The sequence below is a fragment of the Dermacentor andersoni genome, chromosome 9 (assembly GCF_023375885.2).
Source record: "Dermacentor andersoni chromosome 9, qqDerAnde1_hic_scaffold, whole genome shotgun sequence".
Lineage (NCBI taxonomy): Eukaryota > Metazoa > Arthropoda > Arachnida > Ixodida > Ixodidae > Dermacentor > Dermacentor andersoni.
Window position 1 is genome coordinate 46,841,161 of NC_092822.1, and position 71,313 is coordinate 46,912,473.

Here is a 71,313-nt window from a genome sequence, read left to right on the forward strand (position 1 = left end):
CGGCAGGGATGTCGAGCGGCTGTAGGTAACCAGCGGGGAGCTGGGAAGGCTTCTTGCGTCGTTGGCAAAGTTCACAGGCGGCGACGTAACGTCGCACGGAACGGGCAAGGCCCGGCCAGAAAAAACGGCGACGTACACGGTCATAGGTTCGAGATACGCCGAGGTGTCCTGCCGTTGGTGCGTCGTGAAGCTCTTCTAAAACGGTTGAGCGGAGGTGTTTAGGCACGACAAGTAGGAACTCAGAGCCGTCCGGATGAAGGTTACGACGGTACAGAGTACCATCGCGGAGGACGAAGAGGCGTAGTGTGGCGTCGGCCGGAGTGTGTTCAAAACGGTCGATGAGTGCTCTGATGTAGGCGTCACGACGTTGCTCGTCGGCGAAATGAAGCAGCTGCGACACAGAGAATATGCAAGCTGCACTGGTAATATTGGAGGAGTCAGGGTCGTCAACAGGGTAACGCGACAAGCTGTCAGCGTCTTGGTGCAGGCGGCCAGACTTGTACACGACGGAATATGAAAATTCTTGTAGCCTCAAAGCCCATCGACCAAGCCGGCCTGTAGGATCTCTTAGCGATGAGAGCCAGCAGAGAGCATGATGGTCAGTGACTACGGAAAAAGGGCGACCGTAAAGGTAAGGACGGAACTTCGCTACCGCCCAGACTACAGCAAGGCATTCTCGTTCCGTAATGGAGTAGTTGCGCTCCGGTGGTGTGAGGAGGCGGCTCGCATAAGCAATAACGCGATCCTGGCCACGCTGACGCTGGGCTAAGACGGCACCTACGCCATGACCGCTGGCATCTGTACGCAATTCTGTAGGGGCATCAGGGTCGAAGTGGGCGAGGATGGGTGGTGAGGAGAGAAGAGTAACGAGACGAGAGAAGGCGGCGGCTTCTGCAGTACCCCACGAGAACTGTACGCCTTTCTTCAAAAGATTAGTGAGGGGTCTAGCGATTGCCGCAAAATCTTGAATAAAACGACGAAAGTACGAGCATAGCCCTACAAAACTTCGAACGTCGGCGGCTGTCTTCGGAACCGGATAGTTTCGGACAGCGCGAGTTTTGTCAGGATCAGGCTGTACTCCGGAAGCGTCAACGAGGTGGCCCAGAACAGTAATTTGGCGGCGGCCGAAACGACATTTGGACGAGTTAAGTTGCAGCTTCGCCTTTCGAAATACATCAAGTATAGCTGTGAGACGCTCAAGGTGAGTGTCGAACGTGGGTGAGAAGACGATGACGTCGTCGAGGTAGCAGAGACATGTGGACCATTTGAAACCTCGGAGCAAGGAGTCCATCATACGCTCAAAGGTGGCAGGGGCGTTGCATAATCCAAACGGCATTACTTTAAATTGGTATAGGCCATCAGGTGTGATGAACGCGGTTTTTTCTCTGTCCATATCGTCAACAGCAATCTGCCAGTATCCAGAACGAAGATCAATAGAAGAGAAATAGCTGGAACCATGGAGGCAGTCAAGGGCGTCGTCTATACGTGGAAGCGGGTAGACGTCTTTCTTAGTAATTTTGTTCAGATGACGGTAGTCTACACAGAAGCGCCACGTGCCATCCTTCTTCTTAACCAACACTACAGGTGACGCCCAGGGACTCGAAGAAGGCTCAATGATGTTTTTGTCTAGCATTTTGTTGACTTCGCTTTGAATAACTTGGCGTTCCGACGCAGAAACTCGGTACGGTCGTCGGTGAATAGGAGTAGCATCGCCAGTAAGAATCCGATGCTTGACCGCGAGCGTCTGGCCTAAAGGGCGATCGTCGAAGTCGAAAATATCTCTGTAGGCCGATAATACTCGATAAAGGTCTTCAGCCTGCGCAGAAGACAGGTCCGTCGCAACCATTTTCTCTATCTTGGGATCGGCGGCTGAGGCTGGCACGAGAGGCCTGCTAAGCTCGCAAGAAGGATCGGTTGATAAATTTGCCACGTGATGGTCGCCGAGACAATCAACGTTGGCAAGGCAAATACCTTGTGGTAGAATTTGCTTCGCCAATCCAAAGTTAAAGATAGGCATGCAAGTGCGGTTCGCAGTAACAGTAAGTATACTGTGAGGCACGGTAACGTCATACTGTAGTGGAATGTCGCGCAGAGGAGTGACGAGGTACTCGCCATCAGGGACTGGTGGGGAAGACAAGAGTTCAATATAGGCTATTGATTTTGGCGGCAGGCAAATAAAGCCAGTGGGGCGTAGGCGGCACTGGGGTGCGTCAGAAGGTTCTGCGAGAATCGGTAACTCAAGGCGAAGGGTACTGGCAGAGCAGTCAATAAGAGCAGAATGCGCGGAGAGAAAATCGAGGCCGAGAATGAGGTCGTGGGGGCAATGAGCAATCACGGTGAAGAGGACAGGAGTGTGGCGGCCGGCGATGCTAACACGTGCCGTACACATGCCGATGATAGGCACAGTACCACCATCCGCAACGCGGACGACGCGTGCCGACGCTGGAGTGAGGAGCTTGTTCAGTCGTCGTCGGAAGGCAGCACTCATAATAGAAAGATGTGCCCCTGTGTCGATGAGTGCCGTGACAGGATAGCCATCAACGTCAACGTCAAGAAGGTTTTGGTTCGTGTTTAACGTGAGCAGAGGATTTGAGGGCAGTGTGGACAACGCAGCTTCACCTCCAGAAGCTGCAGTGCCTAGTTTTCCGGCTGGGCCCGGGAGGTGATAGGCGGCGAAGAGAAGCGGCGGGGTTGGGGCGAACGGGACTGACGGCGTCGAGGTGAGGGCGAGCGGCTGTAGCGAAGGTTCGGAGCAGGAGCATCAGCGGCAGTGGATTCATGGCGGGTGGTATAGGAAACGGAAGGTCCAAAGGTGCGGGAGTAAGTGGCGGCGTATGTCCGAGGAGGCGGAGGCCAACGGTTGCGGCAGTGACGAGCGACGTGGCCGATGCGACAGCAGTGAAAGCAGATTGGTCTGTCATCAGGGGTACGCCAATCGGACGGGTTGCGGCGAGATGTGGCGGAAAAGGACTGTCGGGGACGAGGAGGGCCGGTGGAGAACTGGGGAACGCTGGGTTGAGATGTTGAACACACGGAGTTCAGACCCATGTTCTCAAATTCCTGTCGGACTACGGCCTGAATCATGGCAATCGTGGTTGCTGGCGGATCGGGAGGCGTCGTGGAGAAAGCTGGCGAACAGGCGGCCTCAAGCTCGCGGCGAACAATACGGGTGACGTCGTCACAGGTGGTGGCCTGACGCGATCGACCCTCACATGTCGACGTAGCAGCGGTGTTGGGTAGCCGCGTGATGTGGTGTGTGATACGACGGCTCTTGGCTTGTTCAAGGCGACGGCATTCTTTAATGATGTCGTCGATTGTCGAGACATTGCCGAAAACAAGCAAATTGAAAGCGTCGTCGGCGATGCCTTTTAGGACATGTGACACTTTATCTGATTCAGACATAGCATCGTCAGCTTTGCGGCATAGAGCCAAGACGTCGAAGATGTAGGAAACGTACGGCTCTGTAGATGTCTGAACGCGAGACGCAAGAGCCTTTCTCGCGGCAACCTTGCGGCCAATGGGGTCGCCGAACAGTTCCCGTAGCTGTTCTTTGAAAGAGTCCCAACTGCTGATGTCTTCGTCATGCGTCTGGTACCACACGCGTGGCGTGCCGCCAAGATAAAAGATGACATTGGCGAGCATAATGGTTGGGTCCCACCTGTTGTTAGCGCTGGCATGTTGATATAGCTTGAGCCATTCGTCAACGTCCTGTCCCTCCAGGCCAGAGAACACACCAGGGTCGCGATGTTGGGCAACCGTGACGACGGGAGCAGTCGGGCCAGCCGAAGCCGTTGCAGAGGCGGGCTCGTCACCGGGAGGCATGGTGACAAGCTCGACGTACCGACCACTCCGGAGTTCCGTGGCGAGGACGGGGATCGCTGACCTCCACCAGAATGTTACGTGTAGAAAGACACAGACAAAAGAGGCTATTTACAGACTATTTACACTAGAATGGAGCCAGAGCGCCAGGCCGACATTCACTCGCGCCAAGGGCACCGACCCACTTCGTCGTCGTTCTCATGGCGGCTCGTCTCTCGGGTATTTACCGATCATATCGTAATAATATATATATAGCTTTAGAAACGAAGGTGCACTCTTACGGAAATTGTATCTTTAATGTTTTTAACGTTTCGGCCGTGGCACGGCCTTCGTCAGAATTCGCTTCGTGTGACGAAGGCCGTGCCACGGCCGAAACGTTAAACACATTAGAGATGCAATTTTCGTAAGTGTGCACCTTCGTTTCTAAAACTACCTATGCACCGGACCCACAGAACTTCTCATTGAACTATATATATATATATATACTTATGAGAGAAAAGCCCCGAGGTCGAGCTTCCAAGAGAGCATACCAGCCGGGACACCGCAAGGTTTCTCCTCCCTCTGAATCTGCCAGTGTTATTGTGTTAACCTTTATTGCGAGAGCAATTATACGGGCGCTCAAAGCGCATTAGCGCCGTCGGCGTCGTTGTGCTGTCCTGCTATCGACAGAGTATGCGCGGCCCCCGCGCGCGGAGCGTCAGAAGGCCTCCAGAGACGCGCCGCGTGCGCTTGGCTCCTAAAGCGACGATGCCGCGTCACGCCGCGTCACGCCGCGTCACGTCACGCCTCGCCCAATCGACGTGACCGGGCAGCGCTCGAGTTTCCAGCGCTGCGACAAGCATTGTGCGCGAGCATGGGGGGGGGGGGGGGGGGGGTATTCTGTAAAGGTCCACCTAGTGGACTGTCCATTTCGACCGCTGCTCATTGGATGCAGCTGTACGAGAGAGGAGGAGACGAGCGGCCCTAGCCAATCAGCAGCGGCCGAAATGGACAGTCCCCAAGGTGGACTCTTAAAGAATACCCCCCCAGGTTAGCGTTTCTGCTGAACAGCTGTGTACTTATCCCCCACCGGGGAACATACACTGCTTTGAGCGGAACGGACATCAAACGTCAAGCGAAATTTACGTAGTTCTATCTTTGTATGCTGGCAAACGCCGACTATAGCTAGTCGGAAGTAGTAGTAGTAGTAGTAGTAGTAGTAGTAGTAGTAGTAGTAGTAGCAGCAGCAGTAGCAGCAGCACCAGTAGTAACAGTGGCAGTAGCAGCAGCAGCTGGCTCTTCCTCAAATGACTCGGAAAAGCGCGAAAATAGAAAGAAAATAGAAAGCTTGCCTTTGCTTTTAGCGTGCCACTTAATTGATTATTCGCTCGAAGGAATGATCTCACACTGTCGAGTGCGACGATTTGAGCACCTTTGATGAGAACAAGTTTCAGCTCGTCTTTGGTCTCCGTGCAGCTGCATTTGTCAGTGTGAGTCTGTGAGATTATTTTGACGCATTTAAGCCTCGGAGTCAGATTTAGGTACTACGGCTTGTTTGACAACCTTGCGTGCAGCGACGCAGCGACGGTGCTAAAGGCGTGCTAAAACAAGATATCGAGCTTAGCTAAACTGACTCGTCACACTTCCGGAATTACAAATACAGGACTGTCTAACGACGAGCGAAAACGTGGTAGGCCTCAAAGCACGCAAAGAAAGTGGTAGGGTACGTCATCTATAGGACTTCCCGCATGCAACAAGCCCATACGTAATGTTATAGATTTCGGTATTGTCTCCTAGGGGGTTAAGTGTTTGCTGCTATTAAACAGGAAAAATGTACTCGAATGTTGACTATAACATGGCAATTTTTGTGAACATTCGCTGCACAAAAATCACCCAACACGTGCAAATATGGTGACATATAGTTGACACATCACATGATCACAGCAACATAATCGGCGGCACAGTTCTGGCGCCAAAGTTTTTATGCCATTTTCTCCGCGTTATTAAATTTCTGTTCCTTCAAAAGAAAAATTAGAGTTATAATTCATTTTCAGTGTTCGTCGCTCATACGCTCACAAGGTATCACGCTATAGCTGTTCTAATCCATCGTTCCTCCTGCAGTTCCATTCATGGGCTGCAATACTACGACTGCTGCCCTGCGCCGTTTGACGAATTCATCGACACGCTACGCCCACATATGGTGATGAATTCGCCCGACAGACCTCAGCGACCACCGTCAAACCAACCCTCTGCGTTATAGCGTATGCAGGCGCGCTCACGTGCGTACTGATGCGGAAGTGCCCAGAGACGCGGAAGTATCGCTATCACATGCGGAAGAGATGACAGATGCACCCAGGGTGCGACGAGGCGGCAAGGCGCTCAGCGGAAAGGTCACGGGTTCCGCACATCGGTCATAGCGCTGGCCTGCTTCAATTCTATGCGAACTCCTACGATCCGTACGTGATGAGAAGCAGTTCGAAAAGCATCAACGAACACGCCAGAAGAAGAGAGACCATTCATACCCGCTGCATTAGGGCTAAAAAACTGCTTTTTTTTTTCACTCGATCAGGGCATGTCTTCATATCATGTAGAAAGGTCGTGGAGGTAGAAAGGAACGAAGAGACGTCGCGGACGTCGTGGATTATGGCTAAACGGTGGGCAAAGAGGACGTGGAAGACTTGAAGAGAAGATCGAAGAAGATGTCAAATACCTAAATATATGAAACAAATGGTCCCCTGTTCTGCTGTCTTTCGGGGATCGGGACACTACAGCAGGGATGTGCTGTGCATTGCCACAGAAAAAAAAAACATCATTGCGAATCGTATTGATTTAATTGTTTATCTCATTAGTCATTCGTTTCTTCCTTCAACTTTTCTTTGTCGATATTTTCATTATAGTTCATCGAGAAGGGCTATTCAAGCAAAAAGACATCTCCATTTTTATTTATTTATCATCATTATTATAAATTTCAAGTTGATTCCTCTAATACTTTTGACTACCGGACTCTTGGACAATCCCCCTGATGGGTGGGGGCCATTTCCTTTAAGGTCATCATCATCATCATCATCATCGTATACAAGCAAACCAACCAACCAAGACCGCAATGGCCGCTTATTCGTAGCATTATAGCTTTTAACGATTTTTATATGTGTTTTAACTTTGAAATTGACATTAAGCTAGCCTTCTTTCTAGCTTCAATTCCCCCAGTCATCTTGATCTTGTCACCTTGACTGCCATTACACCTATACACACGGGATTATCACTGGAATATGTTATCGTATTTGCCTTTAAGGGTGTTACGTTGTCTCATCGTCAGCCTATTCGCTATATAGTAAATTCAACATCTACCAGACGGTTCGCCAATGGTGCAACTTAAGGACTTCCATCTGTACCGAACATTTCATACATTCTGTGCCATGAATCACGTGGTTCTACATGACAGCCACGAGCATAAAATGTGAAGCCAGAGATCTAAGACCAATCATTGGAAATGGTTCTTAAAAAGACATCCCAGCACAGAAAAACTGCGTCGTTGTAATTTTTTTAAATCTGTTTTGTTAGGCTAAAAATATGGAAATACTATACTCGCGCAGAACTTTTCTTTGCTACGAAGCGAAGGCTACGGAAACTAAGCGCGTCTCTTTCACCGCTGCTAGAAATAGTTCAGCAGATTTGCTCACGTTTTCTTACGCGGGAAATAGAAAACAGTACTCTTTTTTTTACAGCACCTAATTTGAAACGATACGTAACATTCACCACTCAGCTATTGGTATTTTATTGTATCTTTAGTTTGTTCTTCCGAGTTTTCGCACACCCGAGACCATCGCACGTTTTGCACATTCATCAAACGCAAAATTATGCCCGTGTCTTTTGGTGAGTGTTCGTCGCTTCCTGTCCCGCCAACCAACTCCCCTGAGAGGTTGTTGACCACTTCAACCACAAAGGAGTGTCGAAGCACACACACAAAAAAAAAAAAAATTTCCTGCGTCTGCGCGAAGACCGAGCAAACCCATCTGGAAATCGCAACCATCGGCATGTACACAACGAATGAGCGAGCTGATTGCTGCGCCGGTTCTACCGACCGGCTGCAGCGTCGGTTGCGCGTCCAAGTCCTAACCGACGCCATACGGCTGCTTCGGAACTCCGGCACCGGATGCGATGCTCGCTTTTCAGAACTTGGTACATATCGGATGTGAACAAATATTGATTCACGCCGAGTTAATTGTATCTTCCTTGACTAAAGAGGTCGTGCGAGGTTGGCGGGACCGAAACCGGTGGCGAGCGCGCCCGGACTACATTGCGTACGAATACAGGCAGTCACGTGCACAAGCTCCGCCTTTCGCTTCATAGCCAAGAAAAGTTGTCCACGAGTACAGCGAGAACGTCACAGCTGAAGTCCGTATTTCTGGATTAATTTTTCTCTTGTCCAAACCCATGATGGTGCCATTTCGGGACGTCGAAGATTTCGCGGTCTCTCCAGACTTTGTGTTATTTATTCTAGTCAGAAAATGACAGGAAATATCAGGAAGTGAAATCCTTCTTTCTTATTTCCGAATCCAGTGTGCGTATCCTTGAATAATCCGCTGTTGAATAGCCTCAACCAGTCGCTACCGTAATATGATGAGTCACTAGTGAAAAAATTTAGAGATGTGGTTCATCTTCAAAGAACTCGGGAGAGCAGCGAAGGGGGACACCTCATCTCGTGGTTCCCAGCCCATCTAGATGACTCAAATAACCCGCTCGGATGTAATCCTAACGAGCAGGCCCACCGGAGAGCGTGCGATTTCACGTACCGCGCTGTCGCGGGTAGCCAGGCTTGGAACGAGGTCAACATCCACAAAGATCCATTATGTACTTCCCACGAAATTGTTTCCCATTGTCGACTGGGTAGGAGGATATTTTCGCTCCCCCACCCCACCCCAAATTCAACAAACCTCAGGCTAGCACACCCAGACTTCTGCAAACCAGTTCTAATCCCACTCCTCGGTCCCTTAAGACCCTGACCACTCACAGTCATGCCCCAAATGTGGTCAGGACTCATGGTGTGTTCATCCCATGCTCTGGCTGCGCCCAGCCCTTAACGCCTCTCCACCCATCACGAAAGAGCAATAATGGCAGGAATCTCTCAAGAGCACCAATCTCCACATTCAATTCCAGGCTGTGCAGAGTGCCCACGACATTGCGGCGGGACTTCATCTCCCGGTCCCGTCATGGGCGGAGCCACCGACATGATCTTGGGGGTCTTCGGCTCCCCTAGATCTCAGTTCTTCAGGACTCAAATAAAGTTCTTGTCATGTCATGTCATGCCATGTCATGTCATGTCTGTGGTTCACATCGCACATTAATATTTATTTGCTGTGAAAGATGGTATAATCACCACAAAATGACGATACGCAGAAACGTCTGTTGATCGAGGGTCAGCCACTGAAAGCGCGAGCGGTCCTCGAGTGAGGCGTCGATGATGCGTACGAAGCGCACGCCAATCTTCTTCGCGGTAATGATTGTTCTTTATTTCTTGGGAAAGGGATTTCATTGGTGGGTTTTAAGAACACGAAAGGCGATGTGCTCTTTCCCTCCCGTTCTCCTCCCCACCGGCTATACTGTTAAGCGATGTTCAGCTATCAGCTTCAAGCTGGGCAGAGATGATGCGTTAGGCAGGCCTTACTTTCTCTCGCGGGGTCCGCGCGTTGAACCCCCGGGCGAGGACGAACTTTTCTTCCAACTGCGGAGCTTTCTTTTCGAGTAAACTGTATAGCTTTTCTTTGAAGCTTCGTGCTACCTTTATGTGCGCACGCTCGAGGCGCGTGCGCAGCAGCGTGTTAGTGGTCACGTGATCATGTGCGCCTAGCGTTAGTGGTCATCTGATCTGCTGTGAGGGCGAGCATGCGAGTATACGAAGTCTAGGGTGAGCTGACTATAGGCTGTCGCTCCCCCCCCCCCCCCCCACCCAAATGTAGCTGTTTTCCTGCGCACCCAGTGTCGGAGGTCACGTGATGCACCGACTCTGTTAAGAGACGCGGCAACGTTGAAAGGGCGAAAGGAGCGGCAGCCCGGAACGTTCGCTTCGAAACAAGCACGCGCTCTCTCCGGTGACGGCGTTCATCACTCCGGCGATGTGAGCGCGAGTCCTCTCGATCATCGAGTGAACTCTGTTCAAGTGTGTCTTTGAGCATTTCGCCACCACGCGCGTTTTGTTGGCGAGCGAATACTTACTCCAATTTTACTGCCCATAGATCTACGAGTCGTACTTAGTGCGATATTTTAATAACTTGCCATCGCTCTATCAGCTTCGCTCTTTATGCGAAACTGCCCTTTTCTTTAGAGAGCACCTCTTAGGCGCCCGTTCCTGCGGTGAGCGTCGGCGTTGTCCCTCGTAACCATGCGAACGAACACAGAGAAGGATGAACGCGAACGCCGAGCGCTGCGGGAGATGATAGCGATAGCGAAGACAGCGATAGTGAAGAGAGCGCGAGAAGGACAGCTGAGGAGGAGGGTGCAACGGAACCATGAGGCGGGAAGCGGAGGAGGAGGGTATGGCGAAAGCGCGAGCAGAAAAGTGTAGTGCCGCGCAAGACGTGCCTTGCAGCCCATTAGTACTATTCTGCCTGAGCTATGCGGGAATCCTATCAATTAAATAATTTCTCATTGCAAACAGTTTTATTTGTACCAAGGAGGCAATAAAGAATATATATATCCAGCGAACCTGTTGGAATCCCATGTGAAGCGAAGCTTTAATAAAGCGGTTAATTACATATTTTACAGCTAACGGCGATGTGTACACTTTGGTTCGCTTTCATCCTTGGAACGAACAATCTCATGGAATGTTTATGTTTATCCGCCACAGCGAGCACAACTGTACTGTCATGCAGCTTTTTAGGTTTATGCACAGCATCGCCACGCGAAGTATGGCCGAAACGCAAGCTCCAATTCAGGGGATGCACAGTGGGGCATACCCATCCTAGAGGACTGGGCAAGATCGGGCAACAACCCCAGTGGCAGATACCACATGTGTAAAACTAAAAAAAAGTTAAATAACAAATAACGCAAATTAAAGAATCCGTGAAATATAAATGACCATTCTATTAACAAATCGGTATTCCTTGGCGATATCTGTGAGCCGACATTAAATGTTCAGGGTTTATGGAAGAACCGTAGTGTGGCGTGCCCATTCTTGGCTGATACTGCAGAATAGGCACGTCCGACTACATGTATCACTGAGTATACTAAGTGGCTAAACCAAAGAAAAATGAAGTAAATCCAATAACGCGTAAATATAATTCGCCATTGCGTCAACATATCGCTGTTCTTTAGAGATACGTACACGTTAGCCGACGCTACAAGTTCAGGTTTTATGTAGCGAATTAGAAAAATTTGGAGGACGCTTAAGCTTCGCCTTTAAGAGTGGAACGCGATAACATTCAAAGATCCCCGACTGCGTCTCACGCTTCCCGGCAACTGCAGAGTATGTAACCGTAATGTTTACTGGGAACCGCTCGCGGCGAACGCTATGCAAAACGCGGCCTGTTGCATGGGCCGCGATGCGGCTGAGGCGAGCGACATCTGGAAGTCTTGCAAGGAAGCAGGCGCGTTGCTCCGTGGACTCTGAGATATTTACGCGCCGGCGTGCGCAAATGGCGGACGCCGTCTCCGGTGTGTGCATTGTAGAAATGCTGGAAAAGGGGTTTGTTTGAGTTTTCGCTTGACAAAATTATATTTTCTCGTATATTCAAATTACAGTCCGAGAGCTATCATGTTTATAGGTTGTGTGTAAGTCGTAGTTTACGATTTTTGCAAGTATTTTAGCTTGAGCTATTCAATTAGTTCAGTGAATTTGTTGCGTCACATGGTGGGCCTGGGTATCTGTGGTTCAAAATTCTTTTTACGGTGCGTTGTCTGCAACACTCACACTAGCTGCAAATTGGGCACATTAACGCTGGCGCGTTAATAATTGCGACTGTTATCTGCGCACTTGGTCAGCATACCGGCGTTGATTGACGAACTTCTCTAACACTTCAACGTTACTCTCGATTACATATAAAACCCTCCGTGGTTGCTTAGTAACTGCAGTGCTGCGCTGCTGATCGGACCCCGGTCCGCGGTGGCCGCATCTCGATGGGGGCGAAATTCGAAAACAATCGATTTAGGTGCGCGTTAAAGAACCCTAGGTGCTCTAAATTTCCGCATTCCACCACTACGACGGGCCCATAATCGGAATGAGCTTTTGGTGCACGCAAAACCCCATAATTTTGTTTTAATATACACGAAATGCATCCACCGAGATAGCGACTAACAGCAACACAGCAGCCAAGTGATAACCATGGAAAAGTAGGAAAAGGAATCTTCGCATTGAAAAGCGATCGCGGCCCAGTGGTTTGAACAGTGGGCTGCTGTACTCAAAGGTAGAGGCTCGATCCCACTGTCGGCCATGCTCCCGTTTTTATTGCAGGTGTCCCAAGGTGAGCGAGTCGGGAAATAGCGACGAACCGCAAAGTGCTTTAAAGTGCTTTACACTTAACGAGTAAAATGATTTCTTCTGTACCAATCAATTATCCTACAATATCAAAAAACACCCTTCTTACCACGATAATACGCCTGGTAATCCAGAAAAAATAAGCGCATTAACAACGCACGGGTGGCGACGCCTCCTTGAGGTTCTCGCACCAGTTTGCTGTGCCGTCACTGGTTTTGACAGCGCCCTCTCGGGCGTAGTTGATTTAGCGGCAGAGATACACTACATTGCGTTCTAAAGGAGCCAAACATTGAAGAAGACGAAGTTTCGGGAACTTTTGCCGAGCCAACGCGGCCTAGCTCCTAAACATGAAGAAAGACTTCGAAATCCATGACGTCACAGTTACATATACCGGCGTTGGGGATTCGGCGCTAAATTAAAGAAAAACACACTGAAACCTTAACTTTCATTTTTCTCTTCTAATAATCAACCCATTATTTTGAAATTAACGACAAGCGAGATTTGAAAGAATGCTTTCATTGGTTAAACTGCTTTAGTGCTTTGCTTTATCGTGCCTCATTAAAGCAGTCAAAAAGTTTTTCGCATTATAACCGCTTAGTTTCATGTTTTCCTTCCTTTCGCGCCCTTCTCCAGTGCAAGAGCTTCGCTACTTATTGTCCCACTTCCTTAACTGATGTAATTAGATGACGACATTTTAATCACTCATTTTCCCCTTCCCGAGGTTACTCCCACAAATACTATCACAATGCTCTCTACATATACTCTACTCCTGGCAAATCCTTAAACGAACATCAAGCAACTACATGGACACTTCTACAAATGCACCTTGCCTACACCACTACTCATGCACCGAATACACCCAGAAGCATATTCACCACACTGTAAGCCACGCAATACACGCCGTGCAGACCTTCATCACATTATATAGGCATGTCCGTTAGCTCCAAACGATATCAGACACAGCGCAAACCAGTGCTTAAATAGAGACCTCTGACCAGTGGCAGGTTGCACTGCTCAGCGAATGCCCAGAAGACCATTTCTGGGCTGTTCTGGGCGGAGGACGCCGCTACGGTTCAAGGCCTGAAGCCGGCGTCTGATGGAAAGGGATTCGAGGTTTACGGGACTATCCTCCCGGACCTTCCGTTCCCCTTTCGAATTCAGCAGGGACTTTTCAATAAAGATGCTCTCTCTCTCTGTCTCTCTCTCTCTCTCTCTCTGCCACAAAGGCGGAAAATGTGTAAAAGCGTACGCATTTGCAGCAACGACGTGCGCAGCAGGTGTTGTGTAATCAGTCGTTTCGTTACAGAGGCACGCTCCCTGTTGGACTACACGAGCGTGCCGTGTGTCGGCTTCTCTGCACTTCACCTTCAACGCGAGATGGGTCTGTGCACTGTAGTTCTGCCGCTTGGCTGCACCGTGATGGCCGTCTAGGTCGTGAAGCCACAGCTCCATCAAAGCGCAATTAGCGAGCGCTTTCGTTCGTGCAGCGGTTGAATAAAATGGCGGGAGGGGCAGTTCCGGACGTGATTAGGTAGCTTTAGCGAATGCTTTCCCACAGAGCAGTCGTCTCACCGCTCGTCCAGCGGTCATTGCCAGGGTGTCCCGCAGCGTCCTTCGTTTCTTTTAGTGCGTAAACAAACCCGCACTGGGGAAAAAAAAAACAACGCTTCAGTCGGAACCCCCTAACGCCTACGCTTTGAATGCCGCAAGGAAAGTGAAATCATCGCGATTGAGGAAAACATTCGATGGGCTTCATCATCAGCGTGCTGTGTTTGTGATGGCCATCGTTTGGTCGCTCGCAATGTGATCCTGTTTGCACGGTCGGTGTTACTAAACTGTTGGCCTATGCACAGTACTAAAACTATGCCGACTGAACTTGCACCTTGACGTCCTAAAATGAATGATACAGTTCCTTACTAATCGCTCCCAGTCAGTACACATCAATAACCACTCCTCCGGTTCCCTCCCAGTAACATCGGGCGTTCCTCAAGGATGTGTTTTCGGTTCGCTACTTTTCTTAATTTATAATAATGACCTTCCACTACTGGTGCTTTCACAAATACGCCTCTGTCTCTGTTGTAGTAGCCTCTGTCATGGCTCGTATCCACTAAGGGGGATAGGTCAAGAATCGGGCGGCAGGAGATAGCTCAAGGAAATTCTTATTTGAAAACGAGATACGCAAATTAAGGAAGAAAATAGCAAAGACGGCACATTGTAATAACTATACTAGTATGCGACCGAGCAGTCAGAATAACTGAAGACCAACATTAAAAGAGGTTACACTCGAGGAGAGAATAAATGTCATATTAATAAAGCATTTTCAGAAACCAGTTTCAGTGAAACGAATGCTGATGTGATAGCCAGAATAAAGCCACAATAATTAGCAGGGCACCCGCTGTGGTTGCTCAGTGGCTGCATGGACTGCTGAGCACGAGGTCGCGGGATCGAATCCCGGCCACGGCGGCCGCATTTTGATGGGGGCGAAATGCGGAAACATCCGTGGTACTTAGGTTTAGGTGCACGTTAAAGAACCCCAGGTGGTCGAAATTTCCGGAGTCCTCCGCTACGGCGCGCCTCATAATCTTAAAGTGGTTTTGGCACGTATAAACACCGTAATTTATATATTTTAACGTTCGTAGGCGACGGCGTCAGCTACCGACCAATCCACAATACTAGGGACAAACAGCAGCTACAGCTCGGCCTTAAGAGCGTACAAGGTTGGTGTGACGACTGGCTTATGACCCTGTAACTCTACTGAATGTAAAGCAATAACTTTCTCTAGCCTCCAGAATCCCCTTTCTATCCTTTACTGTATTGCTAACACATCCCTTGAATCAGTTGCGTCATTTAAATATTTAGGCATCACCCTCTCCTAACTGGCGGGCACATATCACAGACATCGTATCCACCGCCAGCAAAACGCGGAGCTTTGTTTTTGTTTTGTTTTTTGAAACGACATATCCGACATACACCAGAATACGTTAAACTGTTTTCCTATACAAAACACTCATATACGTCCCAGACCTGAATATGGATCAGCTATCTGGTGCCCACACCAAACATACCTAACGGCAACACTTGAATCTGTTCCAAGACTGTACAGTCAGAGTCATTCATTCCTCGTACTCGTGCGGCATCAGCGTTTTATCTTAAAAAGCATGATCTGGTCTACACACGCTAACGCCTCGTCTCCGAATTGCCAGTTTGTTCCACAAGTTTTATCGCAGTCCAAATCCCTGCGCACCCTACGTCTTGCACTCACCTGCACGCCTCTCTCGCACCACAGCACACCCTTTGCAGGTCCACGTAGATGTAGATCCTTTTGACACACTGCTACGTACCCACTCAGGTGGACTGGGTAAGAATCGGGTAGGTCAAAGACCACTCTGCAAGCCACCCAACCGCGCTATGGTATGGTATGGTATGGTATTCCTCATGCGATGGCGCACACCCATTGTGGGGGATTGGCCAAGATTTGGGTAAAATTAGGCTATCTTTATTAAAAACTAAAATTGGTAAAGCTAACTGAAGGAAATGAACAAAAATCATTCCGTCACCTTTCCTGCCTCCTTGGTTTTTTTTTCGAAAAGCCAGACTGGAACGGCCTGCCCCATCACATCGAGAAAATCACCCGCCCACGCGAGTATGAAGATGCAATAGATGTTCATTGCCTGTCACACATGGGGAAACAAATGGCTACATATATTTTTGTGTATACATGCATTTATATTTCCATGCATCTTTTTACTGTGTATTTGCATTTTGTTGTTTTTTGTAGATGCATACATATGTAAGTGTCAGCCTTTATGCAATACCTATGCAGTCGGGGATCTTTAAGGAAAAATAAGAAGATGAAGAAGAAGAAGCACGAACAACAGCAGCAGATCTTAAGTGTGTTCCAAGATTTAGTCGCTAAAGATTTACAAAAATTTAGTTTGCCGTGGGTTTGCCACTGCGTTTTATACTTAAGCCAAATGGCAGATTTATTAGCCAGAACGTCTTTAAGTGGACCTTTGATTCCTAGTTTACCGGATACACTGTACCAAGATGCAGAAAATTTTCGCCTTCAAAATGGTTTAAGTGAATCACCGCTGATAACACCTCCAGACTTTCAGCATGTCGATTTTTACTGGAATAAACAGAGGTATCCTTCTGGGCAGTTGGAAGTTACGCACACGAGATTACGCCTGTCGAGTCCCGCAGTTAAATTTCAATTTACATAGAGCTGCTCCGACAATGTCCCCTCTATGCCACCTAGTGTAATGAAATTGAATCAATATACCATTCCTCTTACGTGCACGCGCAGATGTCCCGTCTGCGAAATCGGCCAGAGAGTGTGTGTCGCCGCGAGGAAAGCGAGCGCCGGAGGAGAAAGGCGCCTGGATGTGGAGGACAGAACGCCGCGTTCGCGCCCTTTCCCTTCGTGCTTCGACGATGCGGTGCTCACTGTGCATGTTCGCGGCTCACATGCGCTTGAGCGTAACCCACGTTCCCGAACTGAAAGGTGTCTGTCCTCCTTTTATCATGCCGGCGATATTCAGCCCAGATAAAGATATTACTCGAAACTCGACTCTGCAAAATTGAATTAGGATTAAGTGTACCGGTAATGTTATCATTTGGGGTCCCGACACTTATAGGCTGTAGTCGCAGACACGTCTGTTGCGTGCGCCTTATCTTGGAAGCGATCTGCTTTGGGGGCACAGTCTACCTAGGTGGGCCGGCGGTTCGTTCGCAGGTTTGCGTGCGCTGTGTTCTCACAGCTAGAGTTCGCGTTGAAGCGATAGACAGCACGAAGGTCGCTTCGCTCGCTGCTGCTGCTGCGATTCCTCGTGCGAACGTTTTCAAGGCGAGTGTCCGCGGTCATCGAGTGCGGGCACTCGCTGTTTGCCTGTACTCGCTGACACCATGCTGGGTAAATTAAACAGTAAGCAATTGTTTACAACGGTGCGTTCTACTCTGGTGGCTGCTGCGTGTGGCGCGGCAGCGCAAGCCTTGTCTTGAATGCGATCTGCAATGTAGATCGTGTAGGCGTCAAGGCGCACCGAGGGCCGATATAGCGTGGTGTGCGCTATAGCGCCCATACGCTTGCGCGTCACCTGCGCTCACGAAATTAAACGTTACTAACTTTTTAAACTTAGACAACTCGATTGCGCCTGCTAATTATTTTTTTTAATTATGGGGTTTTACGTGCCAAAACCACTTTCTGATTGTGAGGCACGTCGTAGTGGAGGACTCCGGAAATTTCTACCACCTGGGGTTCCTTAACGTGCACCTAAATCTAAGCACACGGGTGTTTTCGCATTTCGCCCCCATCGAAATGCGGCCACCGTGGCCGGGATTCGATCCCGCGACCTCGTGCTCAGCAGCCCAACACCATAGCCACTGAGCAACCACGGCGGTTGCCCTGCTAACTATTGTGGCTTTATTGTGCTTATCACATCAGCATTCGTTTCACTGAAACTGGTTTCTGAAAATGCTTTATTAATATTATATTTATTCTCTCCTCGAGTGTAACCTCTTTTAATGTTGGTCTTCAGTTATTCTGACTGCTCGGTCGCATACTGGTATAGTTATTCAATGTGCCGTCTTTGCTATTTTCTTTCTTAATTTGCGTATGTCGTTTTCAAATAAGAATTTCCTTGAGCTATCTCCTGCCGCCCGATTCTTGACCTATCCCCCTTAGTGGATACGAGCCATGACCGAGGTTCATCATCAGCAGCAGCGGCATCATCAGATCGGCTCTACACCTACATCTAGATCGTCGCACTGCCGTGGGCAGCGTCGATAAATATTATTCCTTCGTGTTTCACGAAGAAACAGACTAGCTACGACGAGTGCCCGTTTGAAGCTTCACAAGCGAAGCTGTCAATGCGACTAGATGTGGTAAGAAATGTGTGCACTAAACGTCCACTCGGGAAAAAAAGACGCAAAATGATCAAATGACTCTAATATGGCCACTCCCAAGCGGCTGACGTCAGCAGCGCTGGTTTAACCGGCAAGCCGCTAGTTTGTTCTATACCTCCTATGATCTTCTTCTTCTTCTTCTTCTACTACTACTACTACTACTACTACTACTACTACTACTACTACTACTACTACTACTACTACTACGTGAACGACCAAGCCGATCATTCCATGCACTAACTACACTCCAGATTTAAAAACGCTAATGTGGTTCCCTGTACATTATAACGCCCTGCAGTGCCACTATCCCGTTCAGCAGAGTACTATGTCGGGCTAGTTGGTGCATAGTTAATCCGACGTCCTTCCTGCCTGCTTTTTTTCTACGAGTTTTATACTTTGCGTCACGGTGTACGTCGGGTTCAGCATCCACAACCTGCGTCTCAATATACGGGGTCATTTCGAAACGATTTCTTTCTACGGGGTTATAACATTACAAACACTGATCCTGACATCACCTCCTCTGATGTGGAGGGGAAATAGACGTATCGCCCCCCCCCCCCCCCCAAGCGGAGATATATTTATGGAATCTTCTTTATTTACCACCATCCCATCTCCCAACAACAGCTGCTCGCTCCTCCCATTCCCTCACCCTCCCTTCTGCGAGTCATGCGCTGCTGTGTAACATCGCGTGGGGGCTTACAACAGGAGCTTTCAGTTTAACGTCTATGGTTCCTTCGTAGCGTTATGGGGAACTGTAATGAAAGACATGCGCGGACGGGTCATTTAGCTGAATCCATTTATTTACCAACAGAATTTCGCAGAAATCGACAGATGCATTCTTGAAATATAAAGCTGTACGTCCGTTTTAAAGCATAGGGTACCCATATGGATTCTCTAACTTTTCTGAGGAACCAGCATGTCTTTTCACTGTAGCTCCATGCTGCTGAGGAATCACTATGTGTTTATTTGTAGCTACTTGTGTTGCCTTTGGTAAGTCAGTGCACAGCAGCAGGCAAGAGCAAGTTACAGTTCAGGCCAGACTCTCTGCTTTTCTGTAAATAAATTCCCCCTCTCTCTCTCCTTAGGAGTATCACAACTTTACCTATCGCACACCCATCTACTGCTGGACAGCCGGCAAAGCCTAAACCTGGTGTCATAGTGCTTTTCCTGAAGACCTAATGCATTTTGTACCACAGTATCGCTTCTACTGAAGGCCTACCACGTTCCCCTGAAGACCTAATTCATCTTGCACAACAACATCCGCAGATCGGCGTTACCTGTCAACCGCAGAGGTATCTCTGGACCACGCGCGCACAGGGAAAGACGGCGACAAAGAAGGCGCGGCGTGCCACCAGCGCGAGGCAAACGCGCCCCAACGGCTTTTCTCCGTCAAAAGCTCAGCAGCGAAGCTGGCCGCTCCCGGACTACGGTAGCCTCCCGCCGAAGAGGCCCCTTCGCGTCTAAAGGACCCCACCCCCCTCCCTCAGGGCCCTCGTCGCGGTCCTCGCTTCGCGAGGTCCGCCCGCCGCCACCCTGGCCGACATGGCCAACTCTTTCAAGCGCTTCCTGACCATCTTCGGCTACAAGCTGGACCGCAAGTGGGGCAACTTCAAGGCGCGCGTCAAGGAGAAGACCGACAAAGGCGGCGCGCCGGCCTGGAGCAGCGTTCGCTCTCCCATCGACAACCTGCGCCGCAAGAAAAAGAACGGCTTCGGCAAGCTGGACGACCGCAATGTCGTGCCCCAGGAGCTGCCGGCCTTCGGGGCCTACTGCCACTACTGACAGGTAGCGGCAGGCCCACAGCTTTTCCTTTTGGAGCTTCGAGCCCTCAGACTCGAGGTGTCCTCCTTTCGCTCGACGAAAACCACGCTGCTGTCTTGTTCTGGGAAGCCCTACCTGTCCTTTCATCGTTAAGCTCTTCTTCCTTCAAGAACCGCCCTTCTATCGAATGACTTCGGTCCGCACTCCCGTTATACCGAACACCACCCAAGCCCCTGGCCCGCTGTTCGCTTACCATGCCTCCTCAACACTGTGCCCGCATCTGTGGACGTAGTTTTATCTGGATTCCGCACACTGCTGTACCTCTAGCCACTCTGAGCGTCAGAACCGCCGACAGCAGCCATCGTTTCCTGCAAGTATCGAGTCTCCTTCCTGTAAGGTCGACTTCCATGAGCTCTGCTACGTTCGTCATGCTTCCAACCCCTCCAGCGTCGTCTGCTAACTCCGGTTTCCATCTGCCACCTCTCATTCCACTAAGGACCGAATGTTTTCAAGTGCTCTTAAAAAGAAGCGTACGGTCCCCAGGTGGCTTCAAACGGACTTCCCCGTTGACGTGTTCAAACTGACCTGCTTACCATTTCAAGAACATCTCAGTTTTAACAAACAGTGGTGTCGTGTGGTTTTGCTTGCTCGAATGCTTGTGTTAACATTTAGCTAGCGGATTCAGTTGGGCTAGAGGAAGCAATACCATGGTAGGCACTTGTGCCCCGTCATTTGTAATTTTCTTCTGCAGCAAAGGAGACCCAAACATGTAACTGGCGCGTAAAAAATATGGAAGGCTGTGCGTCCCTGCAGCGTGCTCGAAAGTCTTACTCGTCAAATAAAACGCTCGAAACTTGACTCCTGTACTACTTATTTTGCTTCAAGACTGTGACAGAACAGATTGCTCGTCTCGAAATTTTGCGTGGAGCGAACGCGGACACAACGTGGCACACGTAGTGTGTGCGTCTTGCGTCCGCTATAGCTTCGAATAACGTTGCTTATTTGCCGCAAGTACGTTTTTCGCGCAAATGTCTCTACTAGCAGAACATTAATTGATCGTTGATTATATGTGAATCAGTCAAATACCAATCTGACGTTCCTTGATCATACCACACAAATTGCTGTTGACAGCGATTTGACGTTCTTTGATTATATTTGATTACAGCTAGGTTCTCAGTGAGAACCTGTAAAAGTAGCTTTTGGTAACGTTTTCATTATATGTCGCTACGATTGAACGTCAAATATTCTAGCACATAAAAGATGCGCGAAGCGCTGTGTCGACGCAACTTCTAACGCTTCCCTACCGTTACCTATACTTTCATTATCATCAATAGGCCGTCAGCCTCTCCTGAATGAAGCACATCAATGAAGCCACGCGTGTTCTATAGAAACCGTTGTTGAAACGCAACGTAACTGCATATTTCACACGAGACCGGCTTCCCTGGCCATACTGTAAAACTCCGTGGTCGAGTCCGCCAGCAGGTCAGTGGGAGGCCCCATCTCGATCACCTCGCCATCCGCCATCACTACAATCCTGTCCGAGTCCAGGATGGTGTTGAGCCTATGCGCGATCGTTATCACGGTGCTTTCTCTGAACAACTCCCGAATAGTCCTCTGAATTAGCGCGTCCGTCTCAACGTCCACGGCCGCCGTAGCCTCGTCGAGGATCAGGATCCTCGAGTGCTTCAGTACGGCGCGACACAGACACACGAGCTGCCGCTGTCCGACGCTGATGTTGGCGCCGCCTTCGTTGATGACCGTCTCGAGGCCGTCTGGAAACCGATGTCTCAGGTTGGTGATGTCCAGAACCTCCCACAGATCGCCGTCTTCGTGCTCGTCCTCCGGGTCCAAGTTCATCCTTAGCGTTCCGCTGAAGAGCACCGCCTCCTGCGGGATGATGGTGATCTTGGAGCGCAGGTCGTGCAGACCAATCTTGGAGATGTCAATGTCGTCGATGACGATGCAGCCTTTGGCCGCCTCTATCATGCGGAACAAAGCGAGCGTGAGCGTAGACTTGCCGGCGCCCGTCCTGCCCACGATGGCGACCTTCTCGGCCGCGTCGAACTCCACATTGAGGTCCCGCAGGCACATCCTCAGCCCTTCTCGGTAACGGGCGCTGTAGTTTATGAATGAGATGACTCCCTTCTGGGGCCAGTCCTCGGGCGGGGCCGGCTCGACGAAGCGCGCCGCCTCGCCCTCGACCTTGGAGTACTCTTCGACCCGCTCCGAGGACACGATGGCCGCTTCGGACTCGGCGGCGAAGTGGACCAGATTATTGAAGGCGTACGTGGACGTGATGATGTAGGACATGAGCAAGCCGGCCGTGCCGGGACTGATGGTTTCCCGCCAGTGAATGATGAGGAAGGCGGTGGTCAGCACCAGTGAGCAGCCGATCAGGTCGAGCCTGCTGATCATCCACAGCTTGGAGATAAGCAGCGAGAAGGAGCAGTTTTGCGTGGTGTCCACCTCGGCCAGGAAGCGATCGATGAAGACCTGCTCGGCGTTGTAACTCCGTATGCTGCTCAGGCCGTCCAGCGTCTCGCCGAACGTGTTCACCACGGGCGACCTGGAGATCGGAGGACGAGATCGTCAAGAAAGGGTCGAAAGCGAGGCGCCAAGTGTCGAGTAGAGCATATGGTCAGCACGTAACAGGACTAAGCTGACTCGGTAACCGTACAGTCATGGGCAAAAAAAAAACTAAACTGGAAAATTGAATCGAAGCATGCTAAATCGGCAAGCTCGTATTTAGGGCCCTTCAGGCATTCGTAGAGATTATTTGTACCTCTTCGCACGACAAACGCCACTCTTATGGAAAGGGAGAATGCGGGTGTTCTTTTATTGAATATCCATCAACAACAACTTCTTTTATTTTCAATTGTTCGCTTCAGCATTTCATCTGTTATGACTGCACAGGATACTGAGTTCACTACATACTTTCGGCGACTGCTAATTAAGGTTCACAAGATTCTGCTCGACAACTCCGTTAGATGGAAATATCCATAGCTGCCATTGGTGAGCTCGTTCACCCAGCACTGTGTGTTATATACGTTGCGTCAGTTCAATCATTCTTTCGTAGTGAATTTGCCACCGAGTGTGTGAAACCGCCACACTATTTTCTTCCCGTAAGTCCAACGTTAGGCAGAGCTAAAGCGACAGCATGTCAGCTTTCTCTCACTCTACCTCACCCTTGTCTTCCTCTACACGCTCTAGCCCTCTCTACAACGCGTGAAGCGACAAGAAATTAATGCTCGCCTATCACGTGAGGAGGGCTCTTTTCCCTTGAATCTTCTGTGATATTATGAATATATTCCACCATTGTCATGTGACGCTCCTTTCAAGTTAACACTATTTTTTTCCGTGATTGATGGGGTCTCCAGTATACGAGTAAAGGTGTTTAAGTTTACGTTCTTAGATTCTTTCTTCGAACAGCTATTAACACCTGAATCGATATTCGAAAGAGGCTTTCAGGAGTTTAGACGAAGCTTTGGAAACCTTCCTACGGCGCCCTCGAAACTACCTGCAACGTTGAAAATTCTCTAGCGTGTTCCTCTTACGCCGCGTCTTAATTCTATCGTTTCACGTTGATATGACTTAAATAGCTGAAACTACCCACTAATGAAAAGCACTGACAGCTATAAAGCAGAAATAAAAACTTTACAGTTGTACACGCCGACGCTCCTAATTATTAGCAAGCATTATTTTAACTTTGCCCGCATAAGGGAAGTAGAATGTCCAACATCCTCATCAAATTTGTTCTCTGAACGAATTTCCGTCGATACTGAGCGCTGATGCTTTGAGAGCACGTTCTTGAGCCGACATTTGGAGAGGGCGTTCTCCAGCGCATCTAGTCGCGATACCTGCGCTACCATATACTCAACTCAACGCGCTACTATATAGAGTATAGGCAAAAAGGGGCAACTAATCTTCAGCTTGCACTGTCTTCGCTCTTTTCACGGGACGACAACATTCAGACGCACCTGGTGATGCCCTCCAGTCGCTTGAGCTGTCTCAGCGTGCGGAGGTAGAACTTCTGCATGAAGACGTAAAGGGCCCCCAACGGCACAGCTACGATCAAAAACTGCGGCAGGACGATCGATATGAGGACGCCCATGGCCATGAGCTGAAAGAAGAGCTCGAAGAACACGTTTGCCATAAGGGGTAGCTGCACGTCCAGCTGGTCAATGTCCTTCCCCACCCTGTTCAGGATGCGCCCCACGGGTGTCGTATCAAAGAAGGACATGGGTGCATCAAACATACACGTCATCAAGTTCTCGTGCAGTGTCCTTGAAGCCTTGATGGTACCGTAGCTGAGCATGGATGTGCCCAGGAACGCGAACAGACCCATCAGGGTTCCCAGCACCGCGTAGATGAGCATCCGATGATTCCTTCTCTCCTCGGTCTGCTGCTCCTTGGGTAGGTTCGAGTCCTGGCTCCAGCTGCCGATCCAGAGACCGCACCCTACGTCGAACACTCGGCAGCCCACGTAGCCCGTGAAGGTGAGCATGACAATGAGGCAGCCTACGTGCCGGAGGTAGTTGATGTACACCTGCTTGCTGATGGAGCCCACCTGCACGCCTTCCTCGCAGACGAGCGCGTTGGCCCTGGTGATGGCCGACATCGTGTTGCTGATGTCCACGCTGTCGGCGATGCTGGACATCACCTTGGCCATCATCGCGGCATTGGTGTCGTGTTTGTCGTCATCGTCGCGCTTTCTCGAGAACTCGCGAACTACGCGGGAGAATTCGCCTCCCCTGGAGATCAGGTCGCGGTAGGGTCCGTAGTCCGCGATTCTGCCGCCGTGCAGAAACAAAACCACGTCGACGGCTTGCAGTAGGGCGAGGTTGTTCGTCACGAAGATGCGCGTCTTGTTCTGCAGGATCCCCCGCGAGCCGATGACCTTGTTGAAGATCTTTGAACTGACCTGCGCATCCACGGCGCTAAGGGGGTCGTCCAGAAGGTAAATGTCCTTGTCCAGATAAACGGCCCTGGCAAGGCTCACCCGCTGGCGCTGACCGCCACTGAGGTTGACTCCTTTCTCGCCGATCTCGGTCTTGTCTCCGTCCATGAGCATGTCAAAGTCGCTTCTGAGGCAGCACTTGTCCGTGACCCTCTTGTAGAAGTACTTCTCGTACTCGTTCATGAACGTGATGTTCTTGCGTATAGTTCCGTGTAGGATCCACGCGCGCTGTGGCACGTACGCCACCTCGCCGTCAATGTCTAGGCTGCCTTCGACGATCTCCATCTCTCCCAGCATGGCGTTGAGAAAGGAGGACTTACCACTCCCGACGAGGCCGAACACGCCGACGATCTGACCCTTGGGTATGGTCAGGTCTATGTTTTGCAGAAATGGTGGCTCGTTCGAGTGGGGGGTCCACGTGAAGGAGGCGTTTGAAAAGCGGATCGCGTTACCCTCACCTGGATCACTGCCGATAATCTCATTGTCTTTTTCTTCGGCATCCAGAAATTCCGAGATGCGGCCGAGAGCCACGGATGACTGGATGACGTTAGATATGACGTCGGGGCACGTGGCGAGGTTCATCCGAAGCATGTTGCACAGCGTTATGCATACGAATCCCGTCTCTACGTCGAGCGTGGTGAGGCCCTGCGTGAGCATGTAGACTGCAAATACGGTTAGCGACTGGACAAATGGGAGCGTAAACCAGAAGAACCGCATGGTGGCCGCTAATACGGCGTAGAACTTGATTGTCAGCACCTCCTGGTTACGGATGCTGAGAATGCGGTTCAGGAAGGGCACTTCCCAGGTGTAGAACTTGAGGATGCGGATATTGCTGAGCGCCTCGTTGGTGAACATGAGCCGATTGTCCTTCAAGCCCATCAACTTCTGCTGCAGCCTGTCAGCCACACGGGCGAGTAGCGCTGTTATTGGGAGTATCACGACCGTGACGACGATGATCGTGAGCGACGATGAACCTATGAAAAGCCATAGCCACCCTGCCGACATTAACGTCATGAAAAGCGCTGCCATGCCAGCTGTCACGAACAGGGACGCCTGGTATATCTTATCTGCGTCCACAGTCATAAGGTTGATGATCTCTCCCGCTGTGTATTTTGTCAAGCAAGTGCTTGCTACCCGGAGAGTTTTTGTGTAAACCGCGTGGACCAATATGCCCTTAAGCTGTATGCCCATGATAACGTAATGAAAGTCGCAGTGCCTTAAAAGTGTCATGCCTGTCTTTCCCGCCAGGAAGATGGCGAGAGCGTAAAAGTAACCCTTCCAATATTCCTCTTCCTTGGCGACCACAAAGCGAATTATGAGCGTCAGGAGGACGGGCGGCATAGTCCTGAAGAAAGCGAACAGAATCTGTATCACGAGAGTTGACAGTACCATGCCCCAGACAGTCCGGAAAAGTGACCATGTGAGATGTCTGCCATCGATGATGTCGTTGCTCTTCCGCAGCCACTTTTTGTAGTTCTCCACCGTCTTGATCTCTTCGGAAACTGGGAAAAGGTCGTCTACTTTCAGTGTCTTCCAGTAGCCGGACAGGATAAGCGACGTGAACCACTCGAAGCTGATGGTCGATATGGGCGACGCCACGTCCATGGGGCATACCCTGGCCTTGTCACTCGGGTGGTGCTCCGTGAACGAATAGAGGACCACGAGGCACCACATGACTGGGTAGGCGATCATGTGGAGCGTGTAAGTGAACGCCGAGGGCAGCGCCACGCTGCGCGAGCTGAACGTGTTTCGCAGCACCCTGTAGTAGCTTGCGGTGCTGCAGCACGCGTTCAACGTCCAGTACACAAACAACACGTTGGACGTCTGTCGGCCGCGCCTCTGTTCAGCATACTGGTACATGATCGAGATCACGCAGCCGGCCAGTCTCATCACGCATGCCATGTACTCGCTCGCGGATACGTCGGGACCGACGTAGTCGTTGAGGCACAGGACGCGGAGGAGGCAGAGGTAAAACATGAAGGCGTACTTGGCGTAGGAGAGCAGGGTCATCGGATAAGGACGCACCTTCGGTCCGATAGAGGAGGCCATCTTGATCGGGAGGAACACCAGCAGCGCGGAAAAGGGTATCCACGTCAGCACCGTGTTCTCGAAGCATGACGTCAGGCGAGGGTAGTCGGTGTGCCACGTGACGTTCGGCTGCCACAGCGGAGTGCGGCAGAAGCCGCCAAAGGACATGCTGGTCGCGGCGCGGCGGGGTCGTATTATACCCGACTGAGGATCAAACGCGTTTACGTCGTCGCTGCTAGCGGAGAAGCGTGGCACGAATCAGCCGTCTCCTCGCGAAGACGACGCGTCGAGGTTCATACTGGCGACGGGCCAGCAGCTAGGTGCGCTCGGAGTGACGTCGATGGGTGGCCCCTAATTTTCATCGCCGTCCACGTGTAATGGCCCGAAGGACTTGCGCGCTTGTCCTGCAGCCGGTGCCTTAAGGAAAGGTCCGACGCCAGATGACCGAATCCCAGTCGACCACACGGCACCTACAGGGTATGCGCTGTCCTGCGGCCCGTAGAACTTGCGCTACCAATGTGCGCTGTCCCCGTTGTGGACACCATGCGCCGGTCCACACAGGACCGAGCCCTGGGAAGCGGCCCTCGGCGGATTGATGATGATGATGATGGCGATTGCTTATTTAATGACACAAACCCAGTGTGGGGGATAGGCCACGAACCGGGTGCTAATATGATAAAGAAAAACAAGGGGGGAAATTAAAGGTAATCGTAGATCCGAAAGAAAGCGGTAATAAATGAAATATAATATTGTGTAATGCGGTAGTCAGCCTTGCATAAACATGCAGAGTTGTTTGTTTCTCCGTTGCTGGCGGATCCTTGCTTTTCTTCTTTCTCGACCACTACGTGTACCCGTCAATCCTGGAGTGCTATAGACTAACGCGCAAGTGTCTTTTGTGTTTCTGACTTGTTGGCTATATAACCAGAGGTTATGTCCTTATGAGGTGTTTTTGCCTAGCATTTGTCTCCAGCATAGGCAAATCCCTTGATCGTGAAAATGGAGAGTTGAGGGAATCGCAGCCGTAAAAGTGTATTGTGCCCGTGGACGGCTACACCAGCGATGTGATTGTCGGGCAGTAAGAACCACGTAGTGCTTTTTTTCTTTTTTTCACCCGACAGCGGTATCGAACTTCGGTTTCTTATAAGTAGAGCTTTCTTTCCTCTAACTATACGCCATTCAACACAAGCAGTCGTGGCCGCTCAGTCATTATCATCGTCGCCATCTTTTCTACACCTGTTTTTTAACCACTGGGTAGCACGTTTCCTATCTCCCGTTACAGTCCCAAAGAAAGATGTTTTAATTAAGGACAAGATGAGATGTTCAGCCGTGGACTGTGTTTCAGGCCTCTGACTGCACTACGGACCGATTCTTGACCTGTGTGATTATTACCTAATTATAGGGACACTGTAGACAGATGTTCACCGTCGCCGTCCGTATGGTTCCGTATGAGGTTCCGTATGAAGTCCAAGTGCGATAAGATTGCGCCCTCAGCGCCATGTGCTGTGGGTGCGCGGAAAAGCGTGCGAGGGTGAGCCGGGATGGGTGGTGGCCTGATGGACGCCGTCTTCCTGCACCCAGTGTTCGAGATCAAGTGATAAAGTGCGCGCTAGTATGTGCATGTGTGGGGATAGGGGAGGGGGAGGGATGTTTAGTTAAGCGTGCGGTAATGTGCTGAAGCGTGCGCTAGGGGAGGTGGGAAGGGGCATGCGAGCCTACAACTCCTCTACCTGGCCGTGGAGGATAGGATAGGATAGATAAACTTTATTAAAATAATAGTCAGAATAATCGCTAATGGTCGGGGCCCCTATAGTCCAAGGCTCCGCTGGCTCTTGCCATCTCCTCAGCTCTCTGGATCAGCTTGAGCTTGTCGTCGAGGGCCGAGCTGATCAGCAGTGGCTCCCATTGCTCCCTTGTGGTGTTCGTGTCGGGGTGTTCCGTGTTGTGTAGCGTGCACTCCCACGTAATGTGGTATAGGGTTGGTGCGGCCCCGCACCATGGGCATTTGTCTCTGTAGGCTGTGGGGTGTATGCGATGTATTATGCGTAGGTTCGTGTAAGTGTCTGTCTAAAGCGAGGCATCCTCTGTCTTTAGATTTCGATGGGCGTGGAGACGCATGGCTATCCGCCTGACTGAGCGCACACGTGGCCAACGCGCCGTACATTGGAGAGAGCTTGCGGCGGGTGCAACGTGGGGCGAGCCGATATGGCTGGTCGCTTCATGTGCGCTGTCTTTCCACGCGCCTAGTGTTGGAGGCCGCATAATATGAAGTTTCGAAGACGCGTTGAAGCGATAGGCAGCAAGAAGCGTTCGCTCCCCGAGGTCGGCGCTCTTCACCACGTCAGTGTTGTGTCGGCGCGAGTGTTTGCAGTCATCGAGTGAGATATGTAAATGTTTGTTTGTGTGCGCGTGACACCGTGCTTGCTAACTTAATTAGCAGCCGAATGTTTACCACAAATAATTCATGCGGCCAACAAAACTGAATCCTACTTCGTGTAGTTAATTGTGAAATTTTTTGATATCACTATTAGTGCGTCGCTTTACGGAGGAAACTGTGGCTTTTAAGTGAAGCTGTATTAACAAACTAGGTTTAAGCTACAATTAACAAAACGACCTCTCTTACCGTGAGAGGAGGTTCGGTACGTAAACCACAAAATAGGCAAAAGCGAAAGACGGGTGGTGACACCGCGGTGAAGTTCTCGCACCATATTACCGTGACATCAGGGATTATAACACCGTCTAAGAGGGTCCAGTGAATAATAATTAGTGAAGAAGAGCTATGTTGCTTTGTGAGAGAAACGGAATCAACCTAGCAATGTACAACAAGTTCTCTTGCTCGAAAATGGCTGAATGGATATATAGTTCTGAAAGAATACTTTACTAGTCCAGCCTAATTTAGTAGTTGCATTTAGTGTTCCTGTAGAGAGAGAGAGAGAGAGAGAGAGAGAGAGAGTTTAACGGAAATAGAAGATATTAGCCCCGCTAGATGCAGGGCTTGCTACATCAGCTGTAGTGTTTGAGATTGCATGAAGAGCAAACGAACACAAGAGTCAGAGAAGACAAAAGAAAGAGAAGAAACTAAAAGGTAAATAAACAAAGCATGCTCATATGACTATAAAAGATCAAAGAAGGTCTATAAGAGCTGACCGGCGTAAGTATAACTGCAGGACCCTCGTGGCTCGGATCGCGTTACAACTTTTGTTCCAGTTCCCTAAAAAATCACTAGCCTGTATTTGTCCGCTTATACCAAGTATTCACGTATCCCCGTGTACCTCGTGTGCATAACGGGTGCCCAGGGAAGGGAAGCACAGTCAAGAACGGCGTAACATTAGATGCAGTGATGAAATTAAGAAATTTACAGGCGCAAGTTGGAATCAGCTAGCGCAAGACAGGGGCAAGTGGAGATCGCTGGGAGAGACTTTCATCCTGCAGTGGAGATAAAAATACAGGTACGATGGTGATTAGAAGGAGGAAGACCGAGTATTTATTGGCAGCTGACATGTGACACCGCGGTGGTATAGTGACGACAGTGACAGCGCACCTCCTAAATGTCACCAGAAAGTTGCCACTCGGTGCACAGCGGTGAACAGAGTTGCGAGATCTCTACTAAAAAAAAAAAAAAAAGTTCAGTCGCGATTTAGTCGTAAATGCGAGAGAAATGCGTTAACGTTACGTCGCGCCTCCTTGAGGTCCTGGATCCATCTCTTAAACCGCGGTCACCACATTGCAAAGTGTTGTTCAGGAGCTCACTCGACACGCGCCCTGCCTCTTAAGGAGCGACGTGAAACTGATGGCGACGAAGTGAAACTGACAGAGCAAAGTAAAACTGACACGCGCGCGCGCTCTTCTAAGCTATCCCATGCATCCCCTCTCTACCCCTACCACGTGACACGGCTTGCCACACTTCACACACGTGCACTTTTTTTGATGCGAAAGCGTCAAATGGCCCACTCAGTGAAAGAGTCGGCGTCTGTCGTCTGTAGCAGAGAAACGGCACCTAAAATTGCATTGTCATTGGTCGCGACTCAGATATGTAACGCTGATAGCTCGCGTGCCGTATCGACGTGACCTGGAACTGCCGGGCGCGCCGCGTTACAGAAAGGCTGGCGAGACAGATGACGATTATCGTTTGGGGACAAGGCCGGAAGGGTGCAGACTCTTCTTATAGAGTCGACACTGGAGTGGCACCACTTTCCGGAGTCAACAACAGTTATCAACTATAGCAGGATCACAGCCTGACGCAATTTGAAGCCGATTTCCTGCTTTATCAAGCACGGCTAAGCGGTTCTGTATAAATACTGGCGATTGAACAGAAGTACGTGCCAGAAGGAAATAAATTGTGTTAATTAACCTTCGCGAAGTGTCATTCTTTTAACTCAGTGCGTGTCATTGTTCCTGCGGGGTTGCTTTCCTGTCACGAACACATGTATACGCTTCGACAAACTTTGGAGTTCTCACATCAAATCGTTCTACACGAAATCTTTCATAAATATTTTGGTCTCAATAACCACAAGGATTATGGATGTGTGAGGCCCACCTTTGTAATTGTTTAAAAGTAGATATTACTCCCTTGGCGCCGTATTTGTTCCATGGGAAAGTGACAAAATGCTTTGCTCATGGTGTAGAGCCGAATTACTTTTGTTGTAGAACAACATAAGTACAGTCGATCACTAAAGTTTAAGGGACCCCGGGATATCAGAAAACGTTTCAATTTCCGGGCAGCTTGTAAGAGTAGTCAGTAAAACCGAACATCACAGCGTTGTTCACATATCTGGTAGAGGCTGCATAAATGCGAATAGTACTAGGATGCGTTGTGAGAATGCATAGATATTTAGCTTTTTCTCGCATTTTGTGTTCCGCAAAGTTTCGTGGTTGTCTGTACGTCGCAGAGACTGTCACGTTGTCATTGTTTTTTTTTCTGTTTTTTTTTCTTGCTGTTGTAGAAATGGTGTAACACGCATTCTTTACACAGCCCTTTCTTTAGCGAGCCCGTAACCATGCACGGTGAAAATAAAAGAATAAATTGCTATATGTGTACGCTGTCCAACTCGTACACAATTTGCATACATGCAATTGTTTCCGCGACGTTAAATTAAGCGGTATTGCGTGCGCTTTTATTCGTGCAGATTCTTTGTGCCCCTGGTTTTAGGATGAAACAAAGCTTCTATTAAATTCTTCAGTTAAATTTCAACAAAAGAAGAATGAAAAAAGAAAAGAGAAAGAAAAAAATATGGCAGGAGCCAAGGAACAGATGCTGTTTGAAGGTATATTATTATTATTATTATTATTATTATTATTATTATTATTATTATGAAAGCCGGTGCGTGCCTATAGGCAATCGCTCTGATCACATTATGCATCAGGGAGGTACTACTACAGAAATTAAAGTTCGTGACTTTAATTGAAATACTGGCCAGCGGGTGGTTTTACCGTCGTCATGCACTCGATCGGTGTATGCGATGACACTCAAGTCGTTGGCGTAAACTTCAATTTCGTCTTCAACCTGATTCTGGCCATGTTGAATTTCTTTATCATTAATCGCTTCCAATGAGGTCAGCTAACAGGTGCATCTTCGTTAGCCCACACTGAAATCGGTTTTTCTGGCAGTTCTGTCGCAATCACTGTCTTTCTGCCCAACCAGGTCGCGTTCTCCGCAACAAATCAATGCAGGGCCAGCGTAATGTTATTGATTGAATGCTCTGGATCGAACGGTCTTCGTGCGTGCATGCGCGTTTACTGCCATTCAGTCCATTGAACGGCAGGCGACCGCTCAATGCTTTGTTCGGCTTCAGTAGCACGTGCTCTTTTAATCACACGCACACGGCACTTGCAGACTACATGTAGTGTGCATACAATTTTAATTACCCTCACTTTCGATTGTTCATAAGCGCGGCTCACACCGTTGGCACAGAAAGAAGCAGTGCCTCGTCTAAAAGAAGACATTGATTCATAACGTGTGAACTGCTTGCGCTATCTACCGGCATTGTTTCCAAACAAACTTGTTGCAATAGCGCCCCCTCTGCTCCGTCTCTGCTCGACCGAGGAAAACGAAACCAATGCCGTCGCGCAGCGGCTGCCGCTGCCGCCAACGGATGCAGCTGGCTAGCCGGTCATGTGCACAACGTGACCCCCGTATCGCCGGCGACGGCGTTGTCAATGTTTTCCGCTTGTTTCCATCAATAGTGTGACCCGCGCGACTTGGTGCCGGCTGCAAAAGCGGCCTTGGCGGTGTAGGGGTGTAGTCTGGAGCGTTCAGCTTAAGCACTTGACGCGATCGGAGTTCAAGCGTGCAGGCGCTTCGACAGCCACCCTAGCTTCGAGACGGTACGCCCTGATAACTTTTTCTGCGGAACCCATTGGAAAGTACTCTAAGGTGCGCGCTCGAAGTGAAACAACGCCTCGTTACGTTAACTATGGCTGGTGCCAACATCGACAATCTGTCTGCTGTTCTTTACAAGAAGGACGATCTCCGATTGGTACGTGTTACATGCTAATTTGGGGGCGATTTGCCAGCAGTGCGCTGATGACAATTTATGAATGTCTTGTCGGTGTCATGCTGGAAGTTTCATGCTTTCTATTCCAGGAACAACGACCCATACCAGAGCCTGGCGATAACGGTACGGCTTTTTGGTGCTTGCTCGCAACAAGCCTTCGTTGTCTTAAATTACGTTAAGGCACTGTAGAACATGCTGTAGAGTAAATGGTATATCACCCCACCAAAGCTTTTCTTTGTTTCCTGCTCTTAAAATCTTATGCATACGTACGTATAACACCATATATATTTTGCATATTCGAGTGAGCAGTCAACGCATCTATAACATACAAGAGCCGTTAAACGGCACGTGGACAGTCATTGGCATGGGAAATCTCCTCCTCTAACCATGCAGTACCATCAGAAAATCAGTTGCACAAGCTGGAAGTTTAACGAAGTTACTTTCCCCTGTAGACGGCTACATATCAGTTTGGTGTTATGCTGTATCATTGATGCCAGTACCTAATTGGGGTGACTGTAATATATTACTTGAAGTTCAGTACATGAGCACCGCAGCAAACAATGTGATGCAGAATATGTACATTCTTGAACGTCTCATCAGCTATGCCTTTTTTACTGTTATGCCTTGATAGGCGTCGGCGAGTGCTTATACAAGTAGCACCAAAACAATACCTTGACAATTTGTTTACCATGTTAACACATACAGTGACTGACATATTTATTCAAACAAAATTAAAAACACGTTTCACGCTACAGCTAACTTTCTGCTAAAATTTTGCAGCAATAGAGAGTTTCTTCAGCGAATCATGTAGGAAAACAATTGGCTCTGTTGCTTCCCTGGTTTATTTGACAAAAAATAAAAACGTCACCATTGCATGTGTATCATATCGCCAAAGAATCAATCTGATGCAGAAATTTAGACTTGTTCTGGTTCCCTGTCGGCAACTGAGAGGCCGGGTAAACTACAGACAAACAAGGGTACCAAAAAATGAAATTTTGTTTCCGAATTTTGCCAAAACAAAAGCAGACACGAAGCATTTCTTTTTAATGTTGTTGGACTAAAAACACTGATTATACTGTATTTCGCCATGACAGCTACCTTACTGTAATTGGGACATTCGGATAACGAAAAGTATTCTTTAGCATCATGTGTCACCTTATAATTGAATTGTTGCGCGAAGTGTGCCACAGTTTGTGCTCATAGGAGGCACGAATTGTGCCTCCTCTGAGCCACGCATTAGCCATACAAACGCACTGGGCCTCCCAGCCCAGTCAGCCTCCCAGTTCATTTGTCATCTATCTCTTCCTCTTGATGCTGGACCACAACACCAGGTAGCAGTGCGAGTTGCTGTGAACAGATCGGCTTCAGGCTTCATCCTCATCTCACTTTTTGAAGCGAGATTGGGATGCCTTAGAATGCGTAATTATAAAGTGAGGTACACCAAAGAAGAAGAAGCATGTGCTTGCTGTGGTGAAGCTAGGGAAACAATAAAACATGTTTCATTGGAATGTGAAGATATCTACCTAGCTGTCGGTCTAGGCCCTGCTGGCCTTCTTGAAGCCCTTGGGTTCAGGGATAGTAGGTCCACAAAACATGTCCACAAAACATGTCCACAAAAGCGATTAGTAAATGGCGATTGGAGGTTTGGTGGCAGGAAAGTAGGGAGACCACGAACCATGGAGGCATACAAAGCAATGTTTCCAATAGCGGTTCAGAAAGTTTGATGCTAAGAATTCTTTGTGTGGTTAAATATATATATATAGGTAGGACATCAGGCAAAGTAAGAACAAGAGCATGGTGGCGCAACCCACAGCCCGATTTCAAAGGGGACACATGTAACATCCATCCAACACTTTCTCCTGCAACAACGACAGTCTTCTGTGTCCCCAAAGTAACACTGGCCTGCCATGATGTCGCAGATGTCCAAATAAAGGTGCATTCAGTCGGTATCTGCGGCTCAGACGTGCACTACTGGACTCGCGGAGCCATCGGCAACTTCATTGTTCGTGAGCCAATGGTCCTTGGCCATGAAAGCAGTGGTACCGTGGTAAAAACTGGCAAGAATGTCAAGCACTTAAAACCAGGTAAGCAACTTTGCATCTCCAAGATCAACTTGCTGTAGTTACACTTGTTGCTAGTATGTTCACTACACATTACACAGCTCAGTAAATAAAAACATGGCAGTTGAGTTATCATGGAGAAGCATAGGCTTTCCAGCATCTCTTGTAATACCATTCAGCCGGCAATGTAATGCCCACATTCTCAGTGCTTACCTCACTCAAGGAAATGCGCACATAAGCATGTGGAGTTTTGGGGAATGTAATGCAATGCTGCTACTGAACATTTTTCAAAGCAGCCATGAAACGGCAGTATTGTTTAGATCGAGGCCAGTCTGAAGAAAAGTATACGACCTAAACTTGATCATTTTAGAGACAACTACAGGGTGCAGGTTGGCAACGCTGTGCAACATGTGAGGAGGGTCCATGATGTGTTTACACTGCAGGTATAGTGTACAGGTATAGGTGTAGTGCGGCGGGCGGCACTCTCCACGTGGCTCTGGCGGCGAATCGAGTTGCGGAGCCGCTGCGATCGACCACTCTTGAAAAGCAGCAGATGAAATGCTCGCATCCACTGCGATGCACGTATATGCTTGACATGTGCATGAATCTTGTACAGATTTTTGCCCGAAGCATTTCTTTTATTTGGTCTGTATTCTCTGCTTATGATCAGAAAATGAAATGCATATTTTTTTTTCCACAGATGCAAAAGTGGTTTCTGAAATTACTATAGCACGTCTGTCCTTACCACTGGAACCTAGCCACGCTGTCAAGAACATGGGCACTTTCCACCATAATTGAGTCCCATCTGGATGAACTTTTGCAACACAATAGAAAATGATCACTCCTAGATGTTCAGCAATCAGGATCAAAAGCTTGAGGGTGCAGATGGCAGTCTATACCAACTTGAGTGAGCAGATTCGGATCGTAGATAATTGCAATCGAGGGAGTGCGTGACAGGGGAACTATACATAGCTAGTCCTTGCAACATCGAAAGTAAGTGTAAATTAAGCTGTTACCTAGCATGTTCATTCTCTCCTTGGCACACCTTTCAACAGCACATTGTAGATGACGCCTTGGACGAAAACCGACACTGCGCTAATGAATAATGTGGAACAGCCGGACTTGTTCCCCTTTACGTGAACAGAAATGCTCACGGATTGAAGAAGTCACATACGCCCACAGAAGCCATTTATTCTGGACAAGTCACTGGAATTCAGCTGTAGAAATAGATCATGTCAGGCCCATAAAGTAAACACGAATGAGTAGATGGAGAGGACTAGCACAACAGCGATGCCAGAAGCCAAATTACAGCTTCGCTGAAATGGCAAAGCAGCTAATTGTTGTACTTATGGTGACCGTGCTTTGGCAAGCGGCTTAATGACCAAGTGAAAACACTTTATCCACATGATACCCACATCATGTCCCAGTGTCTATGCACCATTTCGGATACAAATAGGACATCTGCTGGACGTCGGTCTCGGATATCCTATTACAAGTGTCCCAAAGATATCCCTCATGGACCTTTTCCGGATATTATTCTACCACGAACACTCCAACGTTATATCCCTCGTGGGCCTTTTTCTTTGACATGCGTGTAAATATTTGTCCTCTCATTGAAGCTATGTCTCGCCAGTTTTCTCGTAACAGAATTTTGTTTCCTCGCAAGTTCAGATTACAATCTGAAGCTATCACATCTGCAGCTCGTGTCTAGGTCATCCTACGAAATTTCCGAAGCAGTTCACTTTGAAAACTTCAGTTAGTTCAATAAGGCAATTGCACTTGGCGGAAGGCCTGAAAGAATGAGGAGTTAGCTGCACTTCTGCACACTTGCGTGTGTGTGTAACGGGCACACAATGTATCTATTCTTGAGGCATGGACGCTCTACCCGTTGCATCTGTCACACAGCGTGTGCTGCGACTGTAGTTTGCACTATGGCGAACACTGTGCAAAAGGCCCTGGCATACGGCCGTAACATGAGCATGTCCACGTACCATTCTTCACGGACATGCAATGGATGTCCGCAGAACATGGAAAGTGCGGCCAAATGGTCACGTGTGGGAAGTTTGAGACGTATTGGACACATTCCTAAGATATCGATGTCCTGGCGGTGGATGTCCATAGGATATGAATAGGACGCCATTGTTGTCACTGGGGAGGTACAGCAGTTCTCAAAACGGGCACAAGCTCATGGTCTATGTAACCTGTAACTAAATGCTCACCATACAGGCATCACAGAGTATGGCGATGCACACTAAAGAGCTGGTAGGGCACAGAACATTGATATCTTTAATAGCTTTCCACACTAATGCAATGACAGCATTAATCGCTATGGTAATGGGCACAGGAACAAATGAACTTCATTACAGAAGTCCTGCTCCTTGCTTTGCTTCAGCAAGTCCTTGTCCTCGTAACAACGAAAGGAAGTTTAAATTAGGCAGTTACATTGTACACTAGGGTTGAGGATTGGGCGAGTTGGCATTGCATTCTAAAATACAATCGTTCTGTACAATTGTTCTCTCCTTGGCGCACCTTTCAACAGCTAGCACACTTAAGTGATGCCCTGCAATATAACTGCACAAAACGAATTATGTCGCACGGAATCAGCCGGCCTCATTGCTGTTGACGCAAGCTGAAATGTTCATGAATTTAAAAGCGGCAGACATTTAGAGTAAGCAGGTGTAACACCACCTAACAAGCATTTTCGAGCCACCCAACAGGCACCGCATGCAAGAGTGAGCGATTGCAGTGCCACCTCTCGTTTCATCCTATGCATCGCTGCCTCCACGCGTTTGCACTGCCCCTTTCTAGTTCACTGTACCACAGGTAGCATGACCTTCACTTGCATTTGCTGTTGCGCTGGAGCAGTTGTGTTGAATAGTACATCTCAGCGCAATTTTAAGTGAGAAAAAATGAAGGAGTGAGTTGAACAGTGATACTGAATAAATTTCTGTGCAAAGCTTGGGGATAGCTAAGCAAAAGGAATTCGAAAAGATTGAAATAGCATTTGGAGATGACACAACAGACACGAAGCAGAGAAAAAAATTTGATACAACCACCTCAAGGAAGGCCAAACATCCGTTGGAGCGAGCCAGGCTTTGGAAGGCTATCAACAAGCCATTGTAATGTCATTCCTTATGAAGTATGAACCTTGGTAATGCAAGACTATCGATTACCTGTGAGAGAAATTGCTCGGCCGATGCATAGCAACAAAGTTGCACAAAGGTGCCTGCAAAGTTAGTGCCCTGGAAGAATTCAGGCCTGGCAATTGCTCTAGAATAATGCATATTTAGTCTTTTTTGGCAAAGCACACTGTGGTCCGTGAAGCTCCTTACTCTCTGTACATGGCCTCAGGTGAGTTCTGGCTATTCCTGAAAATGAAAGGAATACATTTTCAAGCCTGAGAGGACATCAAGTGCAATGTGATGGCTACCCTATCAGCACTTCCCGAGGAGGTGTTCCAGGAGTATTTTGAAATGTAGAAAGATCGTGGGACTCTGTGTGTGGTGGAAGCCATAGGGAACTAGTTTGAAGGGGATTGGGACAATGAAATTGCTGGGGGAGCATGGTTGAATACCTTTAAGGCAGGCCTTGTATGTGTCACATTTGATAAATCTGGGCAAGGTGGACAATAGGGCAGTTATGTCTCACATCTTTCTCCTGTATGCAGAATATTTATCTGCTTTTAGATTTGCTTTCTTGCAATCAGCTGCACATTTCATGCTTGTGGTCACCCCACCACCCACCAGGTGATCGTGTGGCGATCGAACCTGGGGTGCCATGTCGTTACTGCAACTTCTGCAAGGAAGGCCGATACAATTTGTGTCCCGATGTCGTCTTCTGCGCCACACCACCATATCACGGGACGCTCACTCGGTTCTACACACATGCTGCTGACTTCTGCTACAAGTCAGTGCCTTTTGCTTGCACTCTTATCATTTGTTAACTGTTCACTAGCACCCCCATATGGGTGCACATTTTCGGTTGTGGCATAGTGTATCTCGGTGAAAAGGGGCGTCACATGTAGCTTTTGTTGACAGAGCATTCGGTACACTCATTGCTGTGTGCTCGCCTGTGTGGCAACTGTCTTACATGTGTGGCCCAGTAATGTAACCTTACAGTGTTAAATTTTCAGGCCCCTCCTACAAGAGCTCCATTGGTCACTTTCAGACAAAACACATCATTAAAGCAAATAATAAGTACAACTAGAGTGATAGATTGCAGCGCTCAGAGTGGTCTCGGGATTTGCCCTGCCCCATTGGATGAGTTGCTGAGGGGGCGGCAACTGAAGACAGCACATATTTCACAAAGACAGCGGATTGCCCTAAATAATGGGTGCAAATACCCAATCTACGTGTCGGCAGTGAGCACGAGGGTCTTGTGCTACACAGGCAGTCTGAGGGCTGCATACAGGGGGCAGCACTATCCTAGAAGTAAGATCAACAGAGTAGTGCAAGGAAGTGTCAATGCATTCTTTTCTAGGGTATTTGAATTATTATTAATTATATTGTATCTTTATTCATGCTCAAATGCAGTGCAGTTGACCTTACAATCATTGGTTGACTACCATTTGCCTACTGCAATGGGCATATAACATCGTTATTATTGTAATAATTATTATTTATTGTTACAATTCATTCACAAGAAAGAAACTACAGAAAGATCGGCTAATGATGTTATTCAAACCTAACTAAGGCCTGCCCACTGGTAAGCTGGCTTACTGCCTTACTGGTTAGCTGGGCAACCGGTTCCATATTCTAACAGTGGTGGTGGCCTACATCTTCCTTTGTTTATGTCCGTTTCTCACTTGCAAAAGTTCTGTTCCTGTTATGTCATATTGCACACTAGCTTTGCACAATGTTTGCCTTACGCAGAGTAACTGTAGAACCCATAGAAAGGCTTGTTGCAATGCAGGCATGTTGGTATGGCATCTTGGAGTACTGTTGTAGCACATGAGAGGGTACATGAAAGACAGACGTGGTGCGCTTTCCGAGACACAGACACACAAGTGACTTCATTTCTTGTTCAACAGGCCCTTTGCACGTGAAAAATAAATGGCGCTGTGTCTGTGTCTTTCAATTGCCTTGTGTCCTCATCTGTATGTGCGTCAATAATACTCCTAGTTGCATATAGTGTAGATAAAAAGAAACTTACGTGCTAAACATTATCTTTGAAGTATGAGTGGATGCATCACGAAAAGCTAGCGAAATGATACGTTTTGATACCTAAACTGAAAAATAATTTATATATATATATAAACGCTGCCATTGCCAATCTCTGGAAGTGATGCATGACCAAGAATGCACAGCTGCTCTGCATGACTTCAGAGATTGTGAGCTTCCTGTGGCTGCATGTGGCACGCTGATCTCAGAGGCGACATGCTGGGATTTACGTCATATCTGCAAACCATCAGGTGCATGCGTCGTCTGCTTAGGTGCTGTTTAAAAATTTATAATAAAGAAGTTGTAAAATTACGATCCCCGCTGCCCTGCCAAGATTTTTTGAGTAGTGTTACCTACTCAGTTATAACATATTTAGCCAAAGTGAAATTTTGTTGTAGTTGGCTTAAACTGTGTCAATTTAAAGGGCCCCCCACTAGGTTTGGCCGTCATTGTAAACAAACAAGCATAGTGTATACATGACACGCTGACGATCGTGGCTGCAAAATGTTACGACGCTGTGCGCCATGAAAACAGTTGAAATTGCAAATCAAACACCACGCACCTTCCCTCTCAAGGAAGCCCGCTCCAGAGAGTCATGGCCACACACACAAATGTCTCTTCGCAGTCTGAGTTTCGTCACTCACCATCATTAGCCAGCCAATGCAGAAGGCGCAATGCCACAGAAATGTAAAAGAAGGGAAAAAAAAGGGAGGCTGGGCTCAATGCCATGGTATGTTCCTCGGCTCCACTATGGGAGAAGGCAGGTAAGGATAAACCACTTGGGAACACTAATAGAGACGGAGGAAGAGAGTGTCTCCGTTGACAGTGACTTTCGCCTCTTGCCCAGCATGATGACAGGACAGTTTTGTCCAACTTCTCCAGTAATGACCCGATCTGAAAAAAATAGGCAAAATTCTTCTTAGATAGTGTTTTACAGCTCCCTATACACAGCCAAAATTTGCAATTGAGCCTGTTGAGGGGTCTTTCAAGGAGCCAGCTGACTAGCTTTTCAAGTGTTCCATTTCTTCAAATGGTTTTGTGCATTGCTTGAGCCTGAGCCTGTTGCTCAGTCTAATCAAGGTTTGCTTCTTAGATCAATTCGACTGCCTCAGCTGTGCAATAATTTTATGCATTGTAACATAATTGGACGAGAAGGATCCGAGCTCATATTTTCATTTTCTGCAGGTTGCCTGAGCACGTGTCTTTTGATGAAGCCGCTTTGTTGGAGCCGCTGTCAGTGGCAGTTCATGCCTGTCGCAGAGCAAGGCTTCAAATTGGCCAGACATTGCTGATATGTGGTGCAGGTTCGTATCTCACTCTTTATATTTAGTCGAATCATTCATTTAACAGTACTTGGCCATTGCCTTAAGGGCACTGTAAATGTGCTGTGAACTGAAAAAGACTCAATTTAGACAGACGCCACAGTTGCTCTGGTAACCTTAGTGCTTTCTTCTATACATTATTCTACTTCGGGCAACTTAAGCAACATGGAACAGAGAAAGACTAGAAACAGACAAGCGCGGGCTGCTATCTGTTAAATGATAGTCCCAGGCACGTAATGAAGAAGCCTTCCACGCATGCGCAATACACACTGTGGTAAAATGGCCAAGTTGCCTTTGAATTCCTCACGACACCTGTCTTTTAAAAAAGCATATTTTTGACGAACATGATGTAATCGATGTATTACTACACACTTCCGAGCCTTTCTTTATAGCATGAAATGCTTTCATCAATGCTTTTATGACCATAGGAAGGGTAACATTGAAATAGAGAAGCGAATGTAATGTGTCATCTGTAATAAAATGCAGCGTTAGTAGAGAAGCAGACTCACAATTTGTCAACAAGAAGCAGCAAAGCCGAAACCATCCACACAAGCTTCTTTTTGGCTGTGAATTCGTATGCATCTTAGTAGCGACATAGAAGTAGATTTCACACTTTAATTTAGCCATCCAAAGTTTTTTTTAAAAAATGGTAATGCTACCATTTTCCATGAAAACCCGCTAAGGGGCTACTACTACGTAACAATTATATGTAGGAATATGTTACGGTCAGTTAGGCAACTGATTTATGCTAATATGCTCCTCAACAAGTATGCAAGTTCCCATTTTTCATACACGTATATAATTTGCTTTAAACATACCAGTATGTCAAGCAATACAGGCAAGAAGAAACATGCACACTGAAAACCGAAGACTGCAGTGATAATGTTTGAAACAATACTAAACTTATTGAAGATATCGGCTTTCAACAGTTTGCATCAGCAGTAAAAAAAATCGCTTTTGCTGCAACTTCCACACAAAAGACCTTTTTCAGGGTGAAGTTGCCAGAAAAGTCAAGGCAGAAAAAGTATGCGATTATGTATGCTATACAGCATCAGCACTGTTTGGCCATACACAGCTCATTGTACTCTAAAAACCACTAATAATTACCCTCACATTATACAGCCTGCTCTTTCTGTTGTTCATATGGGCCGTATAACATGTATAATTGTGCTACACTGTTTCATGTACAAAATTTATTGCCGATGTCTGTGTCTCACAAATTCCAAGACAACCAGGACGCCTTGTCAGACTTTTATAGAAGGTAATATAGGGGCTATCTTTTTTTTTTCCCCTTTTTTAATTTTTTTTTTTTTTATGAGACCTGGCTGATTGTAGTCCATTTCATACATAGCCAACGCTACGAAGCCCAGAGGCTTCTCTCTGTGCTTGTATTTGAAATTGGAAAAGTAGAGCATCACTTACAACAAAAGGGTATAGGTGTGCATCACGTAATTCGATGTAACGTTGTGTCATTATTTCGTGTCGCAGATGATGGCCTAATTATTGTGTGATAGACACCGCTGATGTGAACAAACCTAAGAAAGCCGCATATAATGTGGACCCACACTAATATGAGGTGAGGTTTGGGATAGCGACAAATGAAAGAAAGAAAGTTTCATCTGCCTATAATACAAGTGCAGCAAACTCCTCGAGGGCATTTATTTACACAGGGCTTCACGCTTCAGTGATCTTCATCTTCGGTTGTGCCGTCTTTGCACAGTTCCTTTTCTGCGAACTCTTCCCAGAGATAGTCATAATCTGTGCCATCCAATGCATAAAGTTATAGTTCTTTATATAGTTCTATTATTCATTATAGTTCTTGTGTGCAGTTTTGCCATACGTATAATGCCAGCCAATATTTTATTTTTCCTGTTATCCTTTTTCCTGCCCAACCTTATATTTGCCGTCATACTACATTATCATCGATTCCTGTCCATTTCTTTGTGTTAAATTGCAAATTTGAGCCGTATGTTTGTACACTGACGAGTTACTTTGCACTTTTATTACCCCCCCCTTACTCAATGCCCTGTCAAGGGGCCTGTAAGGTATCTTCAATAAATAAATAAATAAATAAATTATGCCGCACTTCTTAAAAGTGCCACGCTTGCTTACTCTGTCAGCACATTATGGTGGCCGAACCCACCGTCTCTAGATGGCGTCCCCTGTACGCTAGAGAACAATGAGGACAATGGTAGCCATGTAGCAATAACAGAACCAAAACTTTTAGCATGATTTCTGGCTGAAGTTTTGGTTCAGATCTGCATGTAGTACAAGCCGGAAATTTGGGACGCTTATGAATGCAAAAATCCTTGCATTATGTGCGGGTTTTCACGGTATTTACCACCAACAAAGTGGAGTGACACATTTTTCCAGCCAGCGGCCATACCACACCACGTGCACTCACGACCAAAACATAACACATCGCATACCGGAAGCATGTAAGTGCACCAGTAACGCATCATTTGACCTAACCTTATGTTCGCAAGTTGTAGTTGTATAATGTGTGAAGTAGTTATACTGCAGAAGGCGTCGCAGATGAAAAAACAAGCACACTGCAAAATTCACCAATTTCAACAGTTTGCATCGGCAGCGAAAGAAAAATCAACACATGATGCAATTTCCACACAAAAGGCCCTTTTCAGAGCAAAGTTGCCAAAGAAGTCAAGGCAGAAAATGTATGCAATTACATATGCTATACAGGCTCAGCACAGTTTGGCCATACACGGCTTGTTGTACCCCAAGAACCGCACTACTTATGTAGCTACTGCAGCATTGCCTGATAAGTGTATAGTGTAGTACAAGTTGCAGATTCACAGGATCACGAGGTTTTTTAATAATTCATTTCTCTCTCTCCTCTTCCTTTTTTTAATGTGATCAACTAGGTCCCATTGGACTCGTGTGCCTGCTCACAGCAAAAGCCATGGGAGCCAGCCGTGTCGTCATGACTGGTGGGTGTACATAAACACTCAGCCACTGCAGCATGACCTCTCCCTTCTGTTGTGAACTGAAATTTCCTTTCCTACACGACACATTTTACGATTACCCTTCTTTTGACATCAACTTGCGTTGCACCAGAAGCTACAATCTGTTTGCTTGCAGAACAAATGACACTTGAAATATTTGCAATTCATTTTGATTTTGCTGCGCATTGTGGATGGAATTGTTCCAATTCTCACTTGGGGGCCACCAACAAAAATATCTTTCCTTAAACCGTAAATCATATTATTGAAAGCAATTTTTTTAATTATACAACAGAATCCTCTTTCTTTTTTTCGTAAATTGCCAATATTTCTGACACTTCGTGTGCTCCGACTTTTGCCTCTAGCTTTCTTTTTTTTGTTTGTGTACAAGAAACAAACCCAGCTTATAGGCTGGTTCATTTATTCATTCATTCCTTTGCGCATTCAACTAGTAGACAACAAAACAAATCTGGCTTGTCAGGTTATTTTCTTTTGTTGACATCAACCTGGATGCATGTTGCACTGCATGCTTACCGGTGGCTCTATGCTTCGGGAAGCAGCCGCTAGATGGCGTGGTAAAGCTTGCAGAAGGCAGTCGCCCTGGTAGCTCTCATCATTTCACTTTTGCTGCCCTGGTCAGCTCTCCTGGAATTGTTTCTTTTTTTCCTTGGAAAAGTGTCATTGTACCGAGCCCCTAACACTATATATTTTTGCAGTATCTGTTACACACTGTTGTTTGCCAGTTTCGAAAGAAGCAGTTGCATTGCATGGAAGTCGAAGCCATGTGAGGTACAGTGCTTGGTGATTGAAACGCGATACCCTGATTGCATGGGTCCCAGCGCTTTTTTTGCCATTGTGAGACACTGCAGATACCGAGCTGATGTATTGTGGTATAGGACGAAAGGGAAAGCCTTTGTGGTACGTTACGACTGAAATTGGCCCCAAAGCAATCATCTAGCAACCACCAGTGGTGCAGAAAGCGCTGACAGCCATGTGCTCCAAGTATCACGCCTCAAGCATTGAAAACTGTACATTCAACAAGCATGGAAAATTTCAATGAGGATTACAGTGTGCTAGATCAGATACGGAAATAGATACGGAAAAAAGCTACAGAAAAAAAATCAATAGCAAATGAAATGCCGTAGCATTTGTGTCACCAAAGGAGTTCAAGGAAGCTGTTCAAAGGCTTGGATTCTTTGTTCTGCACCGAGGTGTCATGAGTATGAAATGCTCCCAACAATGCTTGGAATTTGTGTGTTTCCTTGGCAGACATCATAAGCAGCAGACTTGAGGTGGCAAAATCACTTGGCGCCAACTTCGTCATCAGCGTTGCTTCAAAGTCGGCGCAGGACACCAAGCAAGAAATCCTCCACGCAATCGGCGACCTGCCCGAGGTCACCATTGAATGCACTGGTGCCGAGTCATCCACCCAGCTTGGTATGGTGGTAAGTGGTCACAAAGCAGCTGGTTGTCCTGCTGAAAAATTTTCGAATGAGCCTGGTTTCTTCGGAACAAGTATAGGTTAATGAAATCTTCATTGTTGTGTTTGCTACACACAAATAAACGGTTCCTAAGGATGGCAAATCTGTTCTATGAAAGCTCACAAGGTGGAGGAAGGTTTATGGAATAAAAAATTGTCACCCACATGACTGTAGCATGAAGCTAAAAGAAAATCCATACAGGTTTGTCGGGAAGAAAGCTTTGTAATTGAGAAAAAAATGTTTCCTGGTTCGAGGATCGAGCCCAGGACCGACGCCTTTCCAAGACAGTCGCTCTGTCATCTGAGCTAACCTAACCAAGAGGCTAGCGGACCGCAGAGCAAGGCTGAATTAACTGACAACTCAAACCACTGCAGGGACATTGTAGCAACACTTTTGCCAATTCTGTGTCTTTGTAGTGCATCGAGTTGATCAATTCAACCCTCCTGGTTAGGTTAGCGCAGATGACAGAGCGACGATCCCATTGGTCCCATTAGGCATTGGTCCCAGGTTCGGTCCCCAGACCAGAACAAGTTTTTCAACTGCGAAGCTTTGCTTCTGAGAAACCTGTATGGATTTTCCTTGTAGCTTTGTGCTACAGTCAGGTGGATGACAATATTTCCTTTCAGGTTCCCAAGAATGCAAACACATAAACCTTTTTTAATATTCTTTGAAAATGATGGTTGTGCTCACACTGAATCAGTTCGTTGTTTCGATAGTAGTGCTACTTTGTGCAATTTTTTGTGGGTTCATTGACTTTCAACTGAGTGATGCGATATCTCTATGCTATATTCATAATCAGATGTTGTGTAAGCATTTGTGAAGCTTGGAAATTCTTGCCAACCAGAAGTGCGTGTATGAAGTGTTGTCTTTCTGGTGTTGCTTTTTGCACTTGTTAGTGAGCCATTACGGCAGAATGCGGGACCAGTGAGATGGCTTGCCTTGTTTAAAGGTGGTCACAAAGTTAGAAACTATTGCGAGTTAATGCTATATGCCCTCTCGTTTCCATTTGTTGTCTGTCTGCATATTTATCCAATTTCATAGCTCTACGCAAGTTAATGGAAAACTGGACATATGTTAAATGAAGTAATGCACGAAGTTGAACTCTATAAACTGCCCACATTCATAGTTATGCATGCTTTCTGCAGGCCACTAAATCTGGAGGCACTCTGGTTCTTGTTGGCATGGGGCCAAATGAAGTAAAGGTGCCCTTGGTGGATGCTGCCTGCCGTGAAATTGACATCCGTGGAATCTTTCGTTACGCAAACTGGTGAGTATGTCATCTGTGGCTATGAAGTTTCCACGTGCTGGGTACACTTCGAGACCCCCTTTCAAGTTGTGTTGCGTTCGTAGATTCTGGTTCTGCAGTAGCAAAATGACCACGTTTACTGTCAGAAAGAGGCTTGGCAAGCCTGAGCCAACGTAAAAACAAGACGGGGGGCGATACCGCCCTAAAGTTCCTGCCCCAGCTTGCCATCTATGTGCCACTGCCACGTTTGCTGAGTAGCACCAACCTTTGATTGTGCACCACTGTTCCCTTATTTCTCACTCGCACCGTTTCTGCCGTTTCCGTTTTCAGTAGTTATGCTTACAGAATTTCCGGTTCCTGAATTTTCGCTTGTTGCACGCTTGCGCCTCTACAGCACAGTAGCAGACGACAGTGATGTTGCGTTCACTTGGAACCATCATCCTCGTCAATGGCGTCAAAGGGCGGAAAGCACACCAAGAGCGTTGCATAATGTGGGTTTCTGAAAGTCAGCTTCGCGGCACTACTCCGGTGTTATGCAGTCAAGCAGACACAATATACTGCATTGAAGCATGCCAAGAATACAAAGGGGCCACTGTCCCTTTATTATAGATGTGCACATTTGCTGTCTGTCTAAGTACAAGCACCGAGACACCGAATAAGTGTCCTAGCAGGCCTTTCAGGCCGTCTCTGATGGGGCTGTGGTGATTTGAGCCCTTAAGAGCAGTTAAAAGCATGCATTTGTTTTTTCGGACACTTTGTATCTTTTTTCTTTTTAGTTCATCTTTTGTGACACCACACTGACGTATAGCCGCTCGGGTTTCTGTGCAAAATCCAAGAAACAGAAGCTTCAGCTTCCGTGCTCTCCAGGAATATTCAACCTATTTTTTTCCTCGCAAAGTGAATGAAAATGCAGTAGTGAAAGACTACTTTTTACTAGTCTAAATTGGTTTAATGTTGCTCTGTACCTGGCTGCTGTGGCTTAGTGGAAATGATGTTCTGCTGCCAAGTATGAGGTCATGCGTTCGATACCCGGTGGTGGCAGCCGCATTTCACTGGTGACGAAACGCAAAAATGCTCGCCTTTTGTTGCACGTTATAGAACCGCCCTGGTGGTCAAAATTATTCCAAAACCCTCCCACTACGGTGTCCTTCATAGCCTTATGTGCCCCCCAGTTACTGTACAATAAACCATACAGAAAAAAATATGTTTTGTCCTATAATGTCCCTTGAGCTTGTGTCCCAGTACTGCATGCACAGGGTTAACCCCTATTGGATAACCCTGTACAAGCCTATGCCGCCAAGTATGTCTCGGCGTGGTTGTGCTTATTGTCACTGTTATAGTTAGCTCTACCGCAGTACAGCCGTGTTATGCGGCTATGCACGCCCAAGTTTTGTGGTGAAGCATATTGAGGGGAACAGGGCCACTGCCACAGGAAGTAGTATGTGTTCCTGCACGCCTGCATGCACCATTTCCTGTCACAGTGTGAACGTGGAAACTGCACTGGCAGCCATTCAGAGCTCTTTCTGCGACAATTTGCAGCCTTCCTCACTGTTAAACCTGCTGTTTCTTTTTTTATTTTTCCACAATCCCTTGGAATACGTATCAACGGGGTTCTAGTGTAAAAGATTGTGGCTCTAAAAATAGGCAATGCTATTTATGAGGGCCAGTTTTCAAATATGTTTTCAGCCATATTCAGGTCAAGGTGACAGCAGCATGTCCTTGGAACATCGCACATTCACAAGATGCACAAAAGCTTTTTGTTATTGTCGTTGTAGAGCAGTTTTATTTCTCGAAAGGATTACAATCCTTAGACATGTATGGAAACACTAGCATTGATATGCACTCCACTGTCAAATTTATTACTCATCTCATCTGGCACCATAGCGTGATGCCGTTTTGTATCATTTCCCGTTACCATGCCAGCTGTCTCGTTTTCAACTTCTACAAAAGTGTGTGGCGCTTAGTGGCTTGCAGCGTTTTTGGAGACATATATGCTCGCACATAATTTTCAGAAGGCTCAACAAAATTATTTTCTAGCCGCCTCAGTTGGCTTTCAGTCATGTTGAAATGCCCTTTCATCTCTGCCCACAGCAAGTTTTTTTATCGCCAACAGCTGTCAACAAAACTAATTAAGGAACTCACTGATACAGAGGGCAGTGCCTGCCAGAGCTGAGGCATAACCAGTCAAATGCCAGTCACTATACTTGCAATCTGCCATAAATCTTTGTAAGCAACTACAGTAGATTTTTGTTAATTCGACACCGGTTAATTCGATTTCTTCCGTAAATTCGGACCCGACCGAAGGTCTAGGCCCGCACCCATGCATTTCTATGGGCCCATTCTTCCGTTATTTCCATCTCGAAATTGGCCTTCGCCAAATAATTCAAACGCGACTGGTCGGCTATGCCGCAATAACACCGTGTTAAGCGGTGAAGCCTACCAAGAATGGGAAGGAGCCATTGTCACAGGACATAACACGCGCAAGCACGTGCAGTCTACGGTCACAGTACGAGCACCTAGACGCTTAATAAGCATACTGGCAGCCATTCAGGGCCGTTTCTGACGTTGTTGTGGCGACTTAAGCCCTCGTTTCGCCCGCCATTCATGTCTCGTAAAAGAGACTGTTAACAGGGGCTAGAATGCGTTCCTTACACGTGCACCGATAAGAGGGGGAAAAAACATCTGTGTTTGGGGAAAGCCGGCGAAAATAAATGAAAAAAAAAAACTCAGAATGTCGAGGCGATGTTTAGAGACAACAAAAGAGGGGTTTCTTCTAAAACTTTGAAAGTCTGTCGGTAAACTTGTTAGGCGTCTCGGTGCTCGTGCTGTAACCGGAGACGACGCCTGTGCGTACGTAAATTAAGGAACAAGTGCTAGGTCCCGTAACATTGGCACCTTTTACCGCTTGGTATGCTCCACTGCACAGCACGGTTGTATTGCGCCGAAGCTAACTTTAAAGGCAAATACTGCCGGCGTGTTTCGGCGTTCTTTCTGCCTATATGCGACCAGTTTAGTCAGAATCGAATTAACGGAAGTCGAGTGTATACTAACTGAGTAGCATTGAAACTGTAGATAGAAAGGCGCACGAAGCTTGCGTGTCCATACTGTTTTTTGCAGTTACCCCACGGCACTCGCCATGGTCGCTTCGGGCAAAGTGAACGTCAAGCCTCTGGTAACTCATCACTTCAAACTTGCATCTGCGGTTGAAGCCTTCCAGACAGCCAAGACGGGTGCTGGCGGGGCCATCAAAGTGGTGATTGACTGCAGCTCCTAATGACATCCTCATCTGACTGCAGTTCTGACGGAACTTCTTTCCATGTCGAGCTCCTTACGTTCATATTGGCGGCACAGCGTAAACTGCAGGCTTTTGGTTTTTCTGCAGCACTTGTGAGCACCACTCACATGCATTTACTTAGATATCGAAGACATTAGCAATGTTTAAAAACAGGCAGAGTACTTTACAGTTGATGGCTACAACCAGAGGGCATTGCTTTCTCAAAGTCTTTCGGACAGCCAAGACTGATGCTGGTTGGGCCATCAGAGTGGTGATTGACTGCAGCTCATAAATGTCATTTAGCTGCAATTCTGATGGGACTTCTTTCCAGTATCGAGGTCCTTACTTTTGTATCGGCACAACCTGTGAACACTAGCCACGTCTGTTTATGCAGATAACCGAGATGTTAGTGATATTAAAAAGAGGCTGCATACTTAAGAGATGATGGCCACAACAAAACAGTATTGTTTTCACAGAATGTACAGTTGGCTATAAAAGCTTTGAGACACAGGGTCGCCGAAGAACCCAAATTTTAGCGAAAACTTGCACTCAAAACTGCTGTCTACTCCAGTATGTGCTTCCCCAGCAGTGATCCATTTTTCTGCTGGCTGCAGACCAAACAGTAATTCAGTTTTGTTGCAAAATGGACATCATGTAAACTTATGACAATAGCAGTTGGCCATTATGATGGCCCATAGTAGTAGCCCCCAAGGAATGAACTCTATTTTTTATATACAATTTCCATTGCACTATCAACACATAACATTGTCGAAGCAAGCACTGTGTTCAGTAACATATAGTGTCAATGCCCAAATAGCATATTTTCCGAGTTTTTCTGGCAACACAACCTGTGAATACTAGCCACGTCTGTTTATGCAGATAACCGAGATGTTAGTGATATTAAAAAGAGGCTGCATACTTAAGAGATGATGGCCACGACAAAACAGTATTGTTTTCACAGAATGTACAGCTGGCTATAAAAGCTTTGAGACACGGGGTCGCCGAAGAACCCGAATTTTAGCGAAGACTTGCACTCAAAACTGCTGTCTACTCCAGTATGTGCTTCCCCAGCAGTGATCCATTTTTCTACTGGCTGCAAACCAAACAGTAATTCAGGTTTGTTGCAAAATGGACATCATGTAAACTCATGACAATAGCATTTGGCCATTATGATGGCCCGTAGTAGTAGCCCCCAAGGAATGAACTCTATTTTTTATGTACAATTTCCATTGCACTATCAACACATAACATTGTTGAAGCAAGCACTGTGTTCAGTAACATATAATGTCAATGCCCAAATAGCATATTTTCTGAGTTTTTCTGGCAACAAGAACAAAGCATGGCATTGACGCCGATAGAAGCAAGCACTCACACCTTGGTGGTGATTTGTACTTTGTATTTGTCTGTTGCTACTGAAGAATATAACACTTGGCTACTATCGGAGGGGCCAACTTAAATGCCATAAATACTTTTTGAGTATGGTAAATAGCTTTCTTTGAATGGCACTTAATATATTATATATTACATGCTACAAAAGGTTTACGCTTACAAAACCACATGTAGGAAAACGACACCTGTATGAACAGTTAAATGCAGCCATGTTTGCACTTTTGCCAAATATACTTTATAGAGCAGTATATTTCTTGTTTACTTCAAGTGTTTTAACACACTCTGCCATATATCTCACTAGAAGTACATCGTACGTGATAAAAACACGATGTCTGTATGTGATAAGGGCGTGATGAATAAATACGCACACTCAATTTGCATTGCTTTCAAAATGGTTTTAGTTGCAGCATATAAATATGCATCTTGCAACTTTTGTTTTGTGCACAAGTTTATTTTCATACATGACTAGCCACCCACGTCAAACTTTACACAAGTTAAGACACTTTGTGAAGGCATAAAAATGCGCCACATGAAAGTCGGGGCACAGGCATAACAAAAAAACTTGCACAATACAAGAAAGGCACACTACACAAAGGCTTTCATTGCGTTACGCCACAAGACGAGATTAGACGGTGGTTTTTGTGCATAAATTTTGGCAGAGAGTAACAATGAGCCATTTACGCTGAAAGTGGTGCTTCCCACTATGACAATGCAAAACAATGTAATTTCACTAAGGTACATTGAAATTGAACTGAAAAGGCTACTTGGCACCCTTCTTTTGTGGACTGCACACCAAGCGTGACTGGGGAAGATGTGACCAACTTGGGAAAACACACAATTACAACGGCTGAAACCGCCACATGCCACAAAATACGGCCTCTTTTTTTTTTTTTCTGGCTTGAGTGTGCTTTTTCTTTCTCCTCACTCACCGCAGTACCCTGTGTATTACTACAGACTCCACGGTGGTAAAGCATGGCCTCTGAGATCTCTGGTATACAGCAGCTGCTATGCCAATGATCTCGAGGCCAGAAATTGCATGTGCCCACTGCGTTTTACAGGCAATTAAAATATGAATAAAAGTACCTACATCAGTTGAGATTTTGCTCTTTGATCAAGACTCGTGCAGAACTCTCGGAAATGTTAGGCCATTTTCAGCTGCTTAAGCTATCGCTCTAGAACTAATACTCACCGTTAAGCAATGCTGCCAAGTAACAGGCACCATCTAAGGGAACAGCACCATAATTTTTAATACCCTACAGTCACTAGGTATTAAGGCACAGGGGTCTTTGCTAACTGCACGAAGTCAAAAGACAATGAAGCCAGCAAAACCCTATGCTTTTGCTGGCTTCATTGTCTTTTGACAAGGTGATTGTAACAAACAAGAAATCCGGCCCTCAGTTCCCCTTATTCTTTCGTAGGGATCGTCTGTAACATAAGTGACAAATAAATTGTTTTATCATGAGAAGCCAACAAGCACTGATGCCAAGGACAACATAGGGGAAATTGTCTTTAATAAATGCAATAAGGAAACGATAAATTAATGCAAATGAAAGTGGATGAAAAAACAACTTGCCGCAGGTGGGGGATGATCCCACAACCTTCGCATTTCGCGTGCGATGCTCTACCAATCGAGCTACCGTGGCGCCGTTTCCCCATCCGCTTTCTTGGGCATTTATGTTTCCTAGTAGAACCATGGGAGTGTTAGCCAGCGCCACCTTGGGGGCGCTGGCTAACTACACAGACCTTGGGGGCGGATGTGGAACGTCCTTTTTGCCGCAGTCATCATGAGAATGTTATCTTTCTGGGTGAAGGCAAACCGGTCAATAAACCCACACATGCTACCTCAAGGCATCAACGTTGCCGGATTTGAGACCCTCGTTATGTAATAAACGAGAAGAAAGGGGGTTAACCGAGGGGCTCGATTTTTATTAGTCATATTATAAGAAGCCAAGGACAACATAGGGGAAATTACTTGTGTTTAATAAACACAATAAAGAAACGATAAATTAATGCAAATGAAAGTGGATGGGGAATGCAGGTAAGGAACGACCCCACAACCTTCGCATTTCGCGTGCGTTGTCCTTGGCATCAGTGCTTGTTGGCTTCTTATGATAATTAATAAAAATTGGGCCCCTCGATTAACCCCCTTTCTTTTCGTTTATTAAATAAATTGTTTGTTGCATAGTTGCACCACTTGAGATACATCAAAAATTCATCATGTAAAAATGTAACATTTTTCACAACATTTAACTAGCACTACATGTAGCATGTAGCTACATGTGGCTCTTCTTGCCAGCATTTTTGTATCCCACCTATGTGCATTGTTTACATGCACTGGCACCACGTACTAATATGCCACAAGCCACCACATGAAATATACAGGACAGCAGCACAAATTATAATACAGCACAGTCTGCTAGAACTAGGTCGTGGGTTGAATTCCCAGCAGCGGCAGCAGACTGGAAGCACTTGTTACAGTGAGCATTCAGTGAACATTAAAATCGCAGATGGTCCAAATTAATCTGGAGCCCCCACTTGACTGCAGTGTCTATTATAGCCAGGCTGCAACCATTTCTTTTTTTCCCTGTGCCTTTCTGCATGGTTCTATCAAAATGTGTTCGATACTTACAACAGCTTCAAGTGTGAAAATTTTGGCAAAGCAACTCGCAGGCAGCACACATGTGTAATCTAGAATCTCTTCATCCTGTGCGCTCCGGCAGGTAAAACATTGGGCCACTGCCAAAGGCACCCTACTTGCTATCACTGGCTAAACATGGACAGGGAACCAAAAAACTGTGTAACAAACCCTTAACAGCCATCTTCTAGAACAAACTAGGCTGCAGGCAAATTTGTAGTCCATGGGAGCATGCCCTTCATGGAAAGTCAAGCGCAGTGCCAGTGCTCATACTTACAACTGTGGAAGTTGCTAAAGGTTTAAAAAATAAGCATCATGGCAAGCATAAAAGCATTTCTCCCAACGTTTTGCCACTTTCTCATTATACTTCACTACACACACTTTTGCCGTAAACAAACACTACACCAAAGTGCAGGTAACCTGCCTCTAAAAGTTCAAAAGCAGAACTTGTACCGACAATGCAAAATCCATTACAGGACAGAGGATCACAAGAAGATTGTGATTTGAAGAGATCAACAACTGTCAAACTAGGGATGTCGCTGTAGCCAACATATTGACAAGGACACTTGCCTTCGTCTAGTCGACTGACAAAATGGAATGCCCTCGTCGCAAAAAGTTATTCACAGATGCATGCCAGTCTGACAACTGATACATCCGAGGCAGCATAGCTCAATAAGCGACTTCGCGCACCCTTGGGAAGTACTATGGGTCTTTTTGCTGGCTCATGACCTCGCTAGCATTGAAGCATAAGTCGTGGCTGGCTGTTCTTGGTAACAGCTCCCACATAGGCTGTGTTGCAGCACCACAACTTCAGCCTTCACGGCTACAGCCGTGCAAGCTCCTAGCTGACCTCCAATGTGAGGCTGGCATAATGCGACAAGAGAAGCAAAAATGACGGATTACTGGTCTTAAAAAAAATTCGCATATAAGTTGGCTATTCGAATGACGCATAGCGAGGTAACTTTTATTTCATAATCATTTCATCATTATGTTTCAAAGAAAATTTAGGGCCCTGACACTCCTTGCATTGCATTTACGTTTGATATCGACACCGCCATCGTACACCAGCATTCACCACCACACGAAAACTGCTGCGGAACTCCCCTTAACAGCTTCGCTGGAGAAGTTGCCTCCTGCGACATCCATTGTTCAACCGCTGTCAATCATAGTCAAAAGTAAAACGAACACCGACCGTAAACAATAACAAGACATTTCGGCACTTGTACATGAGCCTTATTCACAATGTTTTACCGTTGACTATGATTACCAGAGGCAAGTTTCATCGAACACCTCACTTCAGATCACTTAAAATCTATCACAGTCACTCGAGCCTCGCCAAACCGAAAAATCCAAGCCCGCTGACAATCAGCATTTCTTCTAAAGCAGTGGTGCCATGCATGATCTGATGGCTCACAAAATTGTACATCGGAGCCATGCAAGACACACAGTTTCAGAAAATCTTAGTCATCCCTGCATACCACACTTATCACAGCCTACACATGCCCTCTAAACTTCCCACCTTGCACATGGTTTTCTGGTTTCCATCTCGAGTGCGCGCTAGATAGCCAGTGTATGACCAAGCTTTTGAACATTAATGGAAAAAGAGCCTGGTTGGACCATGCGGCAAGCCATTTCGAACTTGCCAGTCCATGCAAACTTTCCATGTGAGATGTGTCCAGGAGTACAAACACACATGCGTATGGTAAGTAGGTCTTGCAAGAAATGTGTAAAAAGATTCAAAGCCATCATCAGCTGCATCAGCTCTGGCGAGTTTGATGCAGCTCACTGCACCGACATATGGATTCACAAAGAAATGCAAAGGTAATATCCAAACATGCATCTTCCAGCTCAACATGTGTGCAGGATGGCATGATTTGCACTGAAAGGCAGCAATGCTAACAAAAATTAGAGGACGCTTAAGCTTCGCCTTCAAAAGTGGAACGCAACAGCGTTCCCGTCGACACGCCAAGGGGTGTAAGACAATGTGCTACAGCGCAGCGATCACTTGCGAGGCGCCCCGCATTGTTCGGCACGGCAATGAAACGTGCGCCTGAGCAAGCGGAACGAACCAAAGAACTCGGTGTCTCGGAGCCCCGGGGAAACGATGCACGCCAGCCAAACATCGTGATCGGCACGGGCAGAGAGATAAGACAGATAGTGATCTAAAGAATGGAAGGACGCTTGATTCTGCAACCCGTGAGGGAGCAAGGAGAAACGTCGTCAGGGGAGAGGAGTCCGGGACGCGACGCACCTCGCACCTGTCCCCGCAAAACCCCAATGCGCGAGTGGCGCGCCACCTGTCGGGGCAGCGCCGTACATTGAGAGGAGGGGGTCTTCTGTGTTTGCCGCAAGATGGCTCTGCGTGTGCGGAAAGCGCTGAAGAAATGTAGCAGAAACGCACTTCGCTACTCGTGTAACTGCGACTTCTGTAAGTTACATGTTCATAATTACCGATATATACCGCAGTATAACTTTCTACGGCTCATTTCTATGGCAACACTGCATTCACTAGAGGCGCTTTTGTACCGCTTTAAAGCATCGAACTCGTGGCTGAGTGGTAGCGTCTCCGTCTCACACTCCGGAGACCCTGGTTCGATTCCCACCGAGCCCTTCTTGCAAGTTGTTTTTATTTATGAATTGCCTTCTGGGATTTTTCGCTTACGGCCGACGACACCGGCTTTTCTGCGACATGAGCTTCTTAATGCTGTCGCGTTAAAACCAAACATGAATAAGCTTTGAGCACCTATGAAACACAAGTGGGCATTCAAGTGTTCCACAGAAGGTTTCTCGATACAGTCTAACCTAGTTATAACAAAACCACATTCTACATGAAAAAGACCTTTGTCATATCAGATACACATTAAGCACACATGCTGATATCGGCAGGAAGAATCTTGCAATAGGTTGTGTGTGAATATGATGCCTCTTGCAAGCTAGCAAAGGATCTTCTGTCAATTTTGGTGGCCTTTCGGTGGATTGTGCTAATATGAGGCACAGAAAAACGCACCCAGTTAGACACCCGCTTGGCACCATCCTTAATGCACAATTATGCGATTGTGGTGATCGCACGGAACTTGCTAGCCAAGAGACTCGCATGCATCCAGGTTGTACTGTTTCATTTTGCTCTTGGAGAGGGAGATTTTTCCTACCAGAATACACACATATTGAGTCACGTGCAAACAAACATTTGCTTTGTTAAAACCAACACTGTGTTTGATCTGATTTTTGTTTTCATTCTAGCAGTAGAATACTCACTGAAATAGAGACAAATTTTAGATTCCCTTCATTGTATCCAGTAATTTCTTATATTTGTGTTCACTAAAACATGGTTCAAGTGTGCAGTAAGCCCTCATTAACTGAACTTTTATATCTTGAAATATCAGTTAAGTCAATAATTTTTTTTTCCTGGCTTTATGCGAACTCAATGTATTTTTCACCGATCATCTCAAAATGCTTTTGAGCCACACTCTGAATAACTCGAAATCTTCACCGAGAAAACATTGCGGAAAAAGTTGCTATGCAAAGGCTTCCATACTTTGTGCACTGCTGTGATATCGGAAAAAAGCGACAGGACCGCGAGAAAGTTTGTAGCAAATTCCACTTGATTCTGCACTGCTCTTAACAGCTGCCGGCTGTTCAGAGCCGGCTGCGATCTCATTGATAATAGACAGTTTTAGCTGAAGGCCCCTTACGTTTCGCTCTGCTCAGATTTCACGCGCTGAGACGCTGCAGGTAAGTGTAGACCTCGCATTCGATAACCGCGTCTTAACCGCAAATAACCACAAGCGACGCACTATCAGCTCGGCTGCAAAATGACCAAGAATCCAAGCAGACGCGCTTCGCTCAATTGAATTTGCAAGTGGAGCGAGGGAAGCAATCTTGCCACTGCCATCATGAGTGTCGAGCACAAATGCATTAGCGTTGCTGCTAAACGATTGTACAGAGATTGCAGGGTCAGCACGACACCACAAACCGTGCGAAATATCTAACAAAAAATGATATCTCGCGCGTGTTATTTGGCAAAGGTCATCTACCGAAAATACCGCTCCTGGTGTATTGAGCTTTTGCAAGGAATTTAGTGGCTACTGGCGCCTATTTCGAAAGGCTCTACGTGGTCTTGTGGTGTGGTCAGGTGCTTATAGTATTTTTGTAAATTACCTTATCTCAAAACTCTGCTTACTTCAAAGTTTTCACCGATTTCTACAACTTCGAGTTAACGGGGTCTTGCTGCATAAATACAGTCTCTGCTGCCAAGTGAAAGCTACTTAATGAGGATGTCTGCAGCACTGAGCTGACTGATTGCAACAAGTATCCCTAGGCATATGAACAACTGACACAGGACTGGTGTAGCCAAAGTCCTAGACTGAACTCAGGTCTGAAGGACTGCCCTAAACAATGAGCAAGAAAACACTCGTAAGGCACAGTCATCCATTGAAATAATAACAAAAACAGAAAGGACGGAAGGCCACATAAAACGATTGCAAAGCGAAATATAATACAAGAGCAAGAAGAGAAGATTCAGCATGCTGTGAGAACAGTGACACTCAGATGTGTTTGTTGTCACACGTGACGACAATGTTGTGACGGTACACTGTACAAAAACTCGCTGTGCCTGTATGGGCTGCAACACAGCGGCCTGCCCAGGTGTGGTTAGTTTTCGCACAGCTGTTACAACCGGTGACGTTACTGTGCAGCCCTGCAAGCCATGGCTCAAACACTACACTCGAGGAGTTTGAGAAGTAGTTAAGAGCAGTGCAATGAGCGATGGAACAGAAAGTGTGGGGCATAATGTTGAAGGGCTTCTAACCAGGTGTGGCCATTTTTAACAGACAAGAGCACTGTACACAATGCACACTGACAAAGTATTGCACTGCTGTGCACCATGAAAACCGAAATTTCAAACCAAACGTCGTGTGGCCTTCTCAAGGGAGCGGCACTGTAAGCCGGATTGTCGAGGTCAGACGCATAAGTGCGCCTAGATAATTCGCATTGCTGAAACGTCACTCACCGTTAAGCATGTGACTTTGAGAATTATTCAAGGCTATAGCAGTTATCTGTTTTATCGGTTGCTTCATTAGACAATATATAGAGAATTAATAAAACCTACACACTGAATATCTGCAACTCTCGTTTTACTACGTGCCATAGCAAAAGGGACATACTTCTGCTTCGTCTGCTTCCCACGTCGTGCAGCCATGTGCGCAGAAAGCGAAACTATCTGCCACCTTCTAACAGGTTTCTGTGCATGATCGTGTTCTTTTATAGGCTTGCATCTGCCTTAGTGCTCATCTAGCACTGGCTTATCACACCACTAGTCAGACGTTTGCATGCACAGCCTGCAAAATTAGACAAACGCAGCAGTTTGCGCATTAGACCGTCACCGGAAGTGCACCACACAGCAAAAACGTGCAAGAGAGAGAGAGAAAAAAGGAAGGCGGGGCCCGTGACATATTCATTACGCACTTCTCTGGCTCCGGTATGGGAGAACGCAGGGAAGGAATTTCGCTTGCAGAGGCTAGACGGGGGCAAGTGGAGAGAGTGTATGTTGGCAGCGAAGCTCGCCTTCTGGAATCATGAGTTCGTGACTGTTTAAATGTTTCTATCTCTGCTGTTAACAAACCAATTTGAAAAATTGTAGCGGTAGAATGTTCCCTAGAGGCCATCTAACAGCTTCCAGCATATGACCAAAATTTGCTACAGCACCTGGTGAGGGGCCTTTTTTAAAAGACTTTAACAAAAGCTGGTAGCCGATATTCTAGTTGACATTAAAAGAATTAGGCAGGCCATGAGATATGTAAGGCAGATAACTGGTGGTCTATTGGAGTCACAGAACGAGTACCCAGGGAAGGGAAGCATAGATGGTCTGAAAAATGCGGAAGTTTGCAGACATCAGACGACGTGGGAGCGGCCCGCTGCGCGCTAGGGCGCGCCCTAAAGGACCCTAATAAAGTTTTTCATCCATCCATCCATCAGACAGGGGCAAATTGATGTCACTTGGAGAAGGCCCACATCCTGCAGTGAACATAAAATAGGCTGATGGTGATGGTAACTGCCCATAGATTCCTTTTAGCAGTATGGACAAGTTGGTGTTAGAATAGGAAAGTTGGCACATACATAACCGTTAAAGGTGGTACAACAGCAGTAAAAAAAATATATGCCGAAGGCACGATGGCAATACCGTGAATTAGCATGGTTAGACGAAAGACAAAAAAGGTGGTTCCTTTTTCTGGCCCTTTGTATCCGTTTGTGCAGTGTTGTCATCCACCGCAGATGTCTTCATTTGTGTAATGTCACCACAGGCAAAAGTGGTGATTCACACAGTTCACAAGCTCGCTTCTCATTTGTCATCTGGGCATTCCCTTTGATGAACAAGAAGTAACTCACAAAAAACAAAGAAAAAAAGGAACAAAGCATGCACTACTAGTTGTAACCAGAGCTGACAAGCTGACGGGCCATTTGATAAATTGCCCATGGAGATGAGAACCAGCGAAAGATGCAAAGTGACTCCTCAGGAGACAACAAGAGAAAGCCTAACCCCACGCTTCACAGAAAAGCAGATGGCCAAATGCAAGCTGCGAGAACACGTGCTCAAAGCTGCAACGAGGCAGCCCAATGAGGGTGGCAGGTGTAAAAGGGAGGAAGCCAAATACACATTCAGAAATGCAATGGCTCAGAACTCGATGATGCACGAGCACAAAGTACTGAGCATTAAAAGGACACCTTATAGAAACATTAGCTTAACGCACATTGAGAGCTAACGTGTCCGGAATATCATGATAGGTTGTGAGTGGAATGCCAGCAAGGCAGGAAGGAAATGGAAGTACGGGCGATAACACCAGCTTTCAATTCCCACACACACTTAAAACTAGTTCATTGCTCGTCAATAAAGCATGATTACACTGCATATGAAAGTAAGCTAAGAGTCAGTCAGAGAGAGAGAGCTTTTGGTGACTTTCTCTGTGCGACAGCCAGTCCGAGGTACGAAAAAATACCATGAAATTATTCGCATCACACTGGTATCACCAAATGCGTAATATAGGTGCAAACGTTTTAGGAAGTTTGGCCTACCATTTTCTTCACTACACCTAAACCTCGTTATAGTGAGACAGGATATAATGGATATAATTAAGTAAATGTAATTCACCTTGAAATCCCTATTGAGATCCAGGTATTTAAAGCCTTGTTTTAAAGAAGTAAAACTGTTCAGCCAATGGATATAATGAACTAGATTAGTCTCCGAAACCGAAAGTACCGACCGCTGTACACCAAGCATATCGCTTTCCGCTGGGTTTCGCGCTCGTTCGGTGCTGCAATTCAAAATTTCTGCGTTACACAACCCGTCGAGCAACACAGATCTTTCTCGTCGCCGTGCGTAGCCACGTGCTCAGAGGCTGTGCATAAGCAAGACAGCCTCTGTGCACAGCCAGCTGTGGCAAGTAGCTGGCAAAGCTAGGCTGCTAGGTGCACCCTTCGATATTGCAATTTCGGAGGCCATGCTTAGCTGCATCGCACCATGTATCCATGATGATACTTGCACGCTGTGGGGATGCGTGACTCTCACGCCTCCCCTGAGATCTAGTTTTCCCGCATAGCTCGTCTCCTACAGGGCAGCTTCGCCCGCCGCGTGGCCTGGCGCCCGCGGCGGTCCGAGTGGTTGAAGCGCAGTGCGAGAGATGGCGCTAGTGTTGCGCTGCTAACGCCGCCGACAGGCGAGGTTACTTGGGCGCCGAAAGGAAGGCGCTTGGTCTCTTTGGGTTCGGGAAGCGAGCGGGACGGACGTGCCGCTTGCGCGCGCGCCGACCATGCTTCTGCGAGACCGTCTCGCGTGGCCACCTTGGACACCGTTGGCGTGACCGTACACGCGAACGACCAGGCGTTGGGATCCAGCATGGGGCGAACATATTCGCTCGCAATGCGGTCGCGGTAAGTCGGACTTCTAGATTTGTCGCGCGCCCATCGGCATGTTTTGTGGATAGCAACTCGGCTAGCAGGCATTGATCTATGAAAGGTGCAATAAATGCCCTTGTGATTGTTTGCACTATTGTGTTGTCGTTCCTTTGTCCCAATAGTACGGAGGAGAACCCCATATCTCCCACAACGCAGAATAACAAAATAGCATGCCGCGTTGGCTGACGCAGCTAGGCGTGACCTCCAAGATGACACCAGCGTGAGCAGGCCCAGCCAAGTCAGCGCGCTCATACAGCAGACATGGAGTTAACCCCTACAGCGGAGCCGTGGGGCCAGGAGAGAGCGGTGAGTCTGATAGTTTTGCTTTCATGGGCTGAACGCGTTCACGCATACGGTCACAGTGTCTCTGACGCTGTGCCAAGCTCTGTTGGCCGTACGCTTCAACGGGTTTGCAACATCACACAAAGGTGAAACCACCTACGAAAGTCATGGAGGTCACCCAAGAATACCGCCCCACCTGCGTGGTTGGCACACCATGTTGTGTGCTACATACTGCCCAAACACAATGGACTGCGTTCGCATCACAGCGTGCTAGCTGTTCCTTTTGACCGCATCACTGTGTCGCTGGTTTCACAAGAATATGTGCGAGCCAAGCGGAAAGCAGGAGTGAAGGGCCATCACATTGGAACGTAAGGATGCTATTGTAAAGGCTGTCGCCTCGGGCACTAAAGAGTCGCGTGTTGCACACGCCAGTGAGTTATTGCTGTTGTTTCATGAAAATTTCATTGCATACGCTGCCACGTAGCGGTTTGGTAGGCCGTGGAGCCGTGGTCTCCTTTGCATGTTTAAAGTTGTACACACCACTGGGTACGTATTGCAGTAAAAGTCAATAATCAATATAACGAAGTAATGGATATAACAAAGTAATTTCAGCTTCCCCATCAACTTCATTATAATGAGGGTCCAGTATAGTAAGAGATTTTTTCTGTCAAGGTAAGTGCATACAAGATTTTTGAGAGGAGAGTTTACCATTCTAGACTGACTTGGTACCTCTCGTGTCTGCCTTTAGAGAAAAAAAGGAAACAAAAGAAAAGTGGCAGGGTCCTTTGTGTCAAGGCCAAACAACCACATTGCTTCACTTTTTTCCCAGGTGGAGGGAACGGGTCAATGTGTTGCTCACTTCCGAAGTCTGGCTTGACCAGTTGATATTTCGGCCGTCGCTGGAGACCACAGGGATGGGCTTGTCAGCGACGCCACTGTTGATGAATGTCCCAATTTGCAGAAGGTCGTGGTTGCGCCAGTGACGGCGGACCGCGTCCACAAACGCTTGCACAAACACGCTGCCATAGTGAGGATCCCGGTAGGACAGGGAGCTGCAAAGAATTTAACACACACATCAGTGGGGATGTTGGGCACGAGGCCCTACTAACACGATTTTAGGTCAGATTGCTTCCAGAACAAAAAAACGAAGGCCTGCTTGCAAACAATGTGAAGGCTACCGCTCTCGCTGCTCTTGTTTTTAGCTAATCAAAACATTCAGCAAGTAACTTCTGCAAAAATCTACAATTTTGAGGAGGTGTTTGTCAAAGAGAAAAATCGTCACTCACCAGAGAGTTTTATGACGATACAAAAGAAACTTATGCAGGCTTCTCAGAAAGGAAGTTTTGCGTTAAAGAAAAATGCATCCTGGTTCAGGGATTCAACCTGGGACCCAACACTTTTCCAGGCCAGTCGCTCTGCCATCTGAGCTGACTAAAAGGTTAGCAGATAGCAGCGTGAGGCCAAATTAAACAACTCAACAATGTGTCATTCTTTGGCGGAAGATAGTGTTTCACTTTAATGAGTTAGTTTGTCTTATTTATTTATTTTTCTTAATATATTATGTGGAAAGTTGCATACACGCAGTTATTTACAACAATGAGGTTCTAAATAACCTTCTAATTAACACAGATGAAAAAGGAACTGTACTATCTCTGCTACAGGCAATTTCTTCAGGTCTATGCATATGGCCTAAAGACAATGGGGGGGGGAGGGGGGGACGTCTGTCATGCATACGACAATAGCAATCTTACTAAGGCACTGTCGACATGAACTTCAGCATGTGAGCCCGGCTCCGTCTTTCGCCAGTTGTCCTTGGCAGTGGTTCTGAAATGAAATGGAAGTGATCTGTGACTTGCTGCAGAAAGCAGTAATGTGACAATGCTCCACTTTTCAATTCATGCAACAAAGACAACTGGTCTGTGAACAGTAGCGACTGGAAACAAAAACACCACGTGATACCCCACACCCGAGCTCTTGGCTTCAGCTGCGTCTGAAGGCATTGTTTGGGTGTCCTGGCTTTGACGCATTGCTTTAGTCTTTGTTTTGCTGAGCACCAATCAGAACCTTGCCAATTTGCATTGGTGTTGTTACTTATAAAAGTACCCACAAGGGGGTCCCGTAGCTCATCACTACAGGTGAGCCTCCTATAAATAAGCACAATTGATAAGTTCAAAATTATAACATCAAAAGTGTGCCTCATAATCATATAATGGTTTTGGCACGTAAAACCCCATAATTTAAATAACATCAAAACAACATTACAAATGCATACAGAAACACATTTCAAACGCACACAAAAATAAACAAATTGAAGAAAGAAATTTACACTTACATGATCATTTGTAACCTGTTAGAAATGAAAACGGTTACACTTTAATTAAAGGTTACACTTTAAATCAGTACCTGTTTAACCAGCTAGCCAACCTCACCATCTTCCTTGGGTATGTTTCCTTCATATCTTTCGGCTGCTAGATGGTGGATGCTGACTTCCCCTTTTCAGATACCCACAGCCTACTTTCCCACTGATCTAAATTTAACGGAAGCATAGCTTTGTTTGTAGGTCTCAATTAGCTGTCATCCATTCAAACAATCCCACATCAACAGCCGCCCGCATTGCACAGAAGACTTTATGCATCATGGAACCAACCAGATAAGCCTTCGCTCTGGCAAGCCTGGACACAGAGAACCTTTGGCTTGTCCCGGAGACCATCACATTTCTCGCAGAGGTAGCTCTCAATGGTGTCAAGATTCACCTTTTTGCAGTCACTTGCATAAAACCCACCTGAAAGGATACGTAATGTCACGTGATAAGCACTTCTTTTTCGGGAACTGTCTTAGGGGCTAGGTGGCCTACGACACTTTGCTAACAATCATGAGGTCCCAGGTTAGGTTAGACGATACGCAGTTTATCGGAATGGTTAAAAAAAAAAATCACAGTTCATTGCATACTGCCATAGCCATGTCTCCATTCTGCCTCCACCTGTGTGTAAAAGGGCCAGTGTTTGTAGCTTCGCACCTCTGCCTCTGAGGCTACACCCCCTGTATAGTAGTACTGTCATGTTCAAGTGACACACGTCATTCACTTGACACTTGTACGGCTCTAAGCTTGTTAACAGTAATGCTTAATTTTAGCATCAGAAGCAATGCCACTCCACTGCAGGGTCATTAACATACAGCATGAGTGATGAAGAGGGTTTCATCTCATGCCAGAAGCCTTACCAGCTAAAGTTCTATAAGCCACATCAGATTTCAGGGCCTTCCACCACAAATATGTAAATCCAGATTGCAGAATAGTCAACTTGCAAAGTCTGGGATAACCATTCACTGCGTGCCCTCATAAAAGTCAAAAGCTTCCATCTCTACACTTTGCCTTTGAGTATGGACCTAATCCATGATACACACCATGCATAAACCTGAAAGAGCTGTCACTATGTAAACTGCAGTTTTGAATCAGCACAAGTGAACAGCACTCATTTTTAGGACAAACACAATCGTTCACTCAAACAATGTATTGCTGTCAAAATAATAATGACTCAATGGCTTGCACAATTATTAGGGTCAGGTCATCTTACCTCTGTACCCATGTGACAAGATGATGAAAACAAGAGCATCACTCTTCCGGTGATCCCAAACTGTGGCAATTTCGTGTAGTAATTTTTCAATTTCACTTAATGTGTAGTCATCATACACTCTGACGTCGAAATCCAGCTCCTCCCACAGTTGTTTGAGCACATCTGAAGGGAAGAGAAATTTTTAATGCGAGTTAAAGCTGTGTATTAGTGGACAGAAGGTTAAAAGCAAGCAAATGTTCTTGCCATTCTGGAGGAATCGCAGCAAAGCAAACATTAGTCTTTTAAAAAGTATGAAGTATTCTTTTTCCTTGCGATAAAACAAATATATTTGACATTATAGAACATACACCAAGCTGCATAGCTTGCTACAAACCTTGCACAAAGAAATTCGCAGTAAATACCTTACGAAATGACCACAAATTACACTGCCCCACAAATAATGTTTAATGACAAGTGCCCCTCAATCATGGGAATCAGCGCTGTCGTGTCTTACAGTTCCACTTAAAGTTAAAAAAATAAAATTTAAGCCGCTCAAACCTTGCACTTACATAAGACTAAACTTGGCCATTGTGCTATCATTATAGAGATGTTATTGAAACAAGTTTTTAACTGTCTTATCAGCTTCAAATGCACCACTTTTATACAACTTGTTGTTTGTAGTGCTCAAAACTATTTGCAACTAATGTTACTCTTTACGAGTGTTAGTTCTTACTGCTTTATGAAAGTTTAACATTTATTTTTGTTGTTTGTATTACCATTTGCCCATTATGCCAATTTTAGGTCCCAACTAAACTTTACAATTATGCCTTATGGGTGATGTAGATGTGTGTAGGCGTGTGTAGTAAATAAAGCTATAATTAATAAATAAATAAACCTCATCTCGTAGCAGCTACGTAATGAATTTAAATTTCACAGAGCAAAGAAGATGGAATGGGCTGAATGCGTGCACCATGGTGCATGGTCACAGGAAGTGTTAGGACTGACTATTAGACAGGCTAGAAGCTCATTCCATGGTTCGTCCAGGAGGCCTTAACTCGCCATGACAAAGCCTCCGGCGGCATCATCACAGGCTCAGCTTTTTCGTGTGCATCCTTCAACAACGTAGCGTGTGACATAGATTCCACAATGGATGCAAACTTCTGCTCTGTTAAGACGTGAAACTTTTCATTTAATGGATCACTGTGCAGGCAGTAAAAACTACAGATTGAAACTTTTGAGTCTGAGGCAACCTGCTAATGATTTGTGGGAATCCCAAATGTTTTCACAAATTCCACGATCTGTAAACTTTTGTGGCCGACTGCATACACATCAGGCAACCCGATGCCTGCCTTGCTAAAGCATGTTTAGATAAATTCTAAGAGGAATTTACCTCTTACTCACTTGTATTAAATATATATACATTGAATGCATGAAATGGTCTCATTAGACAAATGCTAAACCAGTTTGGATGAAATTGGCTGCATTAAAAATAAACCAGTAAAATTGTAGCAACAGCTGTGCAAAGCTAATATTATTTAGGCGCCGAAATTTTTAACAAAGTGGAAAAATTAAATTGAAAAGAAACTGCAATTCTACAAACTGCATCAGACAGTGCAGAAAGAACAACTGGGAAATAGGAGATGTCCTACATTTTTTTTATTTCTTCAGTCTTTCTATTAGCGGTGCTGAGGAATATGAACCTGTACTGTGGCAAAGGCCGACAGAATTTAGGCCAAATTCAAAAACTGCAATGTTTAACGAAAATGCGCACAAAATCATGAATCAATTCCACAAAGGCGATTGCGTTCAGTTTCCAATCAGACTTTTCATGCTAATAAGCTATGTGCTGCTCAAGTCACGAACCAAGTTGCGTGCAAAAACATAAAAAGAAGACACACACACAGCACTGACGTGTAGGAATGTCTTTATACAAACATATATAAACAGACAAATAAAAAACAAGGACATACGTGAACATGTCATGTCACTCCCACCGTCTGGGCATCAAGGGCACGAGTGACATGACATGATTACTACATATCAGTTTCATTTTTCTGTGCTTGTCTTTTACTTCTGTCTAATTATATGTGTCTGCCCTTTCAGAATAATGAAAAGTTGTTAAAAGTCATTGCTGTGTGTGTCCTCTTATGACCTTGTCCAGTGTTGTGCTATTTAAAATTCAAGACGATCAGCCTCCAACAGGTCTCAATTCAGACGTTATAAATTTAAATATGCTTTTCTTTCATATTCTGGGCTCTCTGAACACGATTAAACTAAAAGTGTGAAGATAAAATTTGGACGAAAGAAGAATGGAAATGAGAACAGCATCACGTTAATTTTCTTTCTACTTTTCGTCAAATTTCTATCTCCATGCTGTTAGTTTAATCACGCCTAAACCAACTAACCCAAATGTGCATCTTGCTTCTCTAAACAACCTGACAACAGCACACTGACAGAATGTAAAAAAAGCAAACATTTCCTTTTACCAACATCTTTCTTTGTTCCCTGTCGTTCCTCCAGCTTGATCTCCTTCTTTGGGTCTTTGAACACATTATGGTTTAAAATGACAGCGTATCCATGGGGGCTGTTTGTCATGGAATACCGCGGCACTGTTTCACCTAGACGTGAAGAAATTGACCTTCGGTAAGCAACAGGCAGCTTTATCTGTCAACACTGAGTATCTCCTCTGAATGGCCAGAGTGGATACAGAATGGCACAAGACTTCACTATCCACGCAAGTATGTACCAGTTTAACCAATTCTTTGAGCATTCCATGTTTGACAATACAAAGTGAATAGTATGTGGTGTCTTATTTACATAAAGAACTGGCCCCAGTGTGTCATTAAAGACACAGCCCCATGGCAAATCTATGCCCCAACATATGGCCATATGTTGCCCAGATTGAACTGTGTACTTGAAGTGATTGGTTACTAGGCTGAAATTAAGCATTACAATTACCCATATGCTTGTAATTCATTAGGAAAAGCTTGGGAGATCTACCCCAACAACCAAGACCACCAATTTAAATTAACTGTGTGTCTCATTCAACCAGACATCTGCATGACTGCTATAAGAAAGAAAAATGACTTCCTGCATGGCATTCTACATAGCACACAAACACATTGCAATTCAACACTCACGGACTCGCCGCCACATCCGCCATGCCTCGTAAAACTTGCAAATGACTTGTGATAATGCAAAGTTGTATGAAAATTCAAAGTTCCAGTTCATTCTAAATATTTCAGTTGTCCAGCATGCTTTAAATGCATTTTAACAAACTGTTCTGAAAAATGGGGGAAAAAAAACTCCGCAATGTCAAACAATATCCAAGCAGTGTTTACCACTGAGAACTCCTCACTTCTCTTGATGAGCTGCTTAATTTAAACAAGGCTTTCTGTTAGTTCAAACTTCTTTTAATTTCCCAGGGCATAGTGATTGGGCTAGAAATTTCTCATGAGAGGGACATTCACAGAGCATGTACAATCAAAATGTACCCATATTTTGATGTTATAAGGCTACTGTGAGCAGTAAAAGGTACTGATAATGAGATATAGACTTTTTCAAACTGCTTGAGAACAATTTGAAAAAAAAAATCTTTGTGTCACAATGCATCTCACAATGCATGTCTTAACTCTGTCTCCACCTGATATCACTTGGGCTGTGTGAAAGGACTTCTGTTTTTTATTTGAAGCACACCTTAACTAGCTCTTGGTCATTCAAATCTAAACAAAAATCTGCAGTACCTGTAGTATAATGTAGCACTACAGGCAGCACTGTGTAGCCTAGGTGGCGCAGCATACCATTCTGCACCTTCTTGCATTTCTCAGTGCCTAATCAGTATAGGTTAGCCATACGGATGTATAAATAGTGGCATAAATCATAAGAGTTTCTCGCTATACTACCTAGAGGGAAATCTGGCACTGCTGCGCTGTTGAATGCATGGGAATGCCGGTGTATGGTGACTTCGGATTGGCATCGTCCTCGAAGAACCAGGACACCTTGAAGACATGCCTGGCTAGTACGTTTCGTCTGTCAAATTATTCATTTCCTGCTAAAACAGCATGTAATGTGCTGTTTACCTTTATTATTACACAAAAACATGTTTTGTTTATTTATGAGGACTTGTGATTGAATATCTAATTACGCTGATAGTAAAAACTATCAGCGTTGGAGGAAAAGTAGGAGGACAGATGACAAGGTCTGCACTCGCTTTGGAACAGTTTGTCACCTGTTCGTGTTGGAATTGCTAGATTCTGCATTTTATGTGAGTAAACTTCATTGAAAAATGTAATATGGGTGAAACAAAACCTTTTATGAAGATTTTATTTTAGGAACGCATAATCCGGGTAGCCATATCCACATTTTAGACGAAGCTTCGTAGAACACCCGCCGACACAAGGCCTCGCACACCCATATACCATCATTCCCATGATGGCAGCGCTCGTTAGAAAACTCCCATAGATGGCGGCGCCAGGTTTACCTCTAGGTAATACAGTGAGAAACTCTACGGCGTGAATCACAGTTTCCTAAAATTACTAGAGATAACTCTGGCACTGCGATCATCAGCCACCATGGAAACAATAGGTAGTAGATGGATT

The 71,313-nt window shown here is 46.5% G+C and overlaps 4 protein-coding genes and 1 long non-coding RNA gene across 5 annotated transcripts in view; 2 read left to right on the top strand and 3 right to left on the bottom strand.

Moving 5' to 3' along the window:
• The first annotated feature begins 19,500 nt into the window (after positions 1-19,500).
• LOC126527988 (uncharacterized) lies at positions 19,501-20,791 on the top strand. The gene has a single exon (XM_055068988.1). The coding sequence runs from the start codon at positions 19,715-19,717 to the stop codon at positions 19,952-19,954; it is 240 nt and encodes a 79-aa protein (XP_054924963.1). The 5' UTR covers positions 19,501-19,714; the 3' UTR covers positions 19,955-20,791.
• A 332-nt stretch (positions 20,792-21,123) lies between these two features.
• LOC126527978 (multidrug resistance-associated protein 1-like) lies at positions 21,124-27,494 on the bottom strand. Its single transcript, XM_050175818.2, has 2 exons — positions 23,911-27,494; positions 21,124-22,499 (listed from the first exon to the last, which is right to left on the bottom strand). The coding sequence occupies exons 1-2, from the start codon at positions 27,084-27,086 to the stop codon at positions 21,356-21,358; spliced, it is 4,320 nt and encodes a 1,439-aa protein (XP_050031775.1). The 5' UTR covers positions 27,087-27,494; the 3' UTR covers positions 21,124-21,355.
• A 5,498-nt stretch (positions 27,495-32,992) lies between these two features.
• Positions 32,993-52,680, top strand: LOC126527986 (sorbitol dehydrogenase-like). The gene is made up of 9 exons (XM_050175827.3): positions 32,993-33,391; positions 33,499-33,532; positions 35,329-35,493; positions 39,216-39,375; positions 41,814-41,932; positions 44,833-44,898; positions 46,180-46,355; positions 47,537-47,658; positions 50,755-52,680. The coding sequence occupies exons 1-9, from the start codon at positions 33,329-33,331 to the stop codon at positions 50,909-50,911; spliced, it is 1,062 nt and encodes a 353-aa protein (XP_050031784.1). The 5' UTR covers positions 32,993-33,328; the 3' UTR covers positions 50,912-52,680.
• A 3,949-nt stretch (positions 52,681-56,629) lies between these two features.
• LOC129384023 (uncharacterized) lies at positions 56,630-60,739 on the bottom strand. Its single transcript, XR_008611778.2, has 2 exons — positions 59,611-60,739; positions 56,630-59,571 (listed from the first exon to the last, which is right to left on the bottom strand). It is a non-coding gene; the product is annotated as an uncharacterized lncRNA (long non-coding RNA).
• A 2,853-nt stretch (positions 60,740-63,592) lies between these two features.
• LOC126527983 (caspase-1-like) overlaps positions 63,593-71,313 on the bottom strand; it is a 10,786-nt gene continuing 3,065 nt past the window's right edge. The window contains exons 3-7 of the mRNA XM_050175822.3: positions 69,202-69,333; positions 66,737-66,898; positions 65,812-65,946; positions 64,916-64,988; positions 63,593-64,216 (exon numbers count right to left, since the gene is read on the bottom strand). Of these exons, the coding sequence (XP_050031779.1) occupies positions 63,979-64,216; positions 64,916-64,988; positions 65,812-65,946; positions 66,737-66,898; positions 69,202-69,333 (740 nt within the window). The 3' untranslated portion in view covers positions 63,593-63,978. The remainder of the gene's footprint in view (positions 64,217-64,915; positions 64,989-65,811; positions 65,947-66,736; positions 66,899-69,201; positions 69,334-71,313) is intronic.

Bases quoted from the DNA above. Each gene is read 5' to 3' on its own strand.
- LOC126527986 (XM_050175827.3), top strand. From the start codon at position 33,329: ATGGCTGGTGCCAACATCGACAATCTGTCTGCTGTTCTTTACAAGAAG. The intron at 35,494-39,215 runs GTAAGCAACTTT...ACCACCCACCAG, and splicing joins TGTCAAGCACTTAAAACCAG to GTGATCGTGTGGCGATCGAA. The intron at 39,376-41,813 runs GTCAGTGCCTTT...CATTTTCTGCAG, and splicing joins GCTGCTGACTTCTGCTACAA to GTTGCCTGAGCACGTGTCTT.
- LOC126527988 (XM_055068988.1), top strand. From the start codon at position 19,715: ATGGCCAACTCTTTCAAGCGCTTCCTGACCATCTTCGGCTACAAGCTG.
- LOC126527978 (XM_050175818.2), bottom strand. From the start codon at position 27,086: ATGTCCTTTGGCGGCTTCTGCCGCACTCCGCTGTGGCAGCCGAACGTC. The intron at 22,500-23,910 runs GTGCGTCTGAAT...TCCGATCTCCAG, and splicing joins CGACTGGAGGGCATCACCAG to GTCGCCCGTGGTGAACACGT.